At 48.9% G+C, this 52,724-nt stretch overlaps 1 protein-coding gene across 2 annotated transcripts; it reads right to left on the reverse strand.

Moving 5' to 3' along the window:
* Nucleotides 1–18,998: 18,998 nt before the first annotated feature.
* LOC119975815 (cytochrome P450 2K1-like) lies at nucleotides 18,999–49,309 on the reverse strand. 2 transcript variants are annotated; one of them, XM_038815688.1, is made up of 9 exons: nucleotides 48,960–49,309; nucleotides 46,770–46,932; nucleotides 39,377–39,526; nucleotides 37,118–37,278; nucleotides 34,316–34,489; nucleotides 28,443–28,584; nucleotides 21,930–22,117; nucleotides 21,157–21,298; nucleotides 18,999–19,867 (listed from the first exon to the last, which is right to left on the reverse strand). In XM_038815688.1, exons 1-9 carry the CDS (start codon nucleotides 49,155–49,157, stop codon nucleotides 19,689–19,691), a joined length of 1,497 nt encoding a protein of 498 aa, XP_038671616.1. In that variant the 5' UTR covers nucleotides 49,158–49,309; the 3' UTR covers nucleotides 18,999–19,688. The 2 variants fall into 2 exon arrangements, with proteins under 2 accessions (XP_038671616.1, XP_038671617.1); XM_038815689.1 differs by lacking the exons at nucleotides 18,999–19,867; nucleotides 21,157–21,298 and adding an exon at nucleotides 21,573–21,659.
* Nucleotides 49,310–52,724: the final 3,415 nt, after the last annotated feature.

Here is a 52,724-nt window from a genome sequence, read left to right on the forward strand (position 1 = left end):
CCATTCACAGTGTTCGTGCCCGACCAGATAATGCACCACGAGTGGCACTGATTGACGGTGTTCGGGCTCCCCAATTTGGGTCTGCGATACCCTTTGGGATAAGTCCGGAAGACCGGTAGTCGCAGGCACAGTCCGGGGACACCCCGTAGAGTTCCTTTGGGACACAGGCGGGTCCAGAACCACGTTAAACTCCTTCATCATGTTCCAGAAAGCAATTTAGCCCACTAGGGATACCATTACCCTTCGTGGCTTTACAGGTCACCTCCAGCAGAGACACATCACAGCCCCTGTAGACGTACAGCTTGGTAAGATTAGGACAAAACATTCGGTTGTTTTCGTAGACTTGCCCCAGGCAGTAGAACACATTCTAGGTATCGATTTCATGAGTACACACCTCTCATTCGACCCAGTTAACCGATGCATATGGAAAATGGCTAGAGCAGCACACCACGCTCACAGTAGGAGATTATGCCCATAGAATCAGCTCAGTAGGAGAGTACTGGTTTGATCCACAAACCATTACCACAGACAAAGCAGTTAAAGAGGTCTTGAAAAGACATAAGACAGCATTTGCCCAGCACAAGCACGACTGCGATAAAATCCCAGGTGTTGTAAACATTACAGGTCCCGATCCCAAGCACCAGAAACAGTACGGCTTCCCCCAGCAAGCCGAGGGAGAGATAGCCAAGGTATTTCAAAGCTTATTGATGCAAGGCGTGATTCGACCCGATGCATTGACAAATAATGCACCGATTTGGCCCGTAAGAAAACCCGATGGATCACGGTGACTGACCATCGACTACAGAGAATTGAACAAAGCAACTCCCCTAGCAGCCCCCACCATTGCCACAAGTCCCGAGACCATGTTGAGACAGGGACTCCAGTCGAAAAAATTTTCCGTATTAGACATCAGTAATGGCTTTTGGTCCATACCACTGGAGAAATTTAAATTCCAGTTAAATTTGCGTTCATCTTCCAGGGACAGCAGTACACGTGGACATGCCTTCCACAAGGCTTCCTCCACTCCCCCTCCATTTTCCACAGACAATTGGCAAACGGCTTATCAAAATGTTCCCGCCCTGAATGCCTTGTTCAATATGTGGACGACTTGCTCCTACAGACTGACACCAAGGAAGAACACATCTCGCTTCTTTCAGAATTATTGTAACTCCTTACAATGATTGGATGCGAAATTAACCCCAAGAAAGCCTAAATTCTTCAGGAAAAGGTTACTTATTTAGTTCCCTCCCCCCCCCCCCCCTCCCTCCCACCCTCGACACCGTCCTTGCTACCCCCTTCCAAAACTCCCCCAGCGCTGGGCACGCCCAAAACATATGGGCGTGGTTCGCTGGGCTCCCCGAGCACCTAGCACACCTGTCCTCGCCCCCGAAAAACCAACTCATCCTCGTCCCAGTCATGTGGGCCCTATGCAGCATCTTGAACTGTATGAGGCTAAGCCTCGCACAGGAAGAGGAGGAATTCACTCTCTCCAGGGCATCCGCCCACGTCCCCTCCTCAATCTCCTCACCCAGCTCCTCTTCCCATTTACCCTTCAATTCCTCCACTGAGGCCTCGTCTACCTCCTGCATTACCGGTACATGTCCGAAATCCTCGCTCCTCCAACCCACACCCCCGAGAGCAACCGATCCCGCACCCCTCGTGGGGGCAGCAAAGGGAACCCCTCCACCTGCTGCCTGGCAAATGCCCTCACCTGCATGTACCTAAACATGTTTCCCGGGGGAGCCCAAATTTCCCCTCTAACTCCCCCAAGCTCGCGAACCTCCCCTCCACAAACAGGTCCCTCAACCTCCTAACCCCTGCCCTGTGCCAGCCCAGAAATCCGCCATCATTGCTCCCTGGGACAAACCGATGGTTCCCCGTATCGGGGCCTCCATCGAGCCCCCCACTTCTCCCCTATGTCGTCTCCAATGCCCCCAAATTTTGAGGGTAGCCGCCACCACTGGCCTCGTGGTCTACCTCGTTGGAGGGAGTGGCAACGGCGCCATTATCAGCGCCTGCAGGCTCGTGCCCACACAGGACACCACATCCATCCTCTTCCATGCTGCCCCTTCCCCGTCCATTACCCACTTACGCACCATCGCTGCGTTGGCAGCTCAATAATACCCACAGAGGTTGGGCAACGCCAGCCCAGGGATAGGGGATATCCCTGCCCCATGCCAGGAACACCCTTCTCACCCTCGGAGTCTCGTGCGCCTACACAAATCCCGTAATACTCCTGTTGACCCTCCTAAAAAAGGCTTTCGGGATAAAGATGGGGAGGCACTGGAACAGGAACAAAAACCTCGGGAGCACCGTCATCTTAACGGACTGCACCCTCCCCGCCAGTGACAGCGGTAACATATCCCACCTCAAACTCCTCCTCCATCTGCTCCACCAACCTTGTGAGGTTGAGCTTGTGCAGGGCCCCCAAAACTCCCAGCCACCTGGACCCCTAGGTACCTGAAGCTCTTCCCTACCTGCTTCAGTGGGAGCCTACCAATCCCCTCCTCTTGATCCCCCGGATGCACCACAAACAACTCACTCTTGCCCAGGTTCAACTTATACCCAGAGAAACCCCCAAATTCACTAAGAATCCTCATCACCTCCGGCATCCCCCCCCCCCACCGGGTCCGCCACATACAGCAACAGGTCGTCCGCATACAGCGACACTCGATGCTCCTCCCCACCCCACACCAGGCCCCTCCAGTTCCCTGACTCCCTCAATGCCATGGCCAGGGGCTCAATCGCCAAGGCGAAGAGCAAGGATGACAGGGGGCACCCCTGTCTCGTCCCCCGGTATAGCCGAAAGTACTCCGACCTCCTCCTATTTGTGGCTACACTCGCCATCGGGGCCTCGTAGAGCAGCCTCACCCACCGGATAAACCCCTCCCCAAACCCAAACCTCTCCAACACCTCCCACAAATACTCCCACTCAACCCTATCAAAGGTCTTCTCCGCATCCAATGCCACCACTATCGCCGCCTCCCCTTCCATGGCCGGCATCATAATGACATTGAGGAGCCTTCGCACGTTCGCATTCAACTGCCTTCCCTTCACAAACCCCGTCTGGTCCTCATGAATGACCTCTGGCACGCAATCCTCTATTCTAGTGGCCAGGATCTTTGCCAGCAGCTTAGCGTCGGCGTTTAGCAGCGAAATCGGCCTATATGACCGACACTGCAGAGGGTCCTTGTCCCGCTTCAGGATCAAGGAAATAAGCACCCGTGACATAGTTGGGGGCAAAGCCCCCCCCTCCCTTGCCTCGTTAAAGGTCCGGACCAACAGGGGGCCCAACAGGTCCAAATACCTTATATAAAATTCTGCTGGAAACCCGTCCGGCCCCGGCGTCTTCCCCGACTGCATGCTCCCTGGGTTAGGTACGTTTTGGCGCAGCCATTTGGGCACGGCCGTTGTGGCACGGCCGTTTTGGGGCCGGCTGTTTTGGCGGCGGACGTTTTGGCGCCGGACGTTTTGGCCATAATAACATTTCTTTATTTGTAAATTAGCCTCAGTTGAGTTGGCTGCTGGTGCGGGTCCGCTGTCACAAGTGTTTCGTTCCATCACCATCTTTTTATATATTTTTTAACTAAACCAATTCGCATACCCATATGATGGCTGAGGAAGTATCAACGAAACGTGATAAAGAAAAATTTGTTCATAACGGATTCCTTTACGTCTTTGACAAAACAAGCAAAGGTGACAGCGAAGTGAAATTTTGGCGTTGTGAACAAAAAAACCGGTGCAAAGCACGGCTCGATACTAAAGCTGCAAACGTGGTGAGGCAGCTGAACAGCCATTCGCATGATGCTTCTGCTGCACAAGTAGAGGTTGCACTCGTGAAAACTAAAATAAAAAAGAGAGCACAGGAAACCCTTGAGGCACCGACTGTAGTTGTTAATGAATGTTTGACAGACATATCCCAAGCTAGTCTACCAGCCATTCCTAATATATCTGCTTTGAGGAGAATGATAAGCAGAAAGCGTAATTATGTATTGAACGCCCCCACCAATCCAAGTGATTTACAATTGATTGTGCCAGAATGCTACAGGATATATGTCCCTCAACCAGGAGTGGAAGAAAATTTTTTACTTTGTGATAGCGGACCAGGTCACGACCGGATATTAATCTTCGGAAGACAGAGCTGGCTACAGCACTTATTGACATCTGATATGTGGTTTGCAGGTGGCACATTCAGTATTGCTCCCAGCCTCTTTTCTCAGATTTATGTAATTATGGTAAAAAAAACACGGAGGAGTTACTCCTACGGTTTATGCTCTTTTGCCCAACAAGCAACGCACCACATATGCGAGAATGTTCGCATTATTGAAAGAAATCGAACCCAACTTGAAACCCAGTTCGTCTGTGATTATGAACAAGCTGCGCACAGTGCTATGAAAGACATATTCCCTGATGTTCAAATAAAAGGATGTTTTTTTCATTTAGCTCAAAATATGCAAAAACATCTAGCTAGTATGAGGTTCCGTAGTTTGTATAACACTGATCCAGATTTCGCGTTAAAAGCTAAAATGATTATTGCCATTGCCTTTGTACCTTTGAACAAAATCGATGAATATCTGGATGCTTTAGCGACCCAACTGCCGCAAGAACTTCAAGATTTACTCAACTGGTTTGAAGATACATATGTTGGTCGTCTGAACAGACAAGTAAATGGTAGACGAACACCTTTATTTCGCCTTGAGATTTGGAACCTTTATCAGAGAACATTAAACGGGGAAGACCGCACAAACAATAATGCGGAGGCAGCCCACCGTCGATTGAAATACGAACTTGGCATGCATCATCCCACCATATGGAAACTAATTGATGGCCTGCGTAAAGTACAGACAGGTAGAGATGCATAGTATGAAAGGTTACTAGCCGGCCATGAACCGCCACAAAAACTAAAAAAGTATAGAGATGCAGATAAAAGAATACATGAAACTGTTCTTAAATTTGAAAACATGGATGCTATCGAGTACTTGAGGAGCCTTGCTCATAATTACCAAATGAACTAAACTAAATGAACTAATTTAAGGTTTTTAACTAAATGAACTAATTTAAGGTTTTTAACTTTTTAAAGCTCATCTTTTAATTTACAGTTTTAAGCTTGCTTTTAAGTCCTTCCTTCGAATGATACTGAATCTTGCAACAATTTACTTGCAACAATTTACCAGTCACAAAAACTAAAAAAAATTTCTGTCGTCTGCGCCCAAACGGCCGCCCCAAATTGGCTACGCCCAATTGTCCCATGGCGCCCAAACGGCTGCGTCCAAATGGCCGCGCCAAAACGGCCGTGCCCAATTGTCCCATACCGATGCTCCCTATCCCTTTGACCACCTCCTCCATGAAAATGAAAAAATGAAATGAAAATCGCTTATTGTCACGAGTAGGCTTCAATGAAGTTACTGTGAAAAGCCCCTAGTCGCCACATTTCCGGCGCCTGTCCGGGGAGGCTGGTACAGGAATCGAACCGTGCTGCTGGCCTGCTTGGGCTGCTTTAAAAGCCAGCGATTTAGCCAAGTGAGCTAAACCAGCCCCTGATCCCTCCAGCTCGATCAGCGCCCACAGTCCCTCCACCTGCTCCTCCTCCACCCTCGGGAATCGCAGCTTGTCCAAGAAGCGCCCCATTCCACCCCCCTCCACCGGGGGTTCCGACCTGTACAGTTCCCCATAGAAGTCTCTGAAGACCCCATTAACATCTACTCCCCTCCGCACCACCTTCCCAGCATTATTCGTCACTCCCCCAATCTCCCTGACCGCGTCCCGCTTTCGGAGCTGGTGTGCCAGCATCCTGCTCGCCTTCTCCCCATACTCATACACTGAGCTTCCGCCTTTCTGGTAGTCAATAGGTCGAATCTGGCCTGAAGGCTACGCCTCTCCCCCAGCAATTCCTCCTCTGGAGCCTCCGCATATCTCCTATCCACCCGCACCATCTCCCCTATCAGTCTCTCCCTTTCCCTCTGCTCCCCCCTCTCCCTATGGGTTCGGATGGAGATCAATTCCCCCCTCATCACCACCTTCAATGCCTCCCAAACCGTCCCCACTCGGACCTCCCCGTTGTCATTGGCCTCAAGGTACCTCTCGATACGCCCCCGAACCCTCCCGGCCACCTCCTCATCTGCCAGCAGCCCCACCTCCAAGCGCCAGAGCGGACGTTGGTCCCTCTCTTCCCCCAGCCCGAGGTCCACCCAGTGCGGGGCATGATCTGAAATGGCGACGGCTGAGTATTCCACATCCTCCACCCACGAAACCAACCCCCTGCTCAGGACAAAAAAATCAATCCTCGAGGAGGCCTTATGTACGTGGGAGAAAAACGAGTACTCCCTGCCCCTTGGCCTCGCAAACCTCCAGGGATCCCCCCCCCCCCCCACCCAATCTGGTCCATAAAGCCCCTCAACACCTCAGCTGCCGCCGGCCTCCTACCCGTCCGGGACTTGGATCGATCCAATGGGGGATCCAGTACCGTGTTGAAGTCCCTCCCCATGATCAGGCCCCCCACCTCCAGGTCCGGAATGCGGCCCAACATACGCCGCATAAACCCCGCATCGTCCCAATTTGGGGCGTAAACATTCACCAACACCACCCGCTCCCCCTGCAGCTTACCACTCACTATCACATATCTCCCGCCACTGTCAGCCACCACATTTAACACCTCAAACTACACCACCAGGATCGCCACGCCCCTACTCTTCTCATCCAGCACTGAGTGAAATACTTGGCCCACCCATCCCTTCCTCAGCCGAACCTGGTCCACTCTCAGGTGTGTCTCCTGGCCACATCCGCCTTCAGCCCCTTCAGGTGCACAAATACCCGGGCCCGTTTGACCGGCCCATTCCCCTCACATTCCAGGTTATCAGCCGGATCAGAGGGCTCCCTGCCCCCCTCCCCTGCCGATTAGCCATACCCCATCCCTTGCCCACCACCGGCCAGCGTCCCCCGCTCTGCCAGTTTCTCACGGCGGCAACCCCCCTCCAGCACCCCCTGCGTCCTCCAGCTCCTTCCTGACCGTTTCAGCAGCAACCCGGTACCACCACCCCCCCCCCGCAGGACCCCTCCTAGCCGCGCCCCTCCCTCCATCGCACTCCCGTGAGCCAGCTAACTTCTGCTGACCCCGGCGACTCCCGCCCTACCTCCAACTCCTCCCCACATGGGACTACCCCTCCTCCATCGTGCCCGTCAATGGGTCCTCCTCCCCCCCCCCGCTCTTGCGCGGGGAAAGAAAACAGCAAGCAACGACCCGCGCTTCTCAGCCCCGACCCCGCCCCCACCATCTCCCGGCGCGGGAAACCCGCAGAAAGCCCGCGCTTTCGCCCTGCCTGGCCCCGCCTCCTCCAGGGCAACTCCCATTGTCAGCCCCCCCCACCAGCTCCCCGAACTCCCTGTTTACCCCCCTGCCCGAACCCGTCCACCAGACCCCTACAGAAAAACCCATATAGAAAAGACAAATCAAATCGACATCACTCCACCCACCCTAAGGCCAATCCACATCTTACCATAGAACATAGAACATAGAACAGTACAGCACAGAACAGGCCCTTCGGCCCTCGATTTTGTACCGAGCAATGATCACCTACTCAAACCCACGTATCCACCCTATACCCGTAACCCAACAACCCCCCCCCAACCTTACTTTTTAGGACACTACGGGCAATTTAGCATGGCCAATCCACCTAACCCGCACATCTTTGGACTGCAAGTAAACCAAGCAAATACAAATACAGTATTATACAGCATCCCCCATCTTAGACCCTCAGTTTGAGTCCAATTTCTCGGCCTGCACAAAGGCCCACGCTTCCTCCGGGGACTCAAAATAATGGTGCCGATCCTTATAGGTGACCCACAGACGCGCCGGCTGCAACATGCCGAACTTCACACTCCGTCTATGGAGCACCCCCTTCGTCCGGTTAAACCCGGCCCTCCACCTCGCCACCTCCGCACTCCAGTCCTGGAAGATCCGCACCTCCGTGTTCTCCCACTTGCTGCTTTGCTCCTTCTTGGCCCACCGGAGCACACACTCACGATCCACGAACCGATGAAACCGCACCAACACCGCCCGCGGCGGCTCGTTCGGCTTGGGCCTCCTAGCCAGAATTCTGTGGGCCCCCTCTAACTCCAGGGGCCCCTGGAAGGACCCAGCCCCCATCAGCGAGTTTAACATAACCGCCACATAGGCCGTTATGGAGGGGTCGCCAGGTCCGACCCCTCCAGCCCCTCCGTGAGGCCCAGGATCCGCAAATTCTTCCTCCTCGACCGGTTGTCCAGCTCCTCGAACCGCTCCTGCCATCTTTTATGGAGCGCCTCGTGCATCTCCACCTTCCCTGCGACGACCATGGCCTCATCCTCTCTTTCAGAGGCCTGCTGCTGCAGCTCCCGGATTGCAGCCCCCTGGGCTGTCTGGGTCTCCATCAGCTCCCTGTTGGTTACCTTCAACGACTCCAGCAGCTCCAACTTAAGCTCCTGGAAGCAGCGCAGCAGAGTCGCCTGCTGCTCCTGAGCCCTGCCTCAGCTCCTCAAGGCCTCCACCGGCCGCTATTTTGTCTTCCTTCCCCCGCTATTTCAGGGGTGCTTTCTCCATACCCCACTCCTGGTCCGGACCATAGGACCGTAGGGGTCGACTCCTGTCCTCTTCCCACGTCGGGATTTGCCGACACAGCTCTGTTGGGGGCCCTGAAAAGAGCCCCAAAGTCAGTTTTTAGCGGGAGCTGCCGAATGTGCGGCTTAGCTCCGCATTGCCGCCCCTGGAAGTCCCCCAAGTGGTTGTTTGCAGTGCCATTTTGTTCCAGTCACCACTTGTTGCCTGCTGTAGCCAATCTAATGTCCTCCATCTTTCCTCACGTATTTCGCCCTCACGGTACTCGCACTTACCCCCCTGTCCTTCCTCCCCTCCTGTAGCCCGATCCCCCCTGTTTCTTTCCCAGCTTAATCCTCCTGTCAACGTTATCTGACCCCCCTGCCAGGTGCGTTCCTGTTTGCTGGGGACAAGCTGCGGCTTCTTTTCTCCTCACGACTCCCGGTGCTATAGCTACCCCACTAGTGTGGTGGCCCCCCTCCTGGGAGTGGTTATATTTCCTCCCGTCATCCGTTCTATGGGCTCCCGACCCGCTCTTTCCCCCATCTTACCCGGTGTTTATCTACACGCAGCTCCTCCTTCCCATTTCACTGCTTTCATCTTTGAAAATGAGGCCATATTCTCCCGCGTATAACGGCTGCTGTAGCAGTGGTCTGGCGTTGGCTGTACAGGCTATGAGGGAGAGAAAGCTCTTTTTTCCTCCCCCTTACATTAAAACCTTATGTTGTTAGATTCACGTTCTGCGGGCTTTACATCACTACCCTTGCTGCCTTTTTTCCAGCCCATGATCTGTGACAAACCTTTCCGCACTTGCAGGGACGGTAAACAAGTGCTCTCTGCCTTGGTATGTGAGCCAGAGCTTAGCTGGGTACAACATTCCTAACCTTGCGCCGTTCTTGGACACGGCTTGCTCTTTGTTGAATGCGACCTGGTGCTTGGCCAGGTCAGCTGCAATGTCCCTGTATATCTGGATGCTGTGACCTTCCCAGCTGCAGTCATTGGGCTGCTTGGCCCAGCACAGGATTCTCTCCCGGTCTGGGTACCGGCGCATTTTCACAATTATCGCCCTCGACTGGTCCCCAGCTTTGGGATTTGGTCAGAGCGATCGATGTGCTCTGTCGATTTCTGGTGGATTACCCACCAGATTACCCAGTATTTGGGCCACGATTTTGTGGGGTCCCTACCTTCGAGCCCCTCCGGTATGCCCATGATTCGCAAGTTCTGCCACGTCAATCAGTTCTCTTGGTCTTCATCCTTTCCTCTCAGGTTGCCTTGTGTCACAGCCAGCCTCGCCACCTACTTTTCCAGGGCGATGATCCAGTCGCTCTGGTCAGTTGCGGCTTTTTCCAGGTCTTTGATCCTGAGCTTCGGCCACGGCGTCCTTCACCCCAGGCTGGATGTCCAACTTTGTCTTGTCTCTGTGTTCCCTCAACGCTCTTGACAGGAATGTTCTCCAACCAGCCACTGGTGAGGGGGGCGGTGTTCGTGCGGCTGGGAACTCTGGGAAGTCCGGGTTTCGCCGCCTCATGCGCCGGTCGGCTCGCCCGTCTGCCGCTTGTCCAGGCTCTTCCCACTCCTGGTCTCCGCTCGACCCCTTGGCTGGCTCTTATTTGGCATCCTTCTCTCTTCCGTTGTTCTACTAATGTTGGAGGGATGGTTTGCTCAGTTCACAGGCGTTTTTCAGGTAGAAAGTGTTTGTTTTTCAAGCTCCCGGGAGGAGAGCCACCTGATGTGCGAATTTCCAGCACATTCCTGTCACCGGATGTCCCTCTCAGAGGGAGGTTGATGGACTTGGTCTTCCTGGTCTAGCTGGCTGCCTGGACCTGAGCTCCACACTGGCCTGGCTTGGGCCCCACCTGAATATGTTGGCGCCTCTGCTCCTTTGCCACAACCCTCGTGCCCCAGACGTCACAGCCGGCTTTCCCACTGAGGACCTTAAGTGTGCGAAAGAGAAAAAAAAACCGAGGAGAAAAAAAGGAAGAGAGGAAAAATAAAGCCCCAAGAGGAAAAAAAAGAAGAAAAAAAAACCCCCGGGCTTCTCCTTCGACCGGGCTGATGAGCCCGAAGTGCGGCACGTGCGCGGGAACCACCCGCGAGGCGGCCGTTACGAACCCTGACCCCGCCCCGCGAGACAGAAACAAAAATGGGAGAGAAAAAAACCAGGAAAAAAATGGAACAGGGAAAAAAAATCAAGAGAAAAAAAGCCGAGAGGGAAAAAAAACGGGGGAAAAAAAAACAAGAGAAAAAAAACCTTGGGGTTCTCCTTCGACCGAGCTGACAAGTCCAAAGTACCGGCACGTGCGCGGCAGCCACTCCAAGCCGCCCTCCACTTGCAAAGTGCCTCAGGCACTCTCTCTCTTACCTTCTGATTCTTTGGTTGCTCACCCAATAGTCCTCTCTTTTGGTAAGTGCCTTCTTTTGCTGAGTTGTGAACTTTCCAAACTATTTCAATTGTTATGATGTGGAGATGGGGTGGGCACAGCGCCAGGTTTAAGTCCAACAGGTTTGTTTCAAACACAAGCTTTCGGAGCGCAGCTCCTTCCTCAGGTGAATCCTGAGGATTTCAATTTTCAACAAATTTCAATTGTCGGCTGCTCTTGAAAAAGGTATTTTTAATAGAGAGCCTCCACGTGCATTCTATCCACCCTGAACTCAGGCCCCGCCCCCAATGGACCTGATATCTTAAACGTCTGACATGGGCGACAAGGTAGCACAGTGGTTAGCACTGTTTCTTTACAGTGCTAGGGCCCCAGGTTCGATTCACGGCTTGGGTCACTGGGCGGAATCTGCACATTCTCCCTGTGCCTGGTTGGGTTTCCTCCGGGTTCTCCGGTTTGCGTCCACAAGTCCCGAAAGACGTGCTGTTAGGTGAATTGGACATTCTGAATTCTCCCTCTGTGTACCTGAACAGGCAGTGGAATGTGACGACTGGGGACTTTTCACAGTAACTTCATTACAGTGTTAATGTAAGCCTACTTGTGACAGTAAAGATTATTATTATTACCAAGCTATTACGACGGACATTAGATCATATTTTGTTGATAAACCACAAACCTGGCCATTTGGCTTTAGGAAATTACTCAGTTGGGGAGATAAGACACAGGGATGGCAATACATTAAATAGGAACAGATATGTACAAAAATAGCCAGATTCGCAGAATCGGTACTCACTCTGTCTTCTGCCAAGAGTGCAGTCAAAGTTCTGTTCCTCAGCCTGCGTCAAAGACCATTGTGTTTTTTGTAAGTAGGTTTCTATTAAACGTCTTAGCAATGTATCAGAAATTGATATGAGATACTTTAGGATTTTCCATGTTTAGATCTGTCCTTCTCTTAGAGGTTAGTTTGTTAGCAAATAACAAAGGACTGTTAACTGATTTAAAGTTTTAACAGCCAACAAAGGACTATTTCAGTTGTTTAAGGCACAGAAGAGTAACCTTCCTCTCGTGAGTGCTATTCAGAGTCTTTGGTAGCGTAGCCTGATGTAGGCTTGTAAAATAATCCCAATGGGTCGTGGAACACCTAAACTGCTCACACGCTCTGAAAGAACACACCACACCCCACCTAGGCTCACTCCCCTACCCTATCCCTGAAACCCCACCTAACCTGCTCATGTTTGGATAGATAAGGGGCAATTTAGCATGGCAAATCCACCTACCATGCACACTATTGGACTGGTAGCGTTCATGTCACAAGTGCCAGGCAATGACCATCTCTGACGAGGGAGAATCCAAACATCTTCCTTTGACATTTAACAGCAATTCCACAGCTTCAATATCCCACCGTCAACAACCTGGGGTCACCATTGAAAAGAAACTTAACTGGGCCGGCCATATAAATACAGTGACCACAAGAGCCGGTCAGAAGCTTCTGCAGTGAGTAACTCACTTCCTTCTTCAGGATTTGACTCAGTCTATGAAAGGGATAAAAATGGTTAAAAAATACTTTGCGAAACCCATCCACTTTAATTTCGCACACATGTGCACAGAGGTTAACGCCTTGAGAACAGCCTTTTTTTTCGGGGATTTAATGCTATTATTTTAAAATAAATTCAGAGTATTCTTTTCCAATTAAGGCAGTTTGGCATGGCCAATCCACCTACCCTGCACATCTATTGAGTTGTGGGGGTGAGACCCATGCAGACATGGGGAGAATGTGCAAATTCCACATGGACAGTGACCCAGGGCTGAGATTGAACCCAGGTCCTCGGCGCCGTGAGGCAGCAGTGCTAACCACATTGCCACCATGCACCTCTCAATATAAAACCTTATCACAAAATGAATGTCCAATGGAGGCATGACAAGGGTAATTCGGTCATTTTAGCATCAGAGAGCCCTATTGGATTGTAAGGGCTGACTCTCACAACTGGATTAATTCACCACGCTCCAAATTATTCTGAGACTTGTGCAAGCGACAGCATGTACCTCAAAGCACTGGGGAAGTCCCAGTAGCACAACCTTCACAAGATCCTCCAAATCCAGTGGCAAGGAAGGTGATCGAACAGCAGTGTCCTCTTCTAAGCCAACATGTTTAGCACCGTGGCACTAATCACGCAACTCAAACTCCACCACGTGGGACATGTCGTCCACATGCCTGACACCAAACATCTGAACCAATGGTTCTATTTGGAACTTGGTCACAGTAGGAGACTCCCAGGAAAGGCAGACAAAATGTCCTCACAGCTGTCACTGAAGAGGTTAAACATCCCCGCCGACTCACAGGAGTCCCTGCCTTGTGACTGACCAAAATCATAGAATCATATATTTTACAGTGCAGAAGGAAGCCATTCGGCCCATCGAGTCTGCACCAGCTCTTGGAAAGGGCACCCTACTTAAACCCACACCCCGTAACCCAGTAATCCCACCTACCCTTTTTTGGACACTAAGGGTAATTTAGCATGGCCAATCCACTAACCTGCACATCTTTGGACTGTGGGAGGAAATCGGAGTTCCCGGAGGAATCCCACGCAGACACGGGGAGAATGTGCAGACACCGCACAGACAGTGACCCAGTCCGGGAATCGAACCTGGGACCCTGGAGCTGTGAAGCAACTGTGCTATCCACTGTGCTGCCTCCTAAGGAGAAGGCTCACTCTGCACGGCACCACACACATTGAGAGACTTCATCAGAACACGCGGAGATGAAGCTGATGGGCTGGAGACAGCACACAAAACTCAAACCAGCCTGTCCACCCAATCCTTCAAGCACCACCTGCCACACATTTGGCAGAGTCTGCGGATCACGTACTGGACTTATCCACCTGTTTAGCTCAGTACTCTGGACAGCTGGTTTGTGATGCAGAGGGAGGGCAGCAGCGTGGGTTCAATCCCCATACTGCCTGAGGTTATTCATGAAGGCCCTGCCTTCTCAACCTTGCCCCTCACCTGTGGTGTGATGATTCTCAGGTTAAATCACCACCAATCAGCTCCCCCCCTCAAAGGGGAAAGCAGCCTATGGCCAACTGGCACTATGGTGACTTTACATACTGAACCCACCGTGCCACCCACTTCTTCACTTTGAATAATGTTTTATCATAACAAACAACAATTTACATAATTTGAGTTGGAGGATATTTTGTAGGTGTTTATTCGAGGTGACAATATTCATCTGACAGACGATAGGCATCCGAGGACTCTGTGCGTTTAGATTAGTCTGAGTAACATAAGCTGTGGGTCACTACCTCGAACAAAGGACCAGAGATGAATGCTTGTTTCGGTACAATTTGTTAACATTCATCGCAAAGCATCAGTTCAAAAGCATTTTCGATGACCCGATTAACTTAATGCTCTGAATAAAGGCAAGCAGCTGGATTCTCCTTCCATGAGACTAAGTGTTGATGCTGGGGCAAGATTCGTGGACTTCCATGACAGGAAAACTGGCGTCACACCTGGACTGCTTCAGCGCCTGTTAAGGGGCTAGCACCGGCACCATGTGGAACACAATTGATTCCAATGAGAAACGGTGTGGGATTTGCCAGTTTCGCGATTGACACTCTGGAGGCTGACAAGCTGCAACCGCATATACACACTTCACCACCACCCCCCCCCCCCCCCCCCCTCCCCCCCCCCACCTCCTCCCCCCCCATACACACATCATCCCAGCCACCAAGATGGTACTGGGTGCGCTGGGGCATATAGCTGATGGGTTGGCTGAAGCCTAGGGGTGTGCCCTGGAGTGACACCCATACGACCCGTGGCCCTAAGTTCACAAAGGGCGCAGCTGCATGGCTGCCTTGCAGAGTAGGGCAATGATATTCTATGCCCATCCACCACAACCCCACAGCCCACCTCCTGGCCAACCCACGCTACTCACCCTGGCCCTGGCTCAACTGTCAGCAAACCACGGTGATTTTGGACACTTTCTGTACAACCTCTCTCTCCCTCCGGAGCTACGGCACCTGCTTCACGATTTTTAAAAGCACGAGTGCACATGGAATGTGGGGGGTCTGCATGGGCCTGTCTAGAGGGCTCGCGTGTTCTCACACCTAAAGGAGTTAAAGGCAGATGTAGCCATGCTACAGGAGACTCATCTTAAACTCGCAGATCAAACAAGATTGAGGAAGGGGTGGGTGGGCCCGGAGTTCCATTCAGGACTAGATTCAAAGACCAGAGGGGTAGCAATTCTGGTCAGTAAACGGGTGGCATTCGAGGCAGGGAATATTGTAGCTGACAAGGGGGGCAGATACATAATGGTGAGTAGAAAGCTGCAGGGGACCCGGGTGGTGTCAGTGAACGCCTACGCCCTGAACTGGGATGACGTGGAATTCATGAGACGCATGCTGGGTAAGATCCCGGACTTAGACTCACATAATTTGATCATGGGGGCTGACTTTAACACAGTCATTGGCCCTGTACTGGACCGGTCAAAATCCAGGTCAGGAAAATGACCGGCAGCAGCTAAGAAACTGAGGGGTTTACATAATTTGAGTTGGAGGATATTTTGTAGGTGTTTATTCGAGGTGACAATATTCATCTGACAGACGATAGGCATCCGAGGACTCTGTGCTTTTAGATTAGTCTGAGTAACATAAGCTGTGGGTCACTACCTCGAACAAAGGATCAGAGATGAATGCTTGTTTCGGTACAATTTGTTAACATTCATCGCAAAGCATCAGTTCAAAAGCATTTTCGATGACCCGATTAACTTAATGCTCCGAATAAAGGCAAGCAGCGGGTTTCTCCTTCCTAGGCTTCAGCCAACCCATCAGCTATATGCCCTAGCGCACCCAGTACCATCTTGGTGGCTGGGATGATGTGTGTTAATCCCAAGAGTGAAGGGGACGGAATACTCGGCCATTGCAATCTCTGACCATGCTCCGCACTGGGTGGACTTGTGACTTGGTGAAGAGAGAGGGCAGCGCCCACTCTAGAGGCTAGATGTGGGACTGCTAGCGGATGATGAGGTTTGTGGGCGGATAAATAGGAACATCCAAAACTACTTGGAAACAAACGATATGGGAGAGGTAACAGCGACTACGGTTCGGGAAGATCTGAAGGCAGTTATTAGAGGGGAGTTCAGATCCCGTAGGGAGAAGAAAGAAAGAGCGGAGAGAGAGAGGCAAGTAGAGGAGATACTCAGAGTAGACAGAAGTTACACGGAGACCCTGGAGACGGGGCTACTGAAGGAGCACGGAGACCGCAGGCGGAGTTTGATCTGCTGACCACAGGGAAAGCGGTAGCACAGCTGAGGAAGGTAAAAGGGGCAGTCTATGAGTACGGGGAGAAAGCGAGTAGAATGTTGGGGCACCAACTTCTTAAGACAGAGGCGGCCAGGGAAATTGGGGGAGTTAAGGATAAGGAAGGTAACACAGTCTTGGACCCAGAGGAGGTGAACAAAGTCTTCAGGGAGTTTTATGGTAAACTGTACGAGTCAGAACCCCCGGCGGGAGGGGAAGGGATGAAGCAACTCATGGATCAACTGAGGTTTCCAAAGGTGGAAGAAGATCTTGTGGAGGGACTGGAGGCCCCGATAGAATTGGAGGAGATTGTTAAGGTCCTAGAGAGTATGCAGTCGGGCAAGGCCCTGGGGCCGGACGGATATCCTGTAGAATTCTACAATAAGTTTTCGGAACTGTTGAGTCCACTCCTGCTGAGGACCTTTAACGAGGCTAAAGAGAGAGGGACCCTTCCCCCAACAATTCAACAGGCCTCAATCTTTCTCATTCGCAAACGGGAGAAAGATCTACAACAGTGTGGGTCCTGCAGACAAATATCGCTCTCGAACGTAGATGCCAAAATGCTGGCCAAGACTTTGTCTGCTAGAATAGAGGACTGTGTCCCAGGGGTAATAGGGGAGGATCAGACAGGCTTCGTTAAGGGCAGCCAACTGAACTCCAATGTACGGAGGCTCCTAAACATTATTATGATGCCCTCAGAAGGAGGCAAGGCAGAAGTAGTGGCTGCGATGGATGCGGAGAAATCCTTTGACTGGGTGGCATGGGAGTAGCTGTGGGAAACGCTAAGAAGGTTTGGATTCGGTGAGGGATTCATAGGGAGGGTCAAACTGCTTTATCAGGCCCCCGTAGCAAGTGTATGCACGAACAGGGTGAGGTCGGAGTATTTTAGGCTTCACCGAGGGATGAGGCAGGGTGCCTCCTCTTCCAGTTACTATTTGTCCTTGCAATAGAGCCATTGGCCATAGCGCTGCGGGCTTCAAAGAACCGGCAGGGGTTGGTTCGGGTGGGGGAGGAGCATCAGATCTCACTCTGTGGATGATTTGCTCCTGTATATTTCGGACCCACTAGAGGGGATGGGGAGGTCATGCAGATTCTGAGGGACTTCGGTAACTTTTCGGGGTACAAATTAAACGAGAAGAAAAGCGAGATGTTCGTGAGCCAAGCTAAAGGGCAGGAGAAAAGACTGGGAGAGCTGCCGCTTAAGATGGTAGAGAGAGCGTTCGGTACATAGGCATACAGGTGGCTCGAAACTGGGATGCCCTCCACAAGCTTAACTTATCCCGGCTGGTAGAGAAGATGGAGGGGGAACTTCAAAAGGTGAGACATGCTCCCGCTTTCTCTCGCGGGGAGGGTGCAGACCGTTAAGATGACGGTCCTCCCCAGATTTTTGTTTTTCTTCCAGTGCCTTCCCATCTTTATCCCCAAGTCCTTCTTCAAGCGGGTGAACAAGATAATTTTGGGATTTGTATGGGCAAATAAGACCACGCGAGTAAAGAGACTGTTTTCAGAGCGCAGTCAGGGGTGGGCTGGCGCTGCCGAATTTTTGCAGCTACTACTGGGCGGCTGATATAGCCATGATTAGGAAATGGGTATTGGACGAGGGGTTGACATAGGAGCAGTTAGAGGCGGCCTCATGCAAAGGCACCAGCTTAGGGGCACTCGTAACGGCACCTCTGTCATTCTCGCCGGCGCGCTACTCCTCAAGTCCAGTGTTGGTGGTGGCACTAAGGATCTGAGGTCAGTGGAGAAGGCACAGGGAGGTGGAAGGAGTCTCAGTTTGGACCCCGATACGCAACAATCACACATTTGACCCGGGCAAGATAGACGGATGGTTTCAAAGCTGGCATAGGGCAGGTATTAAAAGGATGGGGGGCCTGTTCATACACGGGACTTTTCCCAGCTTGAAGGTGCTGGAGGAAAAATTTTATCTGCCCCCTGGAAATGCCTTCTGATACCTTCAGGTACTCGCCATTCTAAAAAAAGCAGGTGCTGACTTTGCATTGCTACCCCCACGTAGGATACATTATAGAGTGGTCTCTAGCACCTGGGTAGGGGAGGGGAAGGTGTCGGACATCTACCAAGAACTAAGGAGGTGGAGGAAGCCCCAGTGGTGGAACTTAAAGGCAAGTGGGAGGAGGAGGAGCTAGGTGGAGAGCTGGCTGCGGGCCTGTGAGCGGATGCCCTAAACAGGGTTAATTCATCCTTATCATGTGCCAGGCTTAGCTTAATTCAGTTTAAGGTGGTCCATCGGGCACACATGATGGCAGCGAGAATGAGCAAGTTCTTTGGGGTTGAGGATAGATGTGCAGGAAGCCCAGCGAACCATGTCCATATGTTCTAGGCATGTCTGGCTCTCAAAGGATTCTGGCAGGGATTCGCTAAGGCAATGTCCAAGATCCTAAACACGAGGGTGATGCCGATTCCGGAGATAGCGATTTTTGGTGTGTCAGGTGATCTGGGAGTTCAGGAAGCGAAGGAGGCCGACGTCCTGACCTTTGCCTCCCTGGTAGCCCGGAGACGGATCCTTTTAATGTGGAGAGACTCAAAACCCCCGAGTATGGAGACCTGGAGTGGTGATATGGCTGGGTTTCTCAGTCTTGAGAAAATAAAGTTTGCCTTGAGAGGGTCCATGATGGGGTTCTCTCGGAGGTGGCAGCCGTTCCTTGACTTTCAAGGAGAGCATTAACATGTCTGCAGCAGCAATCCGATGGGCGGGGGAGGGGGGATGTTAATTCGCTGCATATTCTTGTTTTTTTTTCTTTATATAATGTTAACGTTCACCTTGCTTTGTTAAATGTTGTCAGTGGTTTATGAAAAAAATTTATTTTGATTAAAATCTGAATTTTAAAAAAAGGACGAGTAAACCGCGCCTTCAGGAATTCGGCCCATCGGAGGCGGAGAATCCCGGAGGCCGGGAGAATACTGGATTGGGCCCCCTAATGATATGCCAACAGCGTTTAATGTACGTGCGTTCTAGAATGCATTGACGCCGGTGTCAAGGCGACGGAAAATTGCGATTTGGTGATTGCGATTTCCGCGTCAGAACCGATTCTCTGTACAATCGCGTTTCCCCATCCTGGTGCGGCCGACGGACAATCACCTTCAAAGTCTTTCAGAAAATTAGTAAGTTTGAACTGGAAGTATAAGTTTGGAATGATGTCTTAATTCATTTGCAAATAGAATCCCAGCCTCCCGATGAAATTCCAGCGTTTTCTTTATAATTGGGAGAACATTTTCAATTAATTACTGGAAAATATTATGGTTTGTTCAGTGATAACATTATGAAGTAAAATATTGGTACAAATTGCGAACAATTGTGTTGCAGGTAGGTTAGAGAGAGGGTGCCCCCTGGTGGTAATGCTGCCAGGTTGCCGCTGTACATTTTGGTGTGAGCAGCTATCTATAAATTCAGCAGTGAAATGTTGAGAGGGACTGGCACAATGGCCATCAGCGAAGAACAGCGCAGACCTGGTGAGGTTTTGGGGTCAGTGTGACGCCAACCTGTGGAGTGAGGTCCAGGCTAGTTACCCCGGGCTGAGCTTGGAACTGAAATCTCTGCAGCAGGGTGGTGAAGAATAGGAAGAGCTCGACCTTCGCCAGCACCTCACCGGCGCACACCCTCTGACCTGAAAACAACAGGGGATGGTCAGTCCCAAACAAGCACACAGAGGCTACACAGTTCAAAACATCCTGGGCAGGGTTCTCCGTTCCTGAGACTAAGTGCTGATGCCAACGGAGGACCCGTGGAGATCCACGACAGAAAAATCAGCGCCACACCCGCACCGATTCTGCTGCCGGTGAGAGGTTAGCATCGGCGCCGCGTGAAACACCGGCGGAACTCGTGGAAAACACTTGGAGAATCGCCGGGTCCATGCTGGATATGGGCGGGGCTGACAAACTGCAGCCGCGTGTACACTTACCCCCCCCACACACGCACCAGTCGCGCCCGAAAAGATGGCGCCGGTTGTGCTGGACCACATACCCGCCCACTCCAACCCCACAGCCCACCTCCTGGCCAACCCCCACTACCCCACCCAGCCCTGGCAGTAGGCCCCCGGCCAGCGGAATGACTGTCGGCAACGTATGGTCGGGCTGGACTCAGTCCGTACGCCCTCTCTCTCTGCGTGGCCACTTCGCCAGGCTCACAACTGTTCCCGTGCCGTCAGGAACTCAGCTCATCGGAGGCGGAGCATCACAGGTGAGCCCGATAATGAGATGCGAATGAGGTTGCAAATGCGAAAGCCGCATGGTGCAATGACATCGGCTTAGAGGGAGCGGAGCATCACCATTCGGCACCAAACCGGCGCCTGCCACGATTCCGGCATCGGGACCTATTGTCCGCCCGAACGCCGGTCTCGATTTTGGCATTGGGCAACGGAGAATCCCACCCTCGATTTCTGGAAAAGTCTCTACCATCAACATACGACAATTTTCAGTAGTGTCTCTTGTTCGCCAAGTGAGCATAACAGGAGCAGTTGGGAGTCCATTCGGCCTCTCAAGCCTATTCTGCCATTCATGGCAGATCTTCTTCATAAAACTGCGTGGTTGCCTCTGGGAGCTCCTGTGTTCTCCCACAATCTAAAGATGTGTGGGTTAGATGAATTGGCCATGCTAAATTGTCCCTTAGTGCACAAAGACATGCAGGGTAGTCAGTTACGATATAGTCAGGGGAGTAGGCCTTGGCAAGCTGCTCTTTCGGAGGGTTTGTGCAGACCCGATGGATTGAATGCCCTCCTACTGCACGCTAGGGATACCCATTCAAAGAATGAGAGAGGGTTTTATGCAAACATATAAGATCTTGTGGTGACTCCTGTCCCAGGATCCCATATTTGTTAATCAAATTTAAATCCTTGTTGTTGTCATGTGAGAATTTGAACTCATGTCCCAAGGTATACATGGTTCTCTCATCCATTACCTGCAGAGAAAGGCATGAAGGCCTTGTTCTTCACAAACCTCCCTTCAGCATCCAGGAAGTGAGCTGGATCAAACTCGTTTGGTTTTTTCCATTGAGTTTTATCGAACAGCACCGAGGTCAGGAGAGGAATCACGTACATTCCCTGAAAAGGAGTAAAACAATTCTGACTCTGGGCATGCGCCTGACTTCAATGGAGAGTGAATTGGGTGGTGGGGTGGGATTAATCTGATTATAATTGTCATTGCATTGTGAAATGTAACACACTTCCTGAAAACCAAAATGATATTATCAAAATTGCTCCTTTTCAAAATTAGTTTTTTTTATTCCTTCATGGGATCTGGACATCGCTGGCTGGGACATCATTTATTGTCCATGTTGAATCGCCTTTGAACTAAGTTGCTTGTGAGGCCATTACAGAGGGCATTGTTTAAGAGTCAACCACATTGCCATGAGCCAGGAATCACATACAGGCCAGACAGGGTAACGATGGCAGATTTCCTTCCCTAAAGAAGACATGAGTGAACCAGATAGGTTTTTAGGACAATCGACAAATGGTCATCAGTAGACTTTTAATCTTTTCATGTTTTTTACTAAATTCAAATATCACCATCTGCCGTGGTGGGATTCAAACCCGGTCCCCAGGGCATGAGCCTGGGTGTCTGGATTATTAGTCCAGTGACAATTCCGCTGTGTCACTACCTCCTCTGTTTTTATTTAGAAGGATATTCTGTAAATTGTAAAACTTATACCTCACTTGCCCAGTTAAAACCTACCTTTGGAATGAAATATCCTCTGAAGTGCACGTCCACAGTTGTTGAATGAGGAAGGTTCAAGGGGAGAATGTTGGCAAACCTCTGGATTTCATGTATCACCGCGTCAGTGTAGGGCATACGTTTCCTGTCCTCTACTCTGGGGCATCTTCCAGCTCCTATCACTTGATCAATTTCTTCCTGAACGTTCTCTGAAATAGGAAAAAAAAGCTTGCAATGGAGAAACAGTACTGGGGAGGCATGGAGTAGAATTTCGCCCTGATCAGTAACACAATACGAGAGCTGTCAATTTGGCTGTCCTGTTATGTTTCCTGTTCAATATTCAACTCCATTAACTTCAAAAGACACAAAAATCAAGCAGGCATAACAAACGACTGATATGACGTTGCCCATTGAGCACTAAACGTAAAGATTTTCGCTGGATTTTCTAAAAATGGAGCTATGTCCCCATGCCGGCGTAAAAACACTGGCGTTTCACACCAGACTTTCCTGAAAAATATTTACAGCTATTCACCTACCTTGAAGCGGCTGGCAGGGCCCTGGACTGCTCTTACACCTTCAGCTGCGGATAAGTGAACCTGCACGTCCGCTGTGAGTCTGCGCATGGGTACGACGGCTGCCTGCAGCGGCCGCGCCGAATGTGATGGCGGCCTCAGCCGGTGGATCTGGACCGACAAAGAAGGTCCCAACGATCTGCCCCGCGCCACTCATTCTAACCCGCCTGATCACCACCCCAGCCACCATAAGGCCACCCTCCCCCTACCACCACCGGTAACTTGATCCCCCTGCCTCCCACCAATTAATTTTTTCCAATTAGGAGGCAATTTAGTGTGGCCAATCCAACATCTTTTGAGTTGTGGGGGTAAGACCTATGCAGACACGGGGAGAATGTGCAAACACCACATGGACAGTGACACAGAGGCGGGACTGAACCTGAGACCTTGACGATGTGAGGCAGCAATGCTAACCACTGTGCCATCGTGATGCCCAGAAAAACAGCATTTCAATAGTATCAATATTAGGGAAAATATTCTGTGGCTTTTGAACTGTTTTATGTTCAACCAATTAAAACAAATAAACTTGAGGGACAAATTAAGAGGTGCAGCTCCTTCAAGGGACACTGCCCGAAACAAAAACAAAGAGCAAATGAAACTTAAAAAATCAAATCAAAAGTGATTTAAAGGGTCAATAAAGCCCCCCCAGACCCTGTAATGCTTTTAAACTATTTTGAGTCTCTGTGGCTTTTGAGTCTGTGAGAAGTCATTGCGTCCTTAAGCTAATTTTATTTTACCCAATTAGACACAACTCGCTATTCCATGAACCTCGATTTTGTTAATCAATCTTTATGTGGTACTAAAGAGCTGGTTAATTAAATTAAGGCTATTTGGATAGAAGGATCAGTGCCCAATTGGATTATTAAAAATTGGCTCAAGAATAGAAAACAGTGAGTTGTGTTCAATAAAAACAAAATACTGCGGATTTTGGAAATCTAAAATAAGCTCAGAAAAAAATGGGAAAACTGAGCAAGTTTGGCAGTGTTTGCGGAGTGGGAAACCAAGGGGTAAATATTCCGATCCCGCCCACCACAGGAATCGTCGTGGGCAGGACGGACAATTTAACATTTATTAAAAGGTTTGTTGACCTGGAACGGGAATTTCGGTCCCCAGACGGGCGGGACTGAAATATTCAAGCCCAGGATTAACATTACACATCCACATGATTCCTCTGGAGTTGAAGAGAGATAGAAATGTGATGGATTTTACAGTGTTCTCTCATGTCCATCCTTGGCCTGCTACAATGTTCCAGTGAAGCCCAAATCAAACTGGGGGAACAACACCTCAGGCGGGACTCTCCCAGAAAATGTCTGTCCGGTTTCGGGTGGGTTTGGCTGGGTGTTTCTCGGCGGCTACAGGCCCGAGAAACATCTCGCTATTCAACGACACTGTGCTGCTTTTCTTAGGCCTTGGGGAGATTATCGTCACTGAGGCCGCACATAAGAGTGATTTACTGCTGGCGATCTTTAGCTTACCAGCAAGACAGGCTCCTCACAGATCGGGGCGGCGTTTTGGAAGGCTGCACCGATCTTCCCCTACCCACTCTTTCAGAAAATTGCACACCACCCTAACAATTTTCAAACCCCCTCAGTCCCCCAACCTTGGCGAGGCCCCCAGGAACCCCATCTTAAACCCACTCTAATTGGTAAGGCCCCTCCCTGGTCCCAATGCCTGGCAGTGCCCCAATAGCTTGGCATTGCCTCCCAGCCACCCAAACCGTGATGTCTTGTGAGATTCCGTTGAATCTTATAAGACGTTTTGAGCGGCGAAAATCTCATGAATCGCCTTCATCAGCCTCATCCCGAGACCAGGTCAGGCACGAGGAGGTCACTGAATCGCCGCCCTCTTCTTCTGGTTCAGCACTTTACAGCCTTCTGGACTCAACATTGAGTTCCACATCTTTAGAGTGTGAACTTTCTCCTCCATGATGAAGCGTTTTTTTTATGCAAAATATCTATTTTTGCCCCAACGTAATCCCCTTTCCCGACAGAACCATCTGCCACTTTAGTTTTGCTTTTGCTGATCACCGGCCTTTGTCCTGTTGTTATCACATTACGCTATCTTACCTTAATGCCACTCTCAGCACCTTCTTTAGTCCTGGAAACTGCCATTGACACGTCCTCGGTCTTGTGTCCTCCACATCTTTGTGCAATCTCTCCTTGCTCCCACCCATCAATGGCCTTGCACTTTGCTCCACCAGCTCCACCCTCTCTGACACAGCATAAAATCCAGCACATTTCTCCCTCTCTTTCAGCTCTGAAATTTTAACTCTGTTTCTCTCACCACAGATGCTGCCAGATGCTGTGAAGTTATGTTCAATGGTCATTTTTCAAACTGGGGAAGATAGACAGTGATATTTTCCAAGGGTCAGATGCTGGGACCATTGTATTCTTTTGCACTATATAAATGACTTGGATTTTGGACGACAGAGCTGAATTTCAATACAAAACTTAGGCGAATGACAAATGTGATATTCATCAATTTAGCAGAATGGATAGACAAGTGGCAGATGGAATTTAATTTAGCGTAGGGAGGTTTGAGATGATGTATTTTGTCAGAAAGCAATATAGACTTGCATTTTTTACATACTTTGGCTAGGCCAACAGTTTTTCTGCCCTCACTCATTAACCTGGAGAAGGTGGGGTGCATCGCCTTCTTGAATGGTGTGGTGTGGTGTGGGTACACCATTGTGCTGTTAATTGTACAGTGCTAGTGTGCAGGAATCCCTGTAAGGCTCTGGCTAGGCTGGATCAACACTGCTGCATCCCCTTCTGCTTACCGTACTTGAGGAAAGAGGTACGGCTCTTCAAGGTTGCAGAGGGGATACACCAGAATGGCTCCAGGGTTGAGAGATTTTAGTCACAAGGTTAGTTTGAAAAAGCTGGAATCGTTCTCCTTGAAGAAAAGAAGATTTGAATGACATTTGATAGAAGTGAACAAGATTATGGCAGCTTTGATGAGGTGGACAAAGCAAAATTCACCACTCTTTGAGAGGAGAGATTCTTCCTCAAATCTATCTTAAATGAGTAAACCCTTATTCTGCGACTATGCCCCCGGGTCCTACACTCTCCCATGAGTGGAAACATCATCCCAAAAACTATCCTGTCTAAACTCCTAGGAAATGGCCGGGATTCTCCGAGCCCGTTCCGGGTCGGAGAATCGCCGGTGACGCCGAAGATTCCCGCCACACCGCTCCGAAGCCGGGCGCGATTTTCCGGCGACTGGAGAATCGGCGGTAGCCGCACCTGCGCGGTCGATGTGGTGCCGGTCGGGGGCCGTTGAAAGAGGCCCCCGCGGCAATTCTCCGCGGTCAACTGACGGAATTCCTGCCGACTTCCGCTGGCATGGTTCACATATGGTACTGAGGAAATGAATAAATGAATGTGATAAAATTAGAATTATTAGTTAAGATAGGATAGATGGTAGGGCCGGTCCGATGTTAGTAGGGCCGGTCTGATGGTCATGAGCTCACAGACAAAGGACAAAGAGATTTAGCCAAAGCCTGTTTGAAACCATCGGGGGAGGGTGACCGCATGGTGAGCAAGGTGAAAAGGATGCTGGGGTTACAATGCAAAGTGACCAATTAGGATATAGGGCCAGGTCAGGAGGTGTATGGAATGACCAATGGGAAGCTTATATGTGAATCTTACTGTGATTTTGAATATATCAGCAGAAGTTTCTTTGTATACTCTCTCTCTTTATTCTGGGCTCTCAGAAGACAGTGTGTGTGTCCTGAGGTCCTATGGATTGAGTCAGCCTTGCAAGTTAGTTATTATTAAATGATATGATACCTGCAAATCCATCTCAGATTTTATTGAATCTAGACTGACAGCAAATTAACCAGGAATCTACAGTACCATCCGGCGGGAGCTCGGACCAGTGGCAGCGGTGGCCATCCTGGTGGGGGGGTGGGGGGGGGAATCAAACTCCGGGGGGGTCCCACACGAGGGCCAGGTCCGCGCTGGCAGTGCATTGATGGGTATCAACGCGAGAGGTGTTTACGCCGACGTCAACACTTAGCCGGGATTTTGGAGAATACTGGATATGTTTCAATTATATCACCTCTCGTTCTGTCGTAGTCAATATTTTCCCCGCTACTGTGATAGAAAGATTCAAACAAGGTTTGTTAGGTAAGCAAAACTAAGCTTTATTTACGAACTACAACTGCTGCAGTATGGCTGAGACTTTGAGTCGGAAGCAGTCAAGTACAAACTGCTGGTTCCCTTCCAAGTCTGCAATATCACAAAAGAATAAGACGATTTTTATACATTATAGGATCAAGATAACATGAATACAGCTTGGTCAGGAATTTGATCAAAAGTAAAACATGAGTATTAATCATTACAATGGTGTCACCTTGCTGACCTTTAGAGGACTCGGGGTCTCATATCATTATCTTGTCTTTTGGTGCATGTTTAAGAAATGGAGCAAACTTGTTTAAGTACCGAAAGAGACAAGTTTTTAGCTTATCGTATGTATTTAGACTGCTCTGGTCTTATGACAAATGAGCTTTATCCGAGTTTAGCGTCGGCCAGTTCTCGGGTCAAGTTGACCTTGGCTGCTTGTATTTGTGCCTTAGGTTATGCGAAGTCAGTTTATATTTAATTGTACCAAGAAACTTGACTAGTTTTCCCATCATGCCATTATTTGCTTTGCACAATACCACAGTTCTTTTGAACGCAAAGGAGTACAGACCCAATCTGTTTAATTTCTCCTCATAGGGCAGTTCCTCCATCCCCAGGATCATCCTTGTAAACCTCCTCTGTACTGCCTCCAGTGATAATATATCTTTCCTTAAACAAGGGGACCATACTGTACCCAGCATTCTAAATGTGGCCTCACTAGTACCTTGTACAGTTGCAGCAACACCTCTTTACTTTTATACTCCATTCCACTTGAAGTAAAACCCAGCATTCCATTTGCTTTCCCCACTACCTTCTGCACCTCTATGCTAGCTTCCTGGGTTTCAGGAACAAGGACCCCTAAGTCCCTTTGTGTTGCAGCTTTCTGCAGTCTCTCATCTATTTAAATATTAATTTGCCGTCTCATACTTTTACCCAAAATTAACAATCTCATATTTTCCCACACTGAATTTTATTTGCCACTTTTCTATCCACTCACTCAACCTTCAATATGCCACTTACCTGCGCACTGGTTAGCAATGCTGCCTCAAAGCACCAGAGACCCGGGTTCGATTCTGACCTTGGGTGACTGTGTGGAGTTTGTATGTTCACCCTGTATCTGTGTGGGTTTCCTCCGGTGCTCTTGTTTCCTCCCACAGTCCAAAGATGTGTGGGTTAGGTGGATTGGCCTTGTTAAAATTGCATCTTCATGTCCAATAGGTGGGGTTACAGAGATAGGTGGGGGAGTGGGACTAGTTAGGATGCTGTTTCAGTAAGTCGGTGCAGACCCGATGGGCTGAATGGCCTCCATCTGCACTGTAGTATTCTATGATTCCGTGAATATCTCTCTGTAAACTCATATCATTACAACCAGCCTTCCCACCTGCAAATTTAGCCACAGTATGCTCTGTTTCTTCCTCCGAATCATTCATATATAATGTGAACAGCTGCGGTCCCAGCACTGATCCCTGCGGCACTCCACTGGTTGTTACTGGCCAACCTGAGAAAGACCCCCCCCATCGCAACTCGCTGCGCCCTGTTAGCTTCAGAGATCGTGGGCTGGATTCTCAGACCCTCCGCATCCGGTTTCTGCTATGGCGCACCCCCACCAGCAGCGGGATTCTCCATCCCAGCAGCCGGCCAATGGGCTTTCCCATTGTGGGCACACCCGCTCCATCGGAAAATCCGTGGGCGTGAGTGCGCTGCCAGCGAAACAGAGGATCCAACCGGTGGAGAATCTAGCCCCGTGGGTACAAAAGGCCTCATCAGGTAACATTTCCTGATTTCTCATCAGACAACACCACAACAAAGCAACAGGAGAGAAGTTAGTGATTTCTCACGCTGAATTTCTGGATATTTCATCATTAGGAGAAGTCCCCAGCAGACGGTCGTGGAGGTGGTTTCTGTGCCGCCAGCAAACAGGTCAGTGATCGTAACCAGCATATCCCTCTTCTCTAATTCCGAATCTTGGCCTCTTGATTCCTTCAGGACAAAGGGAATAAAGGAGAATGTACTGCATTCTTCAGGAAAATGTCTGGGCACATACCAACTGCAAGACCAATCTGTGTAACCGAGAGCTGTGGCCCTCTCACCTCATAAGTAAAAGTCGCACTTTGCAAACTTGAACAAATAATCTGGGCTGACATTTCAGTGCTGTTCTGAGGGAGTGCTGCACCGTCAGGTGCTCAAATCAGGTCAGGTGGATTCAAAAAGATCACATGGAACCAGTTGAGTAAATGCAGTGGAGCTCTTCATACTGTGCCAGCCGATATTTCAATGGAAATAATGATCTACTCACCATCACAAATGTTTCTGTGGGGCCTTACTGTGTAAAAATTCACTCCCCTCACTTCCCTGTATCACAGCAATGAGCACACTTCGCAAATAGTTCATTGACTGTCAAAGGCTTTGGGATGTCTTGGGGGCCATGAGAGGTGTTGTATTCATGGCTCAGACGTGTTTAGGAGTCAGAATGTCTATTTTCTGGGAATCTGTGAAAATCAGAAATGTAGTAAGCAGCGAGGAGGTTAGTATCAGACTTCCGGAGGTCACTGGCAGGTTGGTAAAGTGGAGAGACATGTATGAAATTTAATGCAGAGAATAGTGAAGTGATAGAATTTGTGAAGAAGAAGGACAGTCAACAGGAAGTTAATGGGATCATTGTAAAAAAGAGAGTCTAAGTGGGTGTGTATACAAACATGAAGGTGAAAGGACAATTTGAAGGCCTTTGCAAAAGCAAATGGATCTTTGGCTTTATTAGTAATCATGATGTGGAGATGCCAGCGTTGGACTGGGATGAGCACAGTAAGAAGTCTTATAACACCAGGTTAAAGTCCAAGAGGTTTGTTTCGAATCACTGATTTTTGGAGCACGGCTCTTTCATCAGGTGAATGATTCGAAACAAACCTGTTGGACTTTAACCCGGTGTAAGAATTTTGATGAATAGAGGTGCATGGTGTACAAAAATGAGGAGGTCAGTCCAAATTTTTGCTGACTAAAAAAATAACTGGTTGGGCCTCAGCTGGAGGATTTATAGCACAGCCTGCAGCATACGTACTTTAAAAAAATAAATTTAGTGTACCCAATTATTTTTTTTTCCCAATTAAGGAGCAATTTAGCGTGGCCAATCCACCTATCCTGCGCATCTTTGGATTGTGGGAGTGAAACCCACGCAGACATGGGGAGAAGTGCAATCTCCACACAGACAGTGACCCAGGGCCAGAATTCGAACCCGGGTCCTAAGCGCCGCAGTTCGAGGGCTAACCATTGCGCTACATGTCGCCCGTGTAGTATACGCACTTGACTAAACAGGGCTGGATTCTCTGTTGACAATTCATAGAACATAGAAAAATACAACACAGAACAGGCCCTTCAGCCCATGATGTTGTGCCGAACGTTTGTCCTCGATTAAGAACAAATTAATCTACACACCATCATTCTATCGTAATCCATGTACCTATCCAATAGCCGCTTGAAGATTTCTGATGTTTCCGACTCAACTACTTCCACAGGCAGTGCATTCCATGCCCCCACTACTCTCTGGGTAAAGAACCTAGCTCTGACATCCCCCCTATATCTTCCACCAGTCACCTTAAATTTATGTCGCTTTATAATGGTTTGTTCCACCCGGGGAAAAAGTCTCTGGCTGTCTACTCTATCTATTCCCCTGATCATCTCATAAACATTTATCAAGTTGCCCCTCATCCTTCTCTGTTCTAATGAGAAAAGGCCTAACACCCTCAATCTTTGCTCGTAAGACCAACTCTCCATTCCAGGCAACGTCCTGGTAAATCTCCTTTGTAACTTTTCCAAAGCTTCCACATCCTTCCGAAAATGAGGAGACCAGAACTGCACACAGTACTCCAAATGTGACCATACCAAGGTTTTGTACAGCTGCATCATCACCTCACGGCTCTTAAATTCAATCCCTCTGCTAATGAACACTAGCACACCATAGGCCTTCTTCATAGCTCTATCCACTTGAATGGCAACTTTCAAAGATCTATGAACATAGACCTCAAGATCACTCTGCTCCTCCAGATTGCCACGAACCCTACCGTTAACTCTGTATTCCGCATTCATATTTGTCCTTCCAAAATGGACAACCTCACACTTTTCAGGGTTAAACTCCATCTGCCACTTCTCAGCCCAGCTCTGAATCCTATCTATGTCTCTTTGCAGCCGACAACAGCCCTCCTCACTAATCACAGCTCCACCAATCTTCGTATCGTCTGCAAATCTACTGACCCACACTTCAACTCCCTCATCCAAGTCATTAATGAAAATCACAAACAGCAGAGGACCCAGAACTGATCCCTGCGGTACGCCACTGGTAACTGGGCTCCAGGCTGAATATTTGCCATCCACCACCACTCTCTGACTTCTATCGGTTAGCCAGTTCGTTATCCAACTGGCCAAATTTCCCACTATCCCATGCCTCCTTACTTTCTGCATCAGCCTACCATGGGGAACCTTATCAAATGCCTTACTAAAATGCATGTACACCACATCCACTGCTTTACCTTCATCCACGTGCTTGGTCACCTCCTCAAATAATTCAATAAGACTTGTAAGGCAAGACCTACCCCTCACAAATCCATGCTGACTATCCCTAATCAAGCAGTGTCTTTCCAGATGCTCAGAAATCCTATCCCTCAGTACCCTTTCCATTACTTTGCCTACCACCAAAGTAAGACTAACTGGTCTGTAATTCTCAGGGTTATCCCTATTCCCTTTTTTGAACATGGGAACGACATTCGCCACTCTCCAATCCTCTGGTACCACCCCTGTTGACAGTGAGGACGAAAAGATCATTGCCAACGGCTCTACAATTTCATCTCTTGCTTCCCATAGAATCCTTGGATATACCCTGTCAGGCCCGGGGGACTTGTCTATCCTCAAGTTTTTCAAAATGCCCAACACATCTTCCTTCCTAACAAGTATCTCCTCAAGCTTACCAGTCTGTTTCACACTGTCCTCTCCAACAATATGGCCCCTCTCATTCGTAAATACTGAAGAAAAGTACTCGTTCAAGACCTCTCCTATCTCTTCAGACTCAATACACAATTTCCCGCTACTGTCCTTGATCGGACCTACCCTCGCTCTAGTCATTCTCATATTTCCTAAAAGGCCTTGGGGTTTTCCTTGATTCTACCCACCAAAGGTTTTTCATGCCCTCTCTTAGCTCTCCTAATCCCTTTCTTCAGTTCCCTCCTTGCTATCTTGTATCCTTCCAGCGCCCTGTCTGAACCTTGTTTCCTCAGCCTTACATAAGTATCCTTCTTCCTCTTAACAAGACATTCAACCTCTCTTATCAACCATGGTTCCCTCAGCCGACCATCTCTTCCCTGCCTGACGGACATACATATCAAAGGACACGTAGTATCTGTTCCTTGAACAAGTTCCACATTTCGCTTGTGTCCTTCCCTGACAGCTTATGTTCCTAACTCACGCACTTCAGTTCTTGTCTGACAGCATCGTATTTACCCTTCCCCCAATTGTAAACCTTGCCCTGTTGCACGCACCTATCCCTCTCCATTACTAAAGTGAAAGTCACAGAATTGTGGTCACTATCTCCAAAATGCTCCCCCACTAACAAATCTATCACTTGCCCTGGTTCATTACCAAGTACCAAATCCAATATGGACTCCCCTCTGGTCGGACAATCTACATACTGTGTTAGAAAAGCTTCCTAGACACACTGCACAAACACCGCCCCATCCAAACTATTTGATCTAAAGAGTTTCCACTCGATATTTGGGAAGTTGAAGTCACCCATGACTATTACTACCCTGAGACTTCTGCACCTTTCCAAAATCTGTTTCCCAATCTGTTCCTCCACATCTCTGCTGCGATTGGGGAGCCTATAGAAAACTCCCAACAAGGTGACTGCTCCTTTCCTATTTCTGACTTCAATCCATACTACCTCAGTAGCCAGATCCTCCTCGAACTGCCTTTCTGCAGTTCGCCCCGATACCGCTGCGAACAAGGACAGAGAATTTTGTTGCGTGTTCGCTGGCGGCGGAAATCTCTACTCCCACCGCTTCACAATGCGATTTCCCATTGAAACCACCTCAGGATCTCGGGAATCCAATGGGCAAGGCTGCGCTGCCGGCAAGACCAGAGAATCCCACCGCCAGTTTTTCCTCAAATCCCCTTTAAACCTCTTGTCCCTCACCTTCAACTTGTATCCCTCGTAACTGACCCTTCAACTAAGGGGAGCAGCTTGTCTCTTTCCACCCTGACCATGCTCCTCATAATCTTGCACATCTTGATCAAGTCGCCCCCTCAGTCTTCTCTGCTCCATTGAAACCAAGGGCGGAGAATTTTGTTGCGCTGTTCGCTGGCGGTGTAATTCTCTACTCCCGCCGCTTCACAATGTGATTTCCCATTGAAACCACCTCAGGATGTCGGGAATCCAACCCAAGCGTATCCCACCTCTCATCACAACTTAAATCCCAGGCAACATCCTGGTGAATCGCCTTTGCACCCACTCCAGTGCGATCACATCCTTCCTATAATGTGGTGAGCAGAATTGCACATATTACTCCAGCTTTGGCCTGACCAAAGTTCTGTACAACTCCAACATGATCTCCCTCCTTTTGTAATCTAAGCCTCGATTGATAAAGGCAAGTGTCCCATTTGCCTTTTTCATCACTCTATTAACCTGCCCTTCCGCCTTCAGAGATCTCTGGACAAACATGCCAAAGTCCCTTTGTTCATCGGAACTTCCCAGTGTCAAGCCTTTCATTGAATACTTCCTTGTCAAATTACTCCTTTCAAAGTGTATCACCTCACACTTTTCAGGGTTAAATTCCATCTGCCACTTTTCTGCCTATTTGACCATCCCATCTATATCTTCCTGTAACCAAATATATTTAAACTCACTGTTATCTACCTGGCCAATCTTTGTGTTATCTGCAAACTTACTGATCCTAGCCCCCACATAGTCATCTATGTTTATATAAATGGCAAACAATAGGGGACCTAACACAGAACCTTGTACACCACTGGACACTGGTTTAAAGTCACTAAAGCAGCCATCTGTCATCACCCCCTGTCTCCTACAGCTCAGCCAATTGAGAGTCCATCTTATCAGGCTACCCTGCATCCCATGACCATTTGCCTCCTTCATAATTTACCCATGTGAGACCTTGTCAAAGGCTTTGCTGAAATCCATGTAAACTATATCAACTGCATTCCCCTCATCGACATACCCCTGGTCATATGCTCAAAAAATTCAACCAAATTTGTTAGGCATGATCTCCCTCTGACAAAGTCATGCTGACTATCCCTAATCAAACCTTGTGGAGATAGATTCTATCCTTCAGAATCGTCTCCAATAGTTTCCCTACCACTGATTTGAGACTCACTTGTCTGTACTTCCTTGGTTTATCTCTACAACCTTTGTTAAACAGTGGGACCACATTAGCTGTTCTCCAGTCCTCTGGCACGTCTCCCATGGAAATGGGGAGGAATTAACAGTTTGGGTCAGTTTGCAACTGCCCCTTGAAATGAAATGGTTGATCAAGCCAGTCAGTTCAAAGACAATTAGGGATGGTCAACAAATGCTGGTTTCATCAGTGACGCCTACATCCCATGAAAGAATTTAACAAAGATACTTTACACCGGACAAACGTCTCCTTTTATATTCTAAAAACAGACTTCATCATGAGGATCTTGCCGCCACTGCTGGAAATGCGAGTCACTCTACCTGTTGGTATTTCATGATTAATGCCTCGCTGAAAGAATGGATGCTGTTCTCACTCAAGGTTTCTTTGGCCGCTTTGAAGAAATCATTAAAGATGGCATGCATCTTGTCTCGATTTTCAATGATTTTTCTGCGACCCGGAATCAGGAATCCCAGAAATGGGTAAGAATTGTACAGCTGCATTGGAGGAAAGAAAGACAGCATGTTCAAGTCTTCAGTTAATTAGAATGGGTTTTACTCATTTTCAATACACGGAACAGGAGACTTACAGTGAGGTTAGTTGGGGGCTATCGGATCAGCCGCCGCTTCGGCCCCTCACAACCGAATTTCCTTTCCATCGAAGGCATTTGTAACCTTTGACAAAATGTAGAACGACTGGCCTAACTGATAGCACCTGTTTTATACTGACACCAGCAATCTGACAGGATGTAAAATGGGACCCATCACCTTTCTGGAGTAAAAGCAAAATACTTCAGATGCTGGAAATTGGAAATAAAAACAGAAGATGCTGGAAAAACTCAGCAGGTCTGGTTGCATCTTTGGAAAGAGTTAATGTTTCATGTCCGTATGGCTTCTTCAGAGCTACAGAGAGGGAAAAACCTGATGGATTTTATACTGTATAAGATTATACTATATAGAACGGATGGAGGAGATTAGAAGGTCAGTGATAGGTGGACACTCAGGAAAAATTTCCATAAACATGTGTCGGACTCAGGTAGAGGACGTGTTAATGGCAGTGTGAAGGCTTGGTGGTGGACCCCATTTTTTTTCAATCTATAAAAGGTAAGAGAGAGGCAAAAATAGACATTGGACTAGAAATGGTGCTGGAGAACTAATAATAGGAAAAAAATAAATGGCAGAAGAATTGAATAGTTACTTTGCATCAGTCTTCATGATGGAAGACACCAGTGGGATGCCAGAGCCTCAGGAGAACCAGGGGGCAGAGGTGCGTGCAGTGACCATCACTAAGGAGAAGTTTCTGGGGAAACTGAAAGGTCTGAATGTGGAAAAGTCACCTGGACCGGATGGACTACACCCCAGGGTTCTAAAAGAGATGGCTGAGGAGATTGTGGAGACATTGGTGGTTATCTTTCAGGAATCACTGGAGGAGGAAGGGTCCTAGAGTGTCTAATGTAACGCCACTGTTTAAGAAGGGAGGGAGGCAGAAGACAGGAAATTATAGGCCGGTTAGCCTGACTTCGGCCATTGGTAAGATTTTGGAGACCGTTATTAAAGATGAGATCGAGGAGTACATGGATGTGCATGGTAAAATAGGACTGAATAGCACGGCTTTATCAAAGGGAGATCATGTCTGACAAATCTGTTGAGTTCTTTGAGGAGGTAACAAGGAAGTTAGACAAAGGAGAACCAGTGGTCATGATTTATTTAGATTTCCAGAAGGCCTTTGTCAAGGTGCCGCACAGGAGATTGTTAAATAAGGTAAGAGCCCATGATGTTAAGGGTAAGATCCTGGCATGGATAGAGGATTGGCTGACTGGCAGAAGGCAGAGAATGGAGATAAAGGGTTTTTTTTCAGGATGGCAGCCGGTGACTCTTGGTGTGCCTTAGGTGTCTGTGTTGGGACCACAACATTTCACAATATACATTAATGATCTGGAAGAAGGAACCAAAGGCACTGTTGCTAAGTTTGCAGATGATACAAACATCTGTAGAGGGACAGGTAGTATTGTGGAAACTCCAGGCAGGGTATGTTAAAATGGAGCAAAATTATTGCAACGGGTATGTGGCGTGTTTCCAAATCCGAGTACGTTCCATCCATTAACTTAGTCAAGAAGGGCAATAGCATCTGAACTGAATTTTTCTATGAGGAAGAGGTCACAGATACAAACTGATATTATGTAGCAAATCACAGTCGTTTTCTTTTTCTCCCTGGCTTCGACTGAAAGCCGGAGAACAAATATCAGAGTGAAGTCTGGTGAAAGTGACCTTAGTCTCATATACAGGCCGCAATTCTCTGGACGTTGAGATTCACTTTTCCCGCTGGCAGATCACCCCTGCCCGTGGGTTTCCGGCGACAGGAGGAGGAATGGGCTTCATTTGGAAATCCCATTGACAAGTGACGGGAAGAGAGAATCCTGCCACCAGCGAACGGCGTGCCATTGAGAAACGTGCAGCTGGGCGATCGAAGAATCCTGCCCCCAGTGTTTATACTCCAATTGGATGGCAACGGAGCACAGTGGTTAGCACTATTGCTTCACAGCTCCAGGGTCCCAGGTTCGATTCCCAGTTTGGGTCACTGTCTGTGTGGAGTCTGCATGTTCTCTCCGTGCCTGCATGAGTTTACTCCGGGTGCTCCGGTTTCCTTCCAGATGTCACGAAAGACATGCTTGTTAGATAATTTGGACATTCTGATTTCTCCCTCTGTGAACCAAACAGGTGCCGGAATGTGGCGACTAGGGGATTTGCACAGTAGCTTCATTGCAGTGCTAATGTAAGCCTACTTGTGACAATAAAGATTATTATATTATAATCCACATAAGTCTGCCTCAGTTTTAACGTGTGGAACGGGATTCTCCGCCCTCGTTCGCGGCTGGTCCCGGTGAGTCTCTCTCGCGGTGGGGTGGCTACGGACGAGATCGGAGAATCCCTGGCAGGTATCAACAAGACAGGAAAATCTTGCCACTTGCCAATAGCGGGCCACCTCTGCTGCCGGAAAATAACCATGGGGTGGGATGTGGTTGGTGGGTGTAGAAAATCCTTCCCTTGTCCTATTACAGTCAGATGAAGATATTGTCATGCACACAAACCTGCAACCTTATCACAGTAACATACAAAGATAATTACATGTATTGGAGCTGTTCCAGCTAGTCTGGTAATCTCATCCATCAATGTTGTTAAACTGATAAATAACTCATCCTCATAATCAAAGCGTTGTCCAAATATGATGGAACAGATGATATTGCTGACTGCAGAATTCACAATATGTGCTGTTTCAAATGGTTGACCTGTAATACATTCAACATAAAATTAAGGCTTTCAAGAGCAATAATACTTCAGGCATATTTGACTTTTAAAAAATCACACATCAGGCAAATAGGAAGGTTACTAATACAGGTTTTAACCAAACATGAGAACAAAATAGAGAATAATTTAAATAATTCAGGGAGCAGTGATTTGCTGATATTATCTTTCGGGTTTAAAAGCCTGAATATGGAACAAGAAGAGACAGGTGGATAAGGAACCGAGAAGTAATGGTAGCCGGAGTAGTCCATTTTCCCTCTCCCCCACCAAACATCACATCGCAGCTGGTTTAGCACACTGGGCTAAATTGCTGGATTTTAAAGCAGACTAAGGCAGGCCAGCAGAACGGTTCAATTCCTGTACCAGCCTCCCTGAACAGGCGCCGGAATGTGGTGACTAGGGGTTTTCACAGTAACTTCATTTGAAATCTACTTGTGACAATAAGCGATTTTCATTTCATTCACACCCTACCTTCCACCAAAAGCTTGTGTAGTGACCTTTCAGGTCCCGCCTTACCAAATAGCTTTTCGAAATCTAAATACATTACATCTACAGGTTCCCCTTTATCCACCCTGCTTGTTACATCCTCCAAGAGCTCGGGTTCACTATTATCAACTTTTGGAAAAACAAATAACATTTAGAAAAGAACTGTCTCCAGAAATTGCAGTTGCCGGGGGCTTCAACTCCACTGAATTTTCAGGAACATGATGAAATAATTCTGTTTCAGCCACAATACCAATAAAGAGATCATAAGGAGTGATTCATATATTTCCCTTTTGACATTGAGTTGTAATTTGGCTGAAAGCTATCTCCAACTCTAAAACTTGCAATTTTGCATGCTAGTGTGTGTGCGTGCTGCAAAAGTGTCAATATTTTCATATTTTTACCCGAGTGGCTTTTTTTCTGCACAATAAAAACCGTTTAAAACTGAAGGACCACTTCTGGACTGGTTTACTTGCAATCAGCATTTAAACGGTCAAGCGAAGACATGGGGGTTGTGGGGGGGAGGTGGGGGTTTGGCAGATGAGGTGACCCCTCATTAGCCAGCAGTGACTGATCCAGCCACCGTCAATGGGTTTACCCATTGTTTGTGCCCTCTGCCGCTGAGGAGTCCACGGTCAGTGAGGATGGGAGGAGGGGGGGGGGGGGGGGGGGGGGGGGTTCGGGGGGGTAGCGAGAGATTGCCAACGATGAGACCAGGAGATTCGACTGGCGGAACGGATGGAAAATTTCAGCCATCGAGATAATAAGGCCAGCATTATAAATTATCTCTACACCCTGTTACAGTCAGACCTGGAGCGGTTGTCTAGGGAAGCCATTTTCTACCCCTCCTCACGTGGCCGTAATGATGCGCACACGAAACCAATGTTGCAGGCGTATCGCATGTTATGAAGTTAACCCAGGTTTGATTTTCATCGACGTCACCGGGAGTTAAAATCTGCCGGGTTCATACAGGCCGACAAAGCAGGAGCAGAAGTGGGCCATTCGGTCCCTCAAGATTGTATCCCTATTCAATCCATCCGATGTGTTTGTGTTTCGAATTTCACATTCCTGTCTGTTTTAGAATGTTGTTGTCAGCATATTCATGTTTTATTATGGATGGGAATACGTTTAACAAGTGTGAGCATGCACAAGTGATGTTAGCGGCAGCGTGGTTTTGCAGTATAGCCACAGGGAGCTTGTGTATAGTTGTGTCTAACTGTTGCTAGTTTCTGAATACATGCTGTGCTGTGACTTCAACATTTTTATAAGGAAAGAAGATTTAACTTTCATAACGCGTTTAGACTACCTTTCATGGGCGATTTACCACACTATTTATCTGCAATACCCTTTGGTTCTCTTGCCTAACAAGAATGTACCTCCCTCTGCCTTAAAAATCTACCTTTGTCAGGACCCTGTAGGGATCCTGCAGAGGTTGGCAAATCCAGCAACAAGTTAAAAGTTTGACTGCATCAATTTAACTGTGTCAATGCAGCTCGAGGAAGTTCTGTTTCATTCCAGCGAGACTCATTGATGCAGAAGAGAATTTCAAATGAATTATTAATCGCAACACTTCACATGCCTGATGCACAAAGTGCTCACCTTTATAGCTCTCAAGGATGTTCACAAGTAAGTTGACTTCTTCAGCAATTTTGTCTTCAAAGGATTTCTTGCCCATCCCAAAGTCACGGAGCCTTGACATCACAAACTTCCGTGTGTCCTGCCATTGCTTCCCGTCATTGAATGTGATACCTGGAAGTGGCACAACAGCAGCTGATCAAATATTGTATAGAATGTGAGTGTATGTAAATAGTAATCATTTTCATTCACCTGCAGTAAGATTGTTCTGGTCTCTATTCCCTTTTTCAAGAGTGTTGTTGAATAGAAATAAGGAATCACCGAGAATTATAACATCTTAGAATCATAGAATCCCTACAATGCAGAAGGAGGTTATTTGGCCCATCGAGTCTGCACCGACCCACCCAAAAAGCACCTACCTAGGCCCACTCCCCCAACCCAACCTGCACACGTTTGGACAATTTTGACATAATCAGTCCACCTAACCCTCACATCTTTGTGTGGTATTATCATACATGAAGGTAATGTAAGGGTTAATGAAATGTGTACAGACAGCCACTAGAGGGAGCAATCCTAGAAGGACATGAGGGATGACGCAGAGACTTGTGGGATAGATGGTTGGAGTAGGTGGTAGGAGCAGGAGCTGTGAGCGAGGAATACTGAAGATAATGAGAGAGTGTGAGAGTAGTTAATGAGTTAGTGAGTGACATGTTAGATGAGTATAATTTATGTGTGTTTAATTAACAGTTACTTTCTCAGGGATAAGTGTCGAATCCAATTGTAGTGTTAAAAAATAGTTTTGTTAGTTTACAATACTCGTTCTCTGATCAACACTGCGCGTCAAAGACATCTGGTTAGAGCAAGGCAGAGAACACACTTTGGACTGTGGGAGGAAACCGGAGCACCCGGAGGAAACCCGCACAGACATGGGGAGAACCTGCAAACTGGACCGTCACCCAAGATGGGAATCGAACCCGGGTCCCTGGCACTGTGAGGTGGCAGTGCTAACCACTGTGCCAGCGTGCCGCCCTAACTGTCCAGAAAGTGTACATTTGGCCTGATGTGCCTATGTCTCCTCTTTGAGGGAGCGATCCATTTGGTATCACTCTCTTGCATGATTTTGTTCTCCAGTGTCGAGCTAATGCAGTGGTGGACAATCTGTGGTCCGGGAGGGCCACGTTCGGCCCGTCTGGGCTCTGAATGCGGCCCGTGAGACATTTTGTCAACCGTTGCCCACACGCAGGGTTGCCACATTCCACTAATTTCCATTTGTTGAAGATTTTTCCTCCCGGCATGACTGAAGTGATTTGTACGTAAGGTGAGGGTGAGTGAAGTGAGGAAAGTGAGGTGCATCCTGATTGTTCATATTGACTATGAGAGCCGTGCACTCCATCTGTGTCCAAACAGTATTGTGCCAGGGATGTGGGTTCGATTCCGATCTTGGGCAACTGTCCAGTTTGCAGGTTCTCCCCATGCCTGTGTAGATTTCCTCCAGCTGCTCCAGTTTCATCCCACAGTCCAGTTTGAAGTTGATGACAGTTCTATCAACAGCTGAACAATTAAGCATTTTCTCGAATTAGTTATGAAATATTGGATGTGCATTAAATTTATTTAGAACTTATTCGTGGAGTCACGGTTAGTGAGTAAACTCAATTTGAATTTTATTACCCACTGAGATGAATGAGGGCCACTCTTGTGCACCCTCACCGAGCCTGGGTTACCCATCACTGAGCTAGTGTCTTTTAAATGTTACCATTGAACTGGCTTTCACCTCCCCTCCGAGCTTGCAAGTGGTTGAAGTTGGAGCCTGAGTCTGCAGCTTTGCACAGCAACGACTTTACAATATGGACCCCTTTCTCGGCCTTCCCGTTTGACTGCGGGTAGTGGGGACTAGAGGTTACGTGACGGAAGTTGTAGGACTGTGCAAAATCAGACCATTCCTGGCTGCAAAAGCAAGGACCATTGTCGCTCATTACCGTGAGCGGTATCCTATGCCTGGCGAACGTTTCTTTGCAGGCTTTGATTACCACCTTCGACATGAAGTCGGACAGTTTAACCACTTCTGGGTAATTGGAGAAGTAGTCGACCAGGAGTACGTAGTCGCGCCCCTTGGCGTGGAAAAGGTCTACACCTACTTTGGACCACGGAGAGGTCACGATCTCGTGCTGTTGCAGAGTTTCCTTGGGTTGAGCTGGTTGAAACTTCTGACAGGTGGGGCAGTTGAGGACTGTGTCGGCAATGTCCTGGCTGATGCCCGGCCACTAAACCGCCTCCCGAGCTCTGCGTCGGCATTTCTCGACCCCAAGGTGACCCTCATGGAGTTGGCTCAGCACCATAGCCCGCACGCTCTGAGGAATTATGATCCTGTCGAGTTTCAGAAGGATTCCCTCCACCACCATCAGGTCGTCTCTTACATTATAGAACTGGGGACATTGTCCCTTCTGCCAGCCATTAGTAAGGTGCTGCATCACACGCTGCAGCAGAAGATCCTTGGCCGTCTCCTATGAATTTGGACCACCCGTTCGTCAAAGGCCGGAAGGTTGGTGGCACACAACTGCACTTGTGCTTCTATGTGGCAGATGAAGTCACTTTGTTCACACAGTGTGGTAATGGACCTGGATAGGGCATCCGTAATGATTAACTCTTTGCCTGGCATGTGGACAAGTTCAAAGTCTTAGTGGTGTAGCTTAAGAAGAATTTTCTGTAACTGAGGTGTCCTGTCATTTAAATCCTTCTGGATTATGTGGGCCAGAGGCCTGTGGTCCGCTTCTACCGTGAATTTTGGCAGGCCATAAACGTAGTCGTGAAACTTGACTATCACTGTCAGGAGGCCCAGACACTCCTTCTCAATCTGAGCGTACCTTTGCTCAGTGGGCGTCATGGCCCTGGAGGCTACGCCACTGAAGCCCAGGACGAGGAGTCACCTCGCTGAAGGAGCACCGCCCCAATACCGTCCTGGCTTGCATCAGTTGATTTCTTGGTTTCCTTGGCTGGGTTGAAGAACGCTAGAACCGGGGCTGTGGTGAGCTTTGCTTTCAGCTCATGCAATTCCTGTTCATGCGTGGGCAGCCACTGGAATTCCGTCGACTTCTTGACGAGATGGCAGAGGACCATGGTGTGGTATGCCATATTAGGAATGAATTTTCCGAGGAAGTTGACCATACCGAGGAAACAAAGGACCGCCTTCTTGTCCTCCAGGGTCTTCATGCGTTGATCGCCGAGACCTTGTCAGCATCTGGCCGCACGCCCTGCTGCGAAATGTGGTCACCTAGAAATTTGATATCCGATTGACCAAATGAGCACTTGGCCCTGTTGAGCTGGAGACCATGTTCATGAATTCTCTGGAATACCTTCTTGAGGCGAGCGATGTGTTCCTGGGGCATTGTGGACCAGATAATCATGTTGTCAATGTATACTCGCACCGCCTCAATGCCCTCCATCATCTGCTCCATGATGCGGTGAAATACTTCGGAGGCAGATACCAAAAGGCATCCGGTTGTAGCAGTAGCGACCGAACGGGGTGTTGAACGTGCACAGCTTTCGACTAGACGAGTCCAGCTGTATTTGCCAAAAACCCTTGGAGGCGTCCAGCTTAGTAAAGAATTTGGCATGAGCCATCTCACTGGTCAACTCCACGTTTTGGTATCGGGTAATGCTCCCGCATGATGTTGCGGTTTAGATCCTTAGGGTCAATGCAAATGCGAAGCTCCCCTGACGGCTTCTTTACGTAGACCATGGAGCTGACCCAGTCTGATGGCTCTGTGACCTTTGATATGATGCCCTGGTCTTGGAGGTACTGTAATTGCTTCTTCAGACGATCCTTGAGGGGTGCCGGCACCAGGCATGGTGCATGAATTACAGGGGTGGCGTTCCGCTCAAGTTGGATTTTATATCGGTATGGGAGCATGCCCATTCTATCGAATACGCTGTGGTACTGCGTGATAATGTCATCTATGTCGGCTTGCAAGTTTCCATCAGGCGAGGCTGTCAACGGTTGTTTGGACTCGCTGAATCAGGTTCAGGAGCTTGCAGGCTCGAGCACCTAGCAGGGACGCTCTGTCAGGCCCGACGATTTCAAACCGCAGTGTCGCTTTCACCACCTTATTGGATACCCCTAGTTGACATGAGCCACTGGCAGCTATGGCATTGCCATTGTAGTCAAGGAGCTACAGGCTGGTGGAAGAATGCTTGGTCTGGTGGGGATGGTGGCGAGGTTGGATTTTGAGATGAGGTTCGGCGATGCGCCAGTGTCCAGTTTAAATCAGCACACCACTCGTAATTGGGATTCACACTGAGGATCAAGAGGCGTTTTGCCGTTGTGGTGGAAGGCAGCGCATGTGTAGTTATGATGCCCATCCGGTATGGGGACTTGAGGCACTCAGCATCAGGTCTGTTGGGCTGTCAAGATCAGAATGTGGCATGCTTTGTTGTGTTGAGCGGACACATCTGCGCCGCAGCTGGGATGGCTGGCTGCTGAGCGGTGGAGCAGATCTGCAAAGGGCTGCGTAGTGGCCAAGCTTGCCACACTGTAGACACCGGCGTCCTTTTGCTGGACATTGCCGCTTTAAGTGGGCAGAGTCAGAATTTGGACACGTCATGACGCCAGTTCCGATGTCAGCGCGGTCTATGTGCCATCGCGCATGCGCAGTGCGGTCGGTCGACGTACACACCTGCGCAGTCGGGTTGTTGGGTCTCGTCATCCACTTGGTCGTGGCGCGCATGTGCAGGGACCCGGAAAAAGCGCGCAAAACGGCCACTCTCCTCGATGATCAGGCCCTGCATCTGTGCGATGGCCTACACCCGTTCCACCTCGTGGGAGGCCAGCTTTGCAGTCTCTGCCGCCCTGATGTGGAAGTAACGATTCTTAGCATGTTCATGGACAACGCACGTCTCGATAGCGATAGGGAGGGTCAACTGTTTGACTTTCAGGAGCTGCTGCCGAAGGGAGTCGGAGTGACCCCGAAAACGATCTGATCCCAGATCATGGAATCATGTCGAGTCATAGTTACATGACTGCGCTAGGATGCGGAGATGGGTCAAGAAGGACTGAAAAGGTTCATCCTTAGCCTGAATCCTCTGCTGGAAAACATACCGTTCAAAGCTCTCATTCACCTTAATGTCGCAGTGGCTATCAAACTTCAGCAGGACTATTTTGAATTTTGTTTTGTCTTCACCTTCAGCGAACGTAAGGGAGTTGTAGATGTGGATGGTGTGGTGCCCCACTGTGGAGAGAAATAGTGCAATCTTCCAGGTATCCGATGCTGCTTTGAGGTCGGAGGCCTCGATGCACAAGAGGAACTTTTGCTTTAAGATCTTCCAATTGGCGCCGAGGTTGCCAGAGATGTGGAGCTGCGGAGGAGGGTGGATGTTTTCCATTTCACCGGATGGCTGCTTGCTGGTCAATGCTGATTCACTCGAGGTAGGTTCGTCAATTTCAGTAGCACTCTGGTACCATGATGTGTTACGCAGGTTGGTTCGATGTGGACTGCACTCGATGAAGGGAAGCTAGAAACAGACGTCTAACACTGGAGAAGATCCAACACTGTTTTATTCAACGATAGAACTGATAAACATATTCAGCTGTGGGTCGACACTATACTGAACTGACTGGAGACCTAGTAATAGCCTGACCAGACTTAGTAGCTACTGGATGGTGTTTCCACTTGCTACCTCATGGACTCTGACTATCTCAGTGGCTGGGTCCCGAGAGAGCGGGAAACCTGCTGCTCTCTGGCTTTATAGTGGTAGTGTCCTGTCTGGTGATTGGCTGCACTGTGTTGTGTGCTTACTGGTCATCCTGTGTGTCAATCACTGCCTGTCTGCACCTCATTATATACATGAGTGGATATTATGACATCTCCCCTCTTTCTTTTTTAGATAATAAATACTAATGTGTGTGTGCGTATGTATATGGCTGACTATATACAAAAGGGGCGAGATTCTCCGCAAGTGCGGAGAATCGTAAAGGCTGCCGTGGGACAGGCCGTGACCCACGGCAGCCTTCATGCCCACTTCCGGGGCCGATTCTCCCCCCCGGGCAGCGCTAAGAGCGCGGCCCCGTGCGTCACGGCGGCGCGGCCGATAACGTCAGCCGCGCATGCGCAGGTTGGACAACGCTCAGCCGCCCGGCAAGACGTGGCGGCTTGATCTTGCCGGGCAGCGGAGGGGAAAGAGTGCGTCCGTTTTGGACGCTGGCCCGACACCGATCATGGGCCTGTCCCCTCTCGAGCTCAGTCGTGGTGCTCCCATGCCAATTGGGCCTCTAGATGCCCCAAACGGGCATCTGGCACCCGTTTCACGACGGCAGCGAGCAGGTGTGTTTGCTGCCGTGGTGAAACGGGCGTGAAGGGCCGGCCGCTCGGCCTATCGGCCTCGGAGAATCGCTGCTCGCCGTAAAAAATGGGTTGAAATGTTCAGGGGCTACATGGAGATGGCGGGGGAAGTTGCACTGGCTGAATTACTTCAGCTGATAGATGCTGGTCTAGCCAAGAGATGTCAGGAATGGGGAAACTGGGGCTGAATTGTATGGGAGTGGGGCGGCGGGAGGGGGTGTAGAGGGGGAAGTGGGGGACGTGAAGGCGGAGGGGGGTGGAGTTGTATCGTCCTGTCCCACCCCAGAAGAAAAGTCAGTCCTGAATCAGACTACTTTAAACAAGACCACTCTGTGGCCACGATTCGGGGTGGCCCTAACGAGGTGAGGGTCGAATCTCCGGTCGTTGGTCGGAGTAGAAATCCAGCCCTAGTTTGATCCGCAAGCAATCCCATGGGAAAGATCAAGTGCAACCGGAGTGAGTCAAGCCTCGGGTTTTTAGAGCAGGAAGGGATCGGCCACTCTGCGGGTGGGTTGCTGAGGGGATCGCCGGATTGTGGACTGGGTTTTACTGGTTAGGTGGGGAGGCACATGGTGGCGGGGTGTATGCCTCCAATGTGATGAAACACCCTCTCCACATTCATTCCCCCCTTTTAACCAGTTATGTTCAGATAAACGGCCTTCTCTTCACCCCTCCTCCCCCATCACTGTCCTGTTTGGAGGCAGTTTGATGGTCTTAATTGGACAATAACAGGCTGCGATAGGTCAAAGGGTCAGCATGCTGATGGGCGCCTCACCCTCACCTCCTGTGTTATTAGGACCAGGTAGGGGTGGGCAGGAAGGCAGTGGGATACCCACCTGACATATTCTAGGTTACCCTTCCCTGCCCCCCCGCTGCTAAATTCCTGGGGCAAGGGTGGGGGAGGGGGGTCTGCGGTGGGGACAGTAACATCCAGCCCTTGGCTACTAACGAGCTGAGAGAGAAGGTGGTCAATGAGCCACAGCTAAATTCCGCAGTACTCCACCACACTTTGATCTCTGCGATGCGACAGACTGCTTGAGCCGAGGAAACAACGCAAGAAAAACACAGGTTCAAATGTCAATTACCACTTCGGAACGAATAATCGTCAAAGATCGGAATGTGTGGCCTCCCGGCGAATTGATCAGCGTGGTCAACAATAGCATCTTTCACCGTGTCATAGCCCGCCAGCACCACTGCCTTCTGTGGCCCAATCGCCACTGAAAATACACTTCCGTATTTCTCTGAGAGCTAAAGGAGAGAGAGAGAGCTTTAATTAGGTTGAATTTTCCTTTCTCGTGAGCAACAGTGAAGAACAAATCACGAGAAAAACAGAGAGGAAACTAATCCCACCACAATTAGATTTGAATTCATTAAAAATTGAATTAAAAGTCCAGCAATGGCCATGAGTTGCTTGTCGCGATCAACCTTTAGGGAAGGAAATCTGCCGTCCTTACCCGGTCTGGCTTGCACAAGACCTCAGATTCACACAGCAATGCAGCTGACACGTAACTGCCCCTCTGTAATGGCTGAACAAGCCACTCAGTTCATGGGCAGTTAGGAATGGGCAACAAATGCTGGCCCAGGAAGTAACGTGCACATCCTGTGAATGTTTTTAAAATGTGGAAATGAAAATGAGCAGCAGTATGAAAATGAGACAAGTGGCTTCAATGAAGCGATGCTACTAGGTTCGATTTAGCTGCCAGCTTTAAACGTACTTGTCTTCAGGTTCATTGGAACCAGCCAACAAACCCCTTGGTTCTCCGGGTTTACTTACTGAGAGGCCCTTTTTCCATTCCTGATGCACTCTGACCTTTTGAAGGGGAGGGGAGTTATCCCCTGGTGTCCCGCTCAATTTTTATCCCTCAATCACCATCACAGAAATCAGATTATCACATTGCTGCCAGTGGGATCATACTGTGCAAATTGGCAGCTACATTTCCTACAACAGTGACAGAATACACTTCATTGGCTGTAAAACACTTAGTGGCCGTGGAAAACACTGTAAGAATGCAACCTTCCTTCTTTCATCTCTGTCTCCTCAATGTACTTAATTAGCTACATAACTCAGAAAAATTCAGGAAGCTTTAATGTTGCTATCAATTGTTAGGAGCCTTCTCCCCTTGGTGTAATTAATTATCGGAACTCTGTTTAAATTTGTCAAACTATCAAATTGACTTTTTGTACCAATTAATTGATATGGTATTTCTTTACCGAGTATTTATTTAGATCTGTAGTTGGTTAAAGTCAATGTAGCACACTCGCCTTGCACAACTCCTCCTGAAGTGACATTATTTTCTTTCTCCTCCCATTTGGTTCAGTCCCAGTCCAATTAGAGATCAGCGATCACAAATTCAGATAATCTCAGTTCACTGATTCACAGAATCTCAGATCACCGAATCTCAGGTCACAGGATCAAAAATGACAATTCACAAACTCACAAATCTGAGATTTATCGACTCTCAGATTACAGACTCACAGTTCACAGGTCACAAAATCTCAGATAACAGACTCACGGAACACTGATCAAGATTTCCAGACTCAGAGATCAGAGCCTCACAGATCATAAAATCTCACAACACAAATAAGAGATTCACATATCACATACTCACAGATCAGAGACTCCAAGATCAGTGACTCTCAGATCACAGACTCTCAAATCACAGACTCTCAAATCACAGTCTCTCAGATCACAGACTCTCAGATCACAAAGTCTCAGATCACAGAGTTCCAGATCAGAGATCATAGTCACACAGATTAGAGTCACACAGACCACAGATTTGGAATCGCACATCACAGATGTGAGTCACAGACTCACAGATCACGGAACTGGAGTCAAAGACTCTCGTATCACAGATTCTCTCATCACAGACTCTCAGATCACACACCCTCTGATCACAGACTCTCAGATCACAGACTCTCAGATCACAGACTCTCAGATCACAGACTCTCAGATCACAGACTCTCAGATCACAGACTCTCAGATCACAGACTCTCAGATCACAGACTCTCAGATCACAGACTCTCAGATCACAGACTCTCTGATTACATGCTCTCTGATCACAGACTCTCTGATCTCAAACTCTCAGATTACAAGCCACACACTTTAGAATCATCACAGATGTGCTTTATCTCAAGATCTTCTCCTTTCCTTGTCTCAGAGCCCCCTCTTCCCACATCCCTACTCCCCACCCCTCCACCCCCAACGCTTCTCCTTGGGATGTGTAACTGGTAAATCCCCGGTGCCCCGCAGTCCTTAGTGAAAGATTCTCACTAACCTGCATCAGAGACCAGTGCAGCCTCTTGAGGTCCAGTTGGTGCAGGTTGCCAATCAGGGGTAGGGGACTGGGTCCGGGAGGGAGGTTGTCTCCCACTCCACCCTTACGCCGTGCAAGGGAAGCCAGCAGGACAAGGAGCAGCGTCAAGGCCAGTAGGCCCAAGGTGTAGTCTGTGGGGCAGATACTGGAGGCAGACATCGTGTGCAAACCAGAAACAGGGAAGTGAGAATACCGATCTCAACTGTTTTTATTTTCTCGGGACCCACCCTGCAACAGAGCCACTTCCTTTCTGATCTTATCACCTGGGTTGGTCTTCCAGTCCCTCCCATTTTTTAACGGGTTCCAAAAAACCGTCTCAAATTTCTTAATCGTGGAACAGACGGATTTTAACCCATACCTTCCCTGTCCAGACAGTTGTAATTTAACTGAACAGATTGTTGCACCCCCACCTAACCTGCACATGTTTAGACTGTGTGAGAAAGTGGAGCACCCGGAGGAACGCACACAGACACTGTGTGCAAACTCCACACCCACAGTCACCCAGATTCAACCTTGGCTCCTGGCATTATGAAGCAACAATGCTAACCACCCATGCCACTGTGGCACCCATATAGGTTGGGCTGTTTTCCTCAGAACAGGGAACACTGAGGGGGGACTTGATTGAGGTGATTAAAATTGTTAGGGGCATAGATAGCGTGGATTGGAAGGAACCTTTCCCCTTTGCCCAGGGAATCAATAATCAGGTGATAGATTTAAGGTAGGAGGTTTAGAGGGTATTTGAGGAAAAACCTATTCACCCAGGTTGGTGGGAGTCTGGAACTCACTGCCTGAAAGGGTGGTAGAGGTGGGAACCCCCACAACATTTAAGAAGCATTTAGATGAATACTCGAAACGCCATAGCATACAAGGCTACGGACCAAGTGCTGGATTCGAATAGATAGCAGATGGTGGATTGCACAGACATGATGGGCCAAAGGGCCCTTCTCTCTCTGCTGTAAAACTAAAGGACTCTAATATCTGTGTAAAGGGTCTTTTGGTGCACTGTACAATCAGCCAGAACAACAGACAGACAATCAGTGATGAGAGGCAACCTTCTCCATCACTAAATGTTATCATAACCCCACTCCCTGCCCCCACCCCCCACCCCCCCCACCACCAACCAGGCTTGAGGGTGACACTTCTCCTCACCCATCCATCCTTGTCGGCATCATGGAATCATCCTCTCCTGCCCCAAGTGAGCATACCCTGTTATCGGTTCGCTGAGCCTTCCCCCCATCTTTTGGACCACCCTCTCTTTCAGCCTGCCCCTCTTTTTCAGCAACCCCCCCCCCATTTCAGGATCTCCCCTCACCCCCCCCCCCGCCCAACCTTCATGATGTCTCTTCATATCCGCCTTTCAACCCCCCTCTTCATCTCCCCACCCTTCAAACCGCCCTTCACCCCTCATTCATGGGCATGACCCCCTCAGACTCCACCCCTTGGCAGTACCAACCTGGCACCTGCCCCAGCACCCTAACAGTACAAACCTGAATCACTAGGTTGGCACTGCACCAGGTGGCCAGGCACCAGGACTGCCCTGCTCTTTACCCGACCACCTGGATGGCTCCAATTGTCTCTGAGTCCCCAGCATGGTGTTCACGTCTGGTCTCCGCTTGTGGAGACCAGAACTAATTAACACCCAGGTGAACCTTTGCCTGTGTGGCCAGTGACTCCCGGAAGCTAGGAGAATGCAAGTTCAAATAGGCCACAGGTATTTAGTTGAGCCTTATACATCATTTAAATATGGTTCCCTCGATCACACCCAACTCGGGCCTCATCCGGATCAAGCCACAGGCCGGGTTACTCACTAGCGGCTCGGCGCATGGTGCGAAGCTTGTTTTGGGCCTCTCCCACAAGACAGCAGGCACAACGGGATAGACGCCAGGTGCAAGGTGGGAAAATGACACTCTGCCACTCTGTCTGCTACTCTCCCCCTCTCTCTGTCATTCCCATTCGACCTCTATCGTGTCTCCCTGCAATCGAAGGAACTTTAATCACTCAGAACATTTGTAAAGATCCACAATCTCTGTGACAATTTTTTAAAGTTACTGAGACATTTAGACAGGAGTGAACCATTCCCTTAAGGACGTCTATGAAGGCATCAGAGAAGGGTCAGAAAAGATTCTTCTGGAGGTGAGGGTTGCGTGGTGTTAGGACCAGCCTCAGATGGAGTTTCTCAAACGTTACTGATCCAGGCGAGACCCCTCAATCTTTCACCATCTAGCTGGGATACCTCACCCCCCCCATCACCCCCCTTCCCCCCCACCCCCAAATTGTTGTAAACCCAGGTACGGAGAGATAAAATGGCTGCCTGTCTTTATTCAACCCACCCCCTGCTGATAGCAACAAAGGATGAATCTAACAAGGGACCATTTCCCTTGGGAGCCTGTTGCTCGTTCTGGGTGAGTGTGCTTTACACTCAATTTCACTCTGTTTCATTCCTTAGCTCTAGAGTCGCCAGGTATCGTTAAGATACCGCTACAAGTTTCATGTTCATGTTCAGACCATTAACTCCATACACCAGTTAGTAAGTTCAAACAAGACACATTTATTATAATAGTTATCTACTAATTGTGCATATAAAACTACAAGACTAGGCTAATCCTACCACTAACAGGCAAATACTTATCTGGATAAGGGAACTGCCAGATCAGGGAACAACGGCCTCTAGCTTTGTCCTGGATCCGCAGGCTTCCAGTCGGTGTGGACTAAAGGGGTCAGGAGTGTCTACTCTCGTAGCGTGCGTTGTATTACACTGACTTGATGGTGGCTGCTGACCAGGCCTCTCCTTCTTAAGGTCTTCTGCTGCAACGGTGTTCTGCTGAGAGGGTTGTCTGGTCAAGGAGAGGCTGGCTAAGAGAGCTGGTCAAGAGAACGAATCAGTTCTGTGGCCTGTCTTTTATAGGTCCCAGGGGCTTTGCATCCTTCAGGGCGGACCCTCTATAAACCTGCAATCGATTGGGTCTCTTCCCAATTGATTGATTTGAATTTCCCCAATAACGGGGCAGTCCCTCGATCACTGGGCGGTTCTTGGGGCTTATTGTTTTGGACCTCTTGGCGCCGAGAAGTCTGGCCTTCTATTTAATGTAGCGATTTGAGTTAACTTGTTTCCATTGTACCTGGGAATCACCGGGTATCGCCTCATTAGTATGCTAACTTGTTTTTTTCACAGTGCTGTCTGGTTTCTGCAGCAGTCAGAATACACAAGCGCTTTTGCAAGCTGCTTGCTTTTGCAACATGTCCGTTTTCCCTGCATTCTTTGTAATCTTCCATTTTGTGTTGGGCCTTATCCAGATCCAACAGTGATGATCACCCATGATCATATTGAATCGCAGAGGAGGCTCGAAGGGCGAAATGGCATCTTCCTGCTTCTATTTTCCCCTTTTTTTAAATTTAGTGTACCCAATTAATTTTTTACAATTAAGGGCAATTCGGTGTGGCCAATTCACCTGGCCTGCACATCTTTGGGTTGTGGGGGCGAAACCCAAGCAGACATGAGGAGAATACACAAACAAAATGCACTGGAGTTCTGAACCTGGTGCATTTGAGTGCTACAGTGAGAGTTTGGTGACTCAGGGAGTTAGGTGAAGAGGGAGCAAGGTGCTCCTTCCATTTCGTTTCCGCAAAGAACGAGAAGGGAGCCCGGAGTTTACAGAGACTGCAGCTGCCGGGGAACAGAGTCGGAGGGCGTAGTTCCAGTTGGTCCACAGTGCAGCTGTATTCTGT

Source organism: Scyliorhinus canicula, chromosome 13 (assembly GCF_902713615.1).
Source record: "Scyliorhinus canicula chromosome 13, sScyCan1.1, whole genome shotgun sequence".
In the NCBI taxonomy this organism is placed as follows: Eukaryota; Metazoa; Chordata; class Chondrichthyes; order Carcharhiniformes; family Scyliorhinidae; genus Scyliorhinus; species Scyliorhinus canicula.

What these genes read in the sequence shown, in the direction of transcription:
- LOC119975815 (XM_038815688.1), bottom strand. Translation starts at nt 49,157, where the DNA reads ATGTCTGCCTCCAGTATCTGCCCCACAGACTACACCTTGGGCCTACTG. An exon ending in CGATTATTCGTTCCGAAGTG is followed by an intron (nt 39,527 to 46,769) that starts GTAATTGACATT and finishes TGCCACTTCCAG; the next exon opens with GTATCACATTCAATGACGGG. An exon ending in GAGGATATTTCATTCCAAAG is followed by an intron (nt 21,299 to 21,929) that starts GTAGGTTTTAAC and finishes ACTCCTTTTCAG; the next exon opens with GGAATGTACGTGATTCCTCT.